The sequence below is a fragment of the Lactuca saligna genome, chromosome 9 (genome assembly GCF_052625555.1).
Source record: "Lactuca saligna cultivar CGN05327 chromosome 9, ASM5262555v1, whole genome shotgun sequence".
Lineage (NCBI taxonomy): Eukaryota > Viridiplantae > Streptophyta > Magnoliopsida > Asterales > Asteraceae > Lactuca > Lactuca saligna.
In genome coordinates, this window is record NC_136425.1 from 145,087,343 (window position 1) to 145,159,431 (window position 72,089).

At 36.3% G+C, this 72,089-nt stretch overlaps 1 protein-coding gene and 1 pseudogene across 1 annotated transcript; one reads left to right on the forward strand and one right to left on the reverse strand.

Annotated features, from left to right (window-relative positions):
* Positions 1-21,760: 21,760 nt before the first annotated feature.
* LOC145016786 (uncharacterized) lies at positions 21,761-23,411 on the reverse strand (annotated as a pseudogene).
* Positions 23,412-24,945: 1,534 nt separating this feature from the next.
* Positions 24,946-28,833, forward strand: LOC145016787 (endo-1,4-beta-xylanase 5-like). Its single transcript, XM_078974997.1, has 9 exons — positions 24,946-24,965; positions 25,686-25,775; positions 25,894-25,906; positions 26,116-26,256; positions 26,343-26,365; positions 26,432-26,582; positions 26,663-26,761; positions 27,566-28,348; positions 28,477-28,833. The coding sequence occupies exons 1-9, from the start codon at positions 24,946-24,948 to the stop codon at positions 28,831-28,833; spliced, it is 1,677 nt and encodes a 558-aa protein (XP_078831123.1).
* The last annotated feature ends 43,256 nt before the right edge of the window (positions 28,834-72,089 follow it).

Below are 72,089 nucleotides of genomic sequence, written 5' to 3' on the forward strand. Positions count from 1 at the left end.
TTTAGTCAAGGATATATATGAATTTCATGTTGGAATGGCTCAACATAAGGAAATTCTGTATATGGGTCCATTATTTGCGTTCTTAAATTCGATTATGATTACGGCATCCCTTTTCATAATCTGAATTATGAGAACTTGGCAAATTGAAATGGAAATGTTATAGCAAAAGACTTGTTTAGTCTTTATGTGAGACATCATGAATCGTGTCCCATATGCTTCGGATATAGGATCGATTACATGTTCTATATTCATCCTTTCTAAAAATTTCCAAATGCCTGGGGCATTAAGAAGGGAAAAGGTTTAGAACTGGATATGACTAAAAGGATTAAACAATTGTCGAGGACAATCTAAGGTTTACCAAAGATTGGTTGCTCAAGGACAGTTAGAAGTATAGTGATAATTCTGGAAGGACCATATTGACATAATCTGTAATGAGGCAACTCTTATTCAGAAGTGATAGTCGAAATGGAATCTGGAAATGTTTCAAAGTTAGAATTTTCAATCTGTGTAAGATTAGGAAACTTAATGCAAGAAGGATGTTTCTAAGGAGCTGATCTCCTTTGGAATACTCTGTAATGATTGTTGCCAAGTCTTTCTGACTTTGTGCATAATCATTACAAGAGGATCAATGCATATAAGTTTAGAATCTAACAGATTTCAGTAAATGACATGAATTTGGAATTCTTGCATTTACAGTAAGGATTTGGGAGTGTGAAAAGAGAATCATTGAAGTTATGTTCATTTGATCTAGTTCACAAAATAAAGATCATAGACAAACATATTATGCATACTTGGTGTATGGCATGACTATTGTTTAGAAAACATAGTGTGCATGCTTGGAGCATGGGACAACTATTGTTTTAAATTCAAGAATAATGTTGATAGCTGAAACAATATACAATGAATAATGTGTAATCATATGGTGATAAATAAAAGGAGTTTTATTTATATTCATAAGTTCTGAGACCATATTGGATTCAATTATTATTGTGTTTCACTTTGCATGTTTTGACTTCCCGAATAAACTAGGTTATTCTTCCGGAATGACTAAGTTATTCAAACCATCCACAGTCGGTCATATGTTGGAAGTAGATATGAATTAAGACTGTCATGGGTTGGCTTGTAGAGGTCTAAGATGTTGGACAAAGGGCTACAACACTCATGAGTGCTCATAAGTTCTGAGTATTGGATTCAACCCGCGCTCATTGGAACCACTTCATGGATTTTATCATGAGTGATCATGAGACGATAATATCTTATATTCTTCAAACCTAGAGATATGAGTTGTTACTATGAGTTGATAGTACATTGATTACACGAAACGCATTGGTAACTCGATGTTATAAAACGTGTCTTTGTGTATGATTCAACAAGTAGTAGAACAAGCCATATGAGTCGAAGTTTATCCATTCCTTTTACCTTCGGGATGAAAGCGATATCTGTGGGCCCCTCGATGATTTGATGATGACAAATGGAAGTGCTCGGCCGGGCCAGGACTGATTTGATTTGTTCAATTAGTCAGTCGTCATAAATCGGAAATCGGGAAACAACTAATGGACAGAGAAAATGATTATAATCCATGTCTCAGTCCATATGATATCTAGAATGGAGGAATATATGATCCCTTATCTAATGGACAAGTCGTTGACAAAGATCAGAGTTCATCTACAAGGTCAGAGTTCGACAGAAGCTTTTGAGAGCTACGATTTCCAGTTGGTTCCTGAAGTCATACGCAATAATAGTTTTAGACTTATCCAAGTGGGAGACTGTTGGATTAATGTCTAAGTCCATAACTATAATTGGTAAGACTTGACCCGACCCGGCATGGTCCATTTGGGTCGCATGGCATCATGCATTTGGATAGACTATAATGAGAGAAATAAGACACTTACGGTTATTAATATATTATAAGTTCTAGTATATTAATAATAAGAATAATGAGATTATTTAATTAGTATTGATCAAGAATTAATCTAGAATTAATTAAGTGATCAAAAGAAGACTAATTAAATATATGGGTTGATTGTGTAAATCATTCATTCTTATATATGTGGGCTTGTGATCCAAGATTCCTTATGTTGGACTAAGTCCATGGGGTGACCCATGGATACTCCATGGAGGTTAAAACCCATGGAGCATAAGGAATGGGTAAAGTCATGAGTTACATGGTGTAACCCTAATAGCCACCATATAAAAGAAATCCATGGCTCAAGAAATCGTGACTAACACTATGTGTGTGTATGAGGGCTACACGATTTCATGAAGTGTTCTAATTTCTCTCTAAGTTATTCCAAGTGCTTATGGTGTTGTGTGAACCATTTGAGGTGTCACACTTGGGGCACTAGGCACTCAAGCTTCATGAAGACAAGCTCCATCAAAGAGGTATGTATTCTATCTTGTTATATTGATTGTTGTATATGCTAGTTTAGGATAATACCTTGGATGTTCATATTTGCATGTATAATAGAGAAAACATAAATCCAAGGTATTAAGGGTTGCATGTACACTTAGGAGTGTTAGAATGCTCATAACCCAACAGATACGGTGTGGATGGTAGTATTGGGCCCGTACTACCGAAAACACCGGGGCGGTGTACTGTTCAAGTAAGAATCTTCGGGGTGCCAGGGATATTCTGTGCCCATTCCAATCAAAGTTGGCTTTGCATATGAGTTCTTAGAGTTCTCAATTGGTTGCACAACAACTTGGAAACAATGGTAGGCCCTTGAGCTGCCAGGTGGCAAGAAATTAAGATTGAGTTCAGTCCATTTAAGTTTGGATTTGTCATTATCCTTGTCTTGTGACTATGGTTTTGACAATTCACATGGATAAGAACACATACACCATTAAATCTAAGTGTCATAAGGTTTCTCTCCGATTCATGAAAATGATGGTGAGGAAACACTTTCACTAAGTAGATTTTAGTTAGATAGCAGTTGTGATATTTGCATTCTCAAAGTCGTTAGTGGAGCGTGTGTGGTTTACCGGCACACTAACCTGGACTTGTGAGAAGTGGCAAAAAGGTCTAACCATTATGATTACGACATCCCTCTTCATAATTGTTTAGACACAAGAGTGTGCTATCTAAGGGAATGTGTATGTTTTTTTATAAAGTTTTATCAAAACAATCTAGTATTAGAAATCTGAACTTTGGTAAGAAAGTCAGCTGATTTCTGAGTACATGTCAAAGCTAGTGGGAGCATAAGTGTTATGCTAATAATCATCATGTTAGTGGGAGCATGATAATTATGATAAGTATTGCAAGTTAGCAATGTTAATTATAGAAAACAAAAGGTTTCAATTGGGAAAAGTTGTTTTGCTATAGTTAAGGGAGAGGAAATTATACTTCATCTCAAATCTATAAGCTTAGATCGTGAGGTTTTAATCATCGAGGCAAGGAAATATATATGAATTTCATGTTGGAATGGCTCAACATAAGGAAATTATGTATATGGGTCCATTTTTTTCGTTCTTAAATTCGATTATGATTACGACATCCCTTTTCATAATCTAATTATGAGAACTTGGCAAATAGAAATGGAAATGTTATAGCAAAAGACTGGTTTAGTCTTTATGTGAGACATCATGAATCGTGTCCCATATGCTTCAGATATAGGTTCGATTACATGTGCTATATTCATCCTTTCTAAAAGTTTCCAAATGCCTGGGGCATTAAGAAGGGAAAAGGTTTAGAACTGGATATGACTAAAAGGATTAAACAATTGTCGAGGACAATCTAAGGTTTACCAAAGATTGGTTTCTCAAGGACAATTGGAAGTATAGTGATAATTCTGGAAGGACCAGATTGACATAATTTGTAAGGAGGCAACTCTTGTTCAGAAGTGATAGTCAAAATGAATCTGGAAATGTTTCAAAGTTAGAACTTTCAATCTGTGTAAGATTAAGGAAACTTAATGCAAGAAGGATGTTTCCAAGGAATTGATCTCCTTTGGAATACTCTGTAATGATTGTTTCCAAGTCTTTCTGACTTTGTGCATAATCATTACAAGAGGATCAATGCATATAAGTTTAGAATCTAACAGATTTCAGTAAATGACATGAATTTGGAATTCTTGCATTTACAGTAAGGATTTGGGAGTGTGAAAAGAGAATCATTGAAGTTATGTTCAATTGATCTAGTTCACAAAGTAAAGATCATAGACAAACATAGTATGCATACTTGGTGTGTGGCATGACTAGTGTTTAGAAAACATAGTGTACGTGCTTGGAGCATGAGACAACTATTGTTTTAAATTCAAGAATAAAGTTGATAGCTGAAACAGTATACAATGAATAATGTGTAATCATATGGTGATAAATAAAAGGTGTTTTATTTATGTTCATAGGTTTTGATACCATATTGGATTCAATTATTATTTTGTTTCACTTTGCATGTTTTGACTTCCCGAATAAACTAGGTTATTCTTCCGGAACGACTAAGTTATTCAAACCATCCACAGTCAGTCATATGTTGGAAGTAGATATGAATTAAGATTGTCATGGGTTGGCTTGTAGAGGTCTAAGGTGTTGGACAAAGGACTACAACACTCATGAGTGCTCATAAGTTCTGAGTATTGGATTCAACCCGCGCTCATTGGAATCACTTCATGGGTTTTATCACTAGTGATCATGAGACGATAATATCTTATATTCTTCAAACCTAGAGACATGAGTTGTTACTATGAGTTGATAGTACATTGATTACACGAAACCGCATTTGGTAACTCGGTGCTATAAAACGTGTCTTTGTGTATGATTCAACAAGTAGTAGAACAAGCCATATGAGTCGAAGTTTATCCATTCCTTTTACCTTCGGGATAAAAGCGATATCTGTGGGCCCCTCGATGATTTGATGATGACAAATAAAAGTGCTCGGCCGGGCCAGGACTGATTTGATTTGTTCAATTAGTCAGTCGTCATAAATCGGAAATCGGGAAACAACAAATGGACAGAGAGAATGATTATAATCCATGTCTCAGTCCATATGATATCTAGAATGGAGGAATATATGATCCCTTATCTAATGGACAAGTCATTGACAAAGGTCAGCGTTTATCGACAAGGTCAGAGTTCGACAGAAGCTTTTGAGAGCTACGATTGCCAGTTGGTTCCTGAAGTCATACACAATAATAGTTTTAGACTTATCCAAGTGGGAGACTGTTGGATTAATGTCTAAGTCCATAACTATAATTGGTAAGACTTGACCCGACCCGGCATGGTCCATTTGGGTTGCATGGAATCATGCACTTGGATAGACTATAATGAGAGAAATAAGACACATGGTTATTAATATATTATAAGTTCTAGTATATTAATAATAAGAATAATAAGATTGTTTAATTAGTATTGATCAAGAATTAATCTAGGATTAATTAAGTGATCAAAAGAAGACTAATTAAATATATGGGTTGATTGTGTAAATCATCCATACTTGTATAGTGGGCTAATGCTCCATGGATTATCTAGTTGGGCCAAAACCCATATGATGCTCCATCGATGCTCCATGGTGTATTTGAACCCATGGATCCAAGGAAATGGAAAGTCATGACAATTAGGGTTTGCTTTCATTGTAACACTATATAAAGATATTATTCTTGACAAAATCGGCACTAGTGAGAGTAAGAAAGGGCTAGCCGATTTTCATGAAGTGTAGAATTCTCTCAAGTTATTCCAAGTGTATTTGGTGTTGTGTGAACCATTTGAGGTGTCACACTTGGGGCACTAGGCACTCAAGCTTCATGAAGACTTTCTACATGAAAAAGGTATGTATTCTATCTTGTTATATCCATTGTTTTGTATGCTAGATTAGGATAATACCTTGGATGTTCATATTTGCATGTATAATAGAGAAAACATAGATCCAAGGTATTTAGGGTTGCATGTACACTTAGGAGTGTTAGAATGCTCATAATCCAACAGTTGTATCAAAGCCAGGTTTATTTTCTTGTTATACTTAAAATAGAAGCTGAAAAAACGAATTTGTTGCTGTCTGATCATCAGACTCGGCGAGTCCATCAGGAGACTCGGCGAGTCCATGCCTAAAAAATGATCAAAACGATCCAACTCGCCGAGTCGGTTCATGCACTTGACGAGTTGGACCTCCAGACAGCATATTCTCGAGGTTTTTGGCTAGGAATGGACTAGGAACATTACCCTAAGTTGTTTTGAACTTATAAACTTGTTTTTGATGTGGTAATGTTCATGCTAATCCAATTTCAAAGATAATTGTCAATAGATTCATGGTTTGTATTAGTTTAAAGTTTAGACTAATTACATGAAAAAGTTTGATTTGAATTATCTTGTTCTTATGAGTTGCTTAGATTAATAGAAAAGTTGAGTGAAAAAGTTGTTTTCAATCCAAATTAATCTAAGAGTTGATTCTAAAATGTGTTTTTGTAACTTGTCCTGAAGTTATATAAAAAGTCACATTTAAGTTTCATAAAACTCATAAAAGTTGGCAAAGGTTACAAAATGAAGAGTCTAGTTCTAATTAATTGGAGTTATGACTCCATAATTTGTCCTCAAGTTATGAAGGACCAAGAGTCTCTTCATTAAATAAAAAAATAATAATAAAAAAAAAATGTAACCTTAAGTAATTCCATAAGTTATAAAATAAAGAAAAGTTAATTCTTTTATTAGTTTAAAGTCTTCCATAACTTGTCCTCAAGTTATGGAACTTGAAGAGTTTTTTGGATTAAAACTACTTTAAACACATAAGTTATGGAATTAATTAATTTTGAATAGTTTCAAAACTCGCCCTCAAGTTTTGGAATTTGTAAATTTTTCTCTTATGAATACAATAATTCCAAGTTAGCCCTTAGAATTTTAAAAGTTAAAATTCAACCCTTATACTTTATAATATTATAAGTTAATAATATATATATATATATATATATATATATATATATATATATATATATATATATATATATATATATATATATATATAAGAGTAAAGTCAGTCTTACCGCTAGTACGCCTCATTCACGAAGCCGGTCTATAAGGTGGGTATAAGGTTGTTGCCTATAAAATGGCAACTTAATGGGTGTCCACTCTCACCCACTACTTGCTTGACTGGTGGAGGGTTGTTAGCCGAACGGGTTTGACAAGACTAGAATTCTCCCTTCATTAAAAGTATTAATGATAAATACTAAGTAACTAAACTCTTAATAATTCCCAATCTTAGTTACTTAGGAAAATGTGAATAAGGTGCTAATCCATGAAATTACACTTTGCACTTTTTTTAAGTCGGTTAGTGGAGCGTGTGTGGTTAATTGGCACACTAACTCGTATTTAACAAGGTAGGCAAAGGGTAACTTAATGTTTATCATAGTATCGATGGCGCGTGTGTGGTTTACCGGCACATCGATTGAGGGGTAAACACTTACGAGTACCAAGTAATTTGCATGGTTACTTCACACCTTGTTTTGTGATCCTCGGCATCCCAGTCACAAAACCTGAAGTGCACACTCGAGATTGAAACATGCCATTGAACAGTTCAATGAATCTCAAAAGATCTAGGAGTTTCAAAAACCAATTAAAACCTAATAATACATTTCATTTATCTTGGTGGAAATTGGTGAATCGTCATTCACCTACCTTCAAATTGTTTTATAGCTTGGATTACGGCATACCTCTTCTAAGTTATAAAATAGTCTGTTGGGTCCTAGCCTTAATATTTCATATTGGGTGTGATATTAAGGACTTTAAAATCAACTATCTTGAATATCTCCCAAAAGATGTCTGGTTTAGACATTTATGATCTTCCCAAATCTCTTGAAACAAGCTTTCCTAAATGAAGATGATGTCCCATGGAAATCATACTTCTTTTCACCTCCTCCAATTATTCTCCCTAACCCACAAGTTCTTAAAAAGTTTAAGGTCACTCGAACCCTATTGGCAAGTGAAGGTCTAGGTGTGGTCACATCTTGGAGATGTAGTCACATATTGACAAGCCGGGAGAGTTGGGTGTCAAAGTCTTGAGAAAGTTGGTGGTTCAATCACTTTCTAAGTCACATAGTGAGTTCTTTTGGAACACCTATGAAACAGACTATGACAAGACCCTTAATGATCTTATCTATTTGTTAAGATCAACTTCCTCAAAACTTGATGGACATTGACAATAGTGACACAGGAAATCCAGAAAAGCATTCTCTTCCCAATGGAAAGGGATCGGCCATAGTCAACTCGGTTGAACAAATGGTAAAGAGAAAAGCTAAGTCTGTGATAGTCCCGTGTACCATTATCAAAGGGTCCATATGTTTATATTGCCAAAGAAAGGGTCATTAGTTGCCAAGCTGCCAAATTTACCTAAGGAGGTTACAGTCAACAAGTTTGACTCTACTTCAGGTAAAGTCCACTATCTAACTCTGTTAAGTTTCTATTATGAGATTCCTGATACATGATGTGATTGGGTCACATGGTAATGTTTTAAGAATCAAAGAAAAGTGAAGACACTTAAAGAAAGAATACGCTGAATCTGATCGCATAGATGGATTTCTATCGCGTAGTTTGAAGATCGGATTCTTGAGCTACTTCTTAGGAGTTATGAGATATTGCTTAGGAATAGATAACAAAAAGTTTTCATATGGATTGTACGGATAAGTTTTTCCGCATAGTTTTAAAATAAAAGAAAATTTTTGATTTTATTTATTTTAAAATATCCTTACAATGGCATTTGAGGAAAAATTGTTGCTTATATGATTCCATTAATAGCAAGAGTGGAAATATGAAATTGATTCCTTCATTTGTGGTAATGTCTAAATTTACCAAATAAGGAAAGATTCTCATCACCCAAGTCTCAATTGGACCGGAACTTGGAATCATGCAAGTTGTATAGCATGATGAATGAGAACTTTCAAGTATTGGAAAATTAAGACTAATTACTTGTTCACATGGATGTGTGAGTCAAGTAATGGACTAAGGGATCTAGTACATAGTCATGTGCACTGATTAAGTCCACCACAAAAGATATAAGGCTATTCGTTATAGTTTACTAAAGCTCAGTAAATATGATTATACTTACAAGCTTAAGTGTAACTCTGAGACATTGGAAAAGGTTCCAATGCATGGCAGAGCGAATAAGAAGAATCAAATTAGGCAGAAGGATAAAAGTTTCTCAAATCTGAAAAGATGGGAGAGTACTTTAGTATCAGTTTTGTGATCATCTTAATGATTAAGAAACCATATCAAAATTAGTTCTCTAAGGAAGTCTTAGTGCATTCTTATGACTAAGAAGAAGGGATCTTGAATTGTTGAAATGGTTAAATCAAGAAGATGAGTCATACTTCGTTCCAATACAAGTCTTAGAGTCATACTCCAAGATTGTAATTTGAGTGATATGTCTTTAAGAAGGTTTAAAACACGTGTCAAATGTAAGAGTAAAAGGAGGAGGCGGAGTCTCAGGGGAGGGATCGGCGACCGGCACAGTCCCAGTCGGCAGCCAAGTGGGTCAAGCCCGCTGATTCCAGAGCAGGGAGCCAGAAGGGTCGCACTTGTGGAAAGTGTAGCAAGGGTCATGTTGGAGTTTGTAGAGTTGGATCTTGCTACAAGTGTGGCAAGGAGGGGCATATGGCCAAGGATTGCCCCAAGGGGTTTGCAGTGTGTTTTCACTGCAACCAGACCGGACACCGGAAGGCTGAGTGTCCGCTACTGCGAGGGTCAGCACAGGGAGCTTCTGAGGGGTCTGCTCCTGCTGCTGTTAGAGCTTCTGATAGTCGGCTGGTGAAGACCGAGACGCCGAAGGCTCGGGGGAGAGCCTTCCAGCTGACTGCGGAAGAGGTCCGCACAGCACCCGATGTCGTGGCTGGTATGTATTCTTTCATGTATTTATTTTAATGTTTGAGATTTTGTGCTTATATTATGATATGCGTATGTACTTTTCTTGTGAGTTCTGTACCTGCTTTGGTGTTATTTGACTCAGGTGCGAGTTGATCTTTTATATCGTTGGATTTTAGTCAGCACATCAGTATTAGTCGAGAGGCGTTGAGTCGACCTCTGAGAGTCTCCATCACCGACGAGAGAGCAGTGTATGCCACGGAGGTGATTCGAGGATATGTACTCGATATTTTCGGCGTAGAGTTTCCTATTGATTTGGTCCTGATTGCGATGGGGGACATCTGTGTCATCGTAGGCATGGATTGGTTGAGCAGATTTTGAGCAGTTATCGATTGCGAGCGGCAGCTGGTGACTATACGAGACCCAAGTGGGGGAGTTCTTACGGTGTACAGCGAGGGTACCCGTCTCGATTCAGCGTTTTGTTCGGCTGCTAGAGCGAGGCAGAGTCTACAGCGGGGATGTAGTGGTTTTGTAGTGTATGTGATGGATACGAGAGTTGGTGCAGAGAGACCGAGTACGGTTAAGGAGGTTCCGATAGTGTGTGAATTCCCGGATGTCTTTCCCGAGGAGTTACTGGGTGTGCCTCCCGAGAGGCAGGTTGAGTTTCGCATTGATTTGATTCCAGAGGCAGCACCTATTGCCAAGGCGCCGTATCGCCTTGCACCTCCAGAGATGCAGGAGTTATCCTCGCAGCTTCAGGAGCTGTTGGGGAAGGGTTTTATACGGCCGAGCAGCTCGCCGTGGGGAGCACCGATCCTTTTTGTGAAGAAAAAGGATGGTTCGCACCGAATGTGCGTAGATTATCGAGAGCTGAATAAGTTAATGGTCAAGAACCGTTATCCTTTGCCGAGGATCGATGATTTATTTGATCAACTGCAGGGAGCATCTTGGTTTTCCAAGATTGATCTGAGATCTAGATATCATCAGATGAGGGTGCGCAAGGAGGATATCCAAAAGACCGCATTCAGGACTCGTTATGGGCATTACGAGTTCATGGTGATGCCATTCGGGCTCACCAATGCGCCTGCAGCGTTCATGGATCTCATGAACACGGTATGCAAACCGATGCTGGATCGATCAGTGATTGTGTTCATTGACGACATTTTAGTATATTCGCGATCAAGGGAGCAGCATGAGGAGCATTTGCGAGAAATCCTCAATATGCTGAGATCGGAGAGGCTTTACGCCAAGTTCTCCAAGTGCGATTTTTGGTTACAAGAGGTGCAGTTCCTTGGTCACCTCGTTAACCAAAAGGGGATTTTGGTTGATCCGGCCAAGATCGAGGCGGTGATGAGTTGGGAGGTGCCGAAATCTCCTTCTGAGATCAGGAGTTTTCTAGGGTTGGCTGGTTATTATCGGAGGTTCATCAGGGATTTCTCCAAGATTGTTGTTCCTCTCACCAGGTTGACCCGGAAGGGTGTGGTGTTTAGCTGGGGCCCAGAGCAGCAGGCCTCATTTGAGACTCTTCGCCAAAGATTGTGCGAAGCCCCGGTGTTGGCTCTTCTAGAGGGGATGGAGGACTTCTAGTGTATTGTGATGCATCGATATCTGGGTTGGGCGCGGTGTTGATGTAGAGGGGGCATGTGATCGCGTACGCATCGAGGCAGCTGAAGCCCCATGAGGCAAGGTATCCCACCCATGATCTAGAGTTGGGGGCTGTGGTGTTCGCCCTCAAGATTTGGCGACATTATCTGTATGGGGTTCGGTGTACGATATACACGGACCACAAGAGTTTGAAGTATTTGATGGATCAGCCAAACCTGAACATGCGTCAGAGGAGATGGTTGGATGTAGTAAAGGATTATGATTGCGAGATTCTGTACCACCCAGGCAAGGCTAATGTGGTAGCCGACGCCTGATTCGTAGGGTAGAGAGCACCCCAATTCGGGATATTTGTATGAGATTGACGGTGATGACTCCGATGTTTGACACCATCAGAGGGGCTCATGCTGAGGCAGTGAGACCGAAGAACCGTAAGAGAGAGCGAGTTATCGGACAGGTGTCGGAGTTAGTGACCGATAGCAGAGGGCTTATGACCTTCCAGGGTCGGATTTGGGTACCGTTCGTTGGAGGAACGCGTACCATCTTGATGGAGGAGGCGCATAGAACGAGATTCTCGATCCATCCCGGGGCCACTAAGATGTTTCTGGATCTTAAAAGGGAGTATTGGTGGCCCTCTATGAAGAGAGATGTGGCGTGGTTTGTTGAGAGGTGCCTAACCCGTCGTAGGGTTAAGGCCGAACATCAGAGACCGCATGGTAAGTTGCAGCCACTGGAAGTCCAAGAGTGGAAATGGGAGCAGATATCCATGGATTTTATCACCAAATTGCCGAGAACAGGGAGGGGTGTCGATGCAATTTGGGTGATAGTAGACCGCTTGACAAAGAGCGCTCACTTTCTCGCCATTAGTGAGAGTTCTTCTGCAGAGAAGTTAGTAGAGATATATGTGAGAGAGGTGGTATCGCGGCATGGAGTGCCGATCTCGATTGTGTCAGATCGAGATGTGCGTTTCACTTCCAGATTTTGGATGAAATTCCATGAGGAGTTGGGTATAAGGCTGCATTTTAGTATCGCATATCACCCACAGACTGACGGTCAGAGCGAGCGGACAATTCAGACGCTCGAGGACATGCTCCGAGCATGTGTGTTGGATTTTGGCAGAAGTTGGGACACGTATTTTCCCTTAGCGGAGTTTTCCTACAACAACAACAACCATCATTCGAGCATTGGTATGCCGCCCTTTGAGCTGTTGTATGTGAGGAGGTGTCGCACTCCCATTTGTTGGGGGAGAGGTAGGGCAACGAGTGATGGGTAGCATGGAGATTGTGCTTCAGACGACAGAGCAGATATAGCAGGTCAGGCAGAGATTGTTGACCGCTCAGAGTCGCCAGAAGAGTTATGCGGATAGGCGACGACCCGAGCTTGAGTTCCAGGTCGGTGATTATGTTCTCCTGAAGGTATCTCCTTGGAAAGGAGTAATTCGATTCAGGAAGAGGGGTAAGCTAGGACCCTGGTATATTGGGCCGTTCAGAGTGACTGCGAGGGTGGGCAGGGTAGCGTACCGCTTGGAGCTACCTGCGGAGTTGGAGCGGATTCATAATATTTTCCACCTTTCTCAGTTGAGGAAGTGTATAGCCGACGAGTCAGCGGTATTGTCGTTAGAGGACATTCAGGTGGATGCGAGCCTGAACTACGTGGAGAGACCAGTTACGATTGTGGATCGGAAGATCAAGGTCCTGAGGAACAAGGAGGTGCCTCTGGTACAGGTTCAGTGGCAACATCGGAGAGGATCCGAGTTGACTTGGGAGCCAGAGCGGGAAATACGTGAGCAGCATCCAGAGCTATTTCAGGGATGAGACTTCGAGGGCGAAGTCTGATTCAAGTGATGGAGAATTGTAACATCCGGAATTTCAGGTATTATATTTATTCGTTGAATTTCAAGTTTTGTAGAAGAACTCGGCGAGTTGATGCGTAGAATCGCCGAGTAGTGACGCGAATCATTATCCAAGTGGATGGCTGGACTCGGAGAGTCTCCCCGAGGACTCGGCGAGTTCACGCTGTTTAATGAAACCCTAATTCCTCAGGTTTGGGGCCTATTTAAAGTGCCTTATGGACGTCATTTGCGGCTACCAGACCCCAGAGAGAAACCCTAAGTGAGCTAGAGCGTTTGTGAGAGGAAAGGAGTCCTTTCTTGATCATTTGTTAGTGTTTTTGCAAATAGTATAGGACCAAGTCAAGAGGAGGTTGAAGAGGGTGCTAATCCAGTGATTCCAGGGCTCAGAGACTTCATTTTGAGGTATTCATTCGACCCTTCTTCACTTTATGGTGTAATTCTTAGAGTTAGGGCTTTTTAGCCCCTTTAGAGGATGTTTATATGGAGTAATTGGTCCCTTCTCGTGTTGGTGTTGTAGATCTGGACCCAAAGAGGTCCAGAGACCCTTTTCCCTTGAGCTTTATGGGTGTTAATGGGAGTTATGAGCTTAGGATGTCATTTTAGAGGTCATATCTTCAAATAAGGCCTTTGAGCCTTTGCATGTGCACCAAGATGTTAGGTTTACGTGATTAAAATGCTTTGGGAAGTTGGATCTACTGTTTAAAGGAGCGGATCTGATCTCAGGAGGTCAGTTCAGCTCGAGCATGGCATGAACTCGCTGAGTCCAATAGCCGACTCGACGAGTAGGACGAGGGGTTTCCCGATAATCACACAGTTGGTGACTCACTGAGTTGGGGAAGTGACTCGGTGAGTCAGAGGGAATCTAGAGGACAGAGTGCATGATGGTACTCGACGAGTCAGGAGCTGGACTTGGCGAGTTGGGTCGGGACATTTCACAGATTGTGATCAGTGATGATTTGCAGAGTTGAAGTTGACTCAGTGAGTCGAATGAGGACGAGGAGAATGAAGAACACGTGGGGACTCGCCGAGTCACAGTAGTGCACTCGGTAAGTTTGGTCAAGGTTGACCGTTGACTTCATTGATTTATAGGGTTAGTCAATGTTTGGACCTTAGAGTCATCGGAAGGGTAGGATAGTCTTTTACCCTTCCTAGAGGATGTATATATATATATATATATATATATATATATATATATATATATATATATATATATATAGAGAGAGAGAGAGAGATTAGCCTAGCCCTGAGGGTGTATTAATTAGAGTATTTATTTCATGTGATTAGGCAGGAGCTAGACGAGAGTTTACCGAGTCAGAGATTTACTGAGATATCCGAGGTGAGTCTTCTAACTATACTTTACATTGAGTAGGTAATCAGAGTTAGAACCTGAAGGTTCACAGAGATACAACCTAAGGGTTCACAGAGTTTGGGTGTATTAATTAGAGTATTTATTTCATGTGATTAGGCAGGAGCTAGACGAGAGTTACCGAGTCAGAGATTTACTGAGATATCTGAGGTGAGTCTTCTAACTATACTTTACATTGAGTAGGTAATCAGAGTTAGAACCTGAAGGTTCATAGAGTTATAGCCTCGTGTGGCTAATATATGTTATATATGATATTTTGGGGAACTCAGTAAGCTTCGTGCTTACAATGTTTTGTGTTATGTGTTTCAGGTACGAGTAAAGATTGTAGGAAGACGTCGACTTGATCAGTACATACACGAGATTTTTTTGTTATGAGATCTTGGGATTGATATATGTTATGAATTGAGTTTTAAACAATGATGTTTTTATGAATAATGAATGAATTATGTTTTTATAAAATGCGAAGAGGGGGGGGGGGGGGGGGGTGGGGTATCTTTTATTTCAAAGATTTTTCTAAATATTGTTTTTTTTTTATTTGAATTTACTTTATAGTTATATTTATAATTTGAATAAAAAGATTAGAATATTATAAATTATTTAACTTTTATTAATTTAACATGTCTTTTTCATTTTTATTGTTTGTATGTGATGGTTACTATTTATAATTTGGTTACTTTGGTATATATTAATATTAAAATTGATGATTATAAGTTTGTGACGTTAAATTTTTTTCGTTCACGTATTAGTAACAAACAAACCTGATAATCAGAATATCTAGATACCATTATTTATTCAAACTTATTTAAATAAGATGCGTATGAGTTTCAATCTTGAATTTGCATGATCACATGATACAAACAATCTCTTTTGACATTGCAACTAATCTCTTTAGTTTTTTAGTGTAATACCAAAACATATATAACTGTTGTATTTATACTTTATAAAATAAATACCATTTAACTCATCTAGTAAGGATACACACGTCACAAACAAATACAGCAAAATTGTTTAATATTTGAAGAAATTTTATATATGTTGTATGGCAAATTATTTAATTACGAAAAAGTAAAACATATATCTATTCCATTTATATAACCGCGATTTGTTTAACAATACATGCATCACAAACAAATTTGGCAAATTTGATAAATTTGTTTAAATATGTACAATAAACTTATATAACTTCTTGTATGACAACTTACTTACCAATAAGTGAAATATAAACCGATTCCATATATATATATATATATATATATATATATATATATATATATATATATATATATATATATATATATATATATATATATATATATATATATATATATATATATAAAGGTTCAGGTTCCGTTCATTTGAGACAATTCTAATTTTGTAACACCGTGAGACCAAATCTAAAAATAATTTTAAAATGCAAAATAAATGGAAAAATCCTAAAATTCTTTTTTTAAATATTATTTTCGGAACTTGAATTAACTAAAAAAAATAAAAAAAAATTCCGTTTTTTTTTTTTAAAATACGTGAAATATTCTAAATAGAATATTACACTGACATATTCTAAAAAATAATTTTAAAATGCAAAATAAATGGAAAAATCTAAAAATTCTTTTTTTAAATATTATTTTCGGAACTTGAATTAACTAAAAAAAAAATTCTATTTTTTTTTAAAAATACGCGAAATATTCTAAATATAATATTACACTGTACATATTCTAAAAATAATTTTAAAATGCAAAATAAATGGAAAAATCAAAAAAAAAATTTCTAAATATTATTTTCGGAACATGAATTAACTAAAAAAATAAAAAAATAAAAAATAAATAAAAAAAAATGCGTCTCACGGTCTCACAAAATATAGGTGGTCTCAAATGAACCTAACCCTATATATATATATATATATATATATATATATATATATATATATATATATATATATATATATATATATATATATATATAGGTGTTCAATTGAGAAAATAAAAAAGGTTGAGAATGGGGGAATCATTCTCAGCCACTCATTTAATATAAGCATAAAAGGCACGGTGGCAAACTTGTAAATATCGTAATAACCTTCAATTACAAATACGTAACTATAGAGAATTCGATAACTGTTCGTTCATCATCAAAATTTTTCCTCCAACCTTCAATAATCATCCAGATTTCTTCAACTAAACCGGAATTTCTTCGCTGTTCATGAAATTGGAATCGGAGTTCTGCACTCGCAATCACAGTCGATATTGATGGACTTAGAAACGGTACTCATAGGTTCCCAATCGGATTTTCGAAAATCAAAATCAAATTGAGAAATCGATCAGAGATAGGATGTCGCATCTAAAGTCAAAATCGGAAGTATATGATGATTTGGAATTGATAACTTGATGTTTTTAACATTTTTAAAATAGTTAACTTGTTTGCACTCCAAGTGTTTGATGAAATGCATAAACTAAATTACCACGTTATATTCACATATGAATATGTTTTCTCACCTGAATCAGTATGTTATTCATATGTGAATAACATATAAAAATTATATATATTTGTCAAAATACATTCAATATTTATAAGTGAATATACCTTATAATATTCATATGTGAATATACTGTGTAATATTCATAAGTGAATATATCATCTAATATTCACAAGTGAATATACTCTGTGATATTCACATGTGATATACCATGTAATACTATGTAATATTCACATATGAAATATCATTTAATACTCATAAGTGAATATATTATATACTATTCACAAGTAAATATACTATCTTAATATTCACAAGTGAATTCATCGTCCAATATTAAAATATGAATATACTATGTTTATTATATGCTATATTCATATATGAATGATACTTAAATTGTAAAAAAAAAAAAAAAATCATATTTTTTTATTCATAAGTGAATAATGAATGTACTAAAATAAAACATGATGCATTGTTATTCATTTATGAATAATGATAGCTGAAAATATAAAAAATTTATTTTTTTATTTTATCTTAAAACTATATCAATATGGATGTATATTTGTAGAGAATAAAAAATCATGAATTTTGGTATATTTAAAATCATTTTTTTGATAAAAATAGCTTATAAAAATTAAAAAAAAAAAGAAAAAAACTATGTTTTTGTATATATTAAGGTAATGATTAGCATAGTTTAAAGAAATATGTTATGTTGGAAAACACATGTGCATTCGTTTCCCATTTCCGTCGGTACGTTGGAGCATTTTGCGGCAAAAATAAATGATTGGCTGAGAATGATTCCCCCATTCTCAACCTTTTTTTTCTCAATTGAATTCTCCTATATATATATATATATATATATATATATATATATATATATATATATATATATATATATATATATATATATATATATATATATATATATATATATATATATAGGTAAGTTCAATTGAGAAAAAATAAAAGGTTAAGAATGGGGGAATCATTCTCAGCCAATCATTTTATATATGTAAAACACATTTAGATTAAGTCATTAAAGAGACGTTGTTTTTCTGAATCGTTCATTCGTTCTTCATCAACATCTGTTATTCATTCATCTGGCTTGTTCCTCCGTTCTTCATCAATATCATATCTTCTCCATCAACATCATCTGTTCTTCATCAACGCCATCTATTCTTCATCAAAAAAACATCAACGTCACCTGTTCATCATCAAAAAACATCGACACTTCATAAAACATCAATTCTTCATCAAATATCTTTGTTATTTCATCAAAATGTTGTGATTCATCATCAAAAACATTTATTCGTACTATTAAGTGTAAGTCGTGATTCAATCTTGTCCAGTTTCATTGATGTCAAGCAAAATTGATAAACATAATCCATATTTATCGATGTCACATCATTTTGCGATCACCAGTCATCGAAACTTCATCAATCGAACATTCACCAATATCAAAAAACAAATAGCAATCGAAAGTGCATCAAGATAACCATATATTTGAAGATTTTTTTTGAAATCGATTTTCAGACTTGAAAAACGAAGTTTTTCATAAAAAATTTCACAATTTTTGATCTAAACCTACTGATTATTGATCAATTTTGATAGGATTTGATTTGTGTTGTAATTATTGGCTTCAATTGTTAATTTTTTTTACCATAATTATATAAGTTAATTTATTTGCACGCCAACTGTTCGATGAAATGCATAAAGTAAATATATCACGTAATATTCACAAGTAAATATGTCTTTACACGAGAATCAATGTATGTCTTTTTAAAATATAGAGTAACTATGTAATTCATATGTGAATAACATATACAAATTATTTTCACATGCAAATACATGTAATATTTTTTTTGGAAAGGGAACTTCCCTAACGAGGGTTTCCGGGCCAGCTTTCGCGCACCGACTAATCCCCCGCTGCAAACATAAAGCTTTGCCTTATGCCCTGGAGTCACTGCAGGCGAACCTCTATGGCCACAAGGGCTGAGTGGTGCCAGGATTTGAACATGGATCAATAGGTTATCCACCATATCTTCCACATGCCTTACCAAGTCACCACAACCCAAGTGGTTAAATACATGTAATATTCACAAATGAATACAGGTAATATTCATAAATGATAATGTATTTTTTCGAAAAAAAAAACCATTGTTTTGAGGTCCTAAGCAAGTTTGTAATTCATATGTGAATAACATATAAAAATTATATCTACGTGTAAACATATGTAATATTCACAAATGAATATACATGTAATAATCAAATGTGAATATATATGTACTATTCACAAATGAATAAATATGTCAATAAAATTGAGGACTAGAAAATATATAAAGTTAAAGATAAAAAAAGTATTTGATAAGAATATATATTTATTCACATACAACTAATCTTTTTAGGTTAATAAAATAATTATACAAGCATATATATTTTTATTAATGTTATATTCATTTGTGAATAAATGATAACTTTTTTTTTCGGAAAATTATAAAAATAGAAAAACGTCATTTTTAGGCCCTAAACAGTCCCGAATGGCCGAAAAACACCGTACGTCACGGCGAAGCGGTGAGTTTTGTAAATCGCACAATTTTACATCAAATATGCGAATTTCATCCAATTCCGAGAGTAAACTTCATTGCGGCAAACTGTTTTGATGATGTCACTAAATTTTCATTCCTACTAGTGATGACATCATCATGACATGTTATGTATTCATATATGAATAAAGTTTAGAAATCATTACGATATATTTACTGTTTATGTTACTAACTTCCATCCCACTACTAAAAACATCATTGTAATCTATTATTTCTATTTATGTGAATAAACTATACATGTATATTTATTTATTTTGTGAATACAACCTTTATATATAAAAATAAACAATACACTATAAGAATTGGTTTGTTATTTTTTTTTTTTTTTTTTTTTTTTTGTATATTGTAACAATATTATTTTACATGTAAAATCAACATTGTACTAAAACAACATTGTATTGGTTAATGAATATCATTTGCATTTGAATTTAACACGATCAAAATCAAGAATATATTAAATTGTATAACATTTACAGGTGAATATAAAAACATATTGTCTTCGTCAATGATATTTTCTCAATTACGTCAACCAATCGTCAACCACTAGGATATGAACAAACTAATGATTGAAATGTTATTCTTTTATTGAGTTATAACGATACCTGAAAAACATGTGAATACACATAAAAAAATGTTAAAAATATACTTTTAGTTCATAATAATAACGATTTATCACATTCTAATTATCACATGATATATTTACACATGAATGTATAATCATATGTGAATATTATATGATATATGTTGTTTATATTGTATATTTACATGTGATATTACATGGTATATTCACAAATAAATATTACATAGTATATTCACATATGAATATTATATGGTAGATTTACATGTGAATATTATATAGTATATTTACTTGTGAATATTACACATTCTAGTCACATCTAAATATTGCATGGTATATTCATTCATGAATATTATACAGTATATTCACATATGAATAATATATAGTATATACACTTGTGAATATGATACAATATATTCATATTTAAATATTAAACGATGCATTCACTTGTAAATATTACATAGTATTATCAATTGTAAGTATTAGATAATATATTCACTTATGAATATTAGATGATATATTCATATGTGAATATTACATAGTTTATTCACATATGAATATTACACAGGATATTAACATATGAATATTACAAGGTATATTCACAAATATATATAATTTTTATATGTTATTCACATATGAATAACATATAAAATTATATATTTGTTTTGTGTTTTAATAATCATATACTGATTAAGGTGCGAAAACATATTCATATGTGAATATAACGTGGTAATTTAGTTTATGCATTCCATCAAACAGTTGGAGTGCATACAAGTAAGCTTTTTCAAAAATGCTAAAAACATGATACTTTGACTATTTAAAACTTACAAAATAGTAGATTGATAGAGAATTATATGGAATTTTTCAAAAAAAAAATGATTTTATGTTTTTCTAACCTTAATTTCGAAATTTTGTTTGATGATCGATGTTGAATGAATGATATGAAGTGAAGCTGTTGTTGATTATCGATGATGTTGATCTAATGACACTGGGAGTATAATTAATCGTAGATGTTGAAGATATGCTTGTATTCAAGCAAAATTGAAGGTTGGATTGAAAGAACCAAAAACAAAAATTTTTTGTCTACTGTTGAATGACGTTGATGAACGTGTTTTTGACGAAGATGGATGATTGATTAACACTGGATGATGTTGATCGAGGATTTAATTGAAGAAATTTGGATGATCGTTGAGGTTTGGAGAAGAAATTTGGATGATGAATAATCGAGTAGTAATGAATTTGAATTGTTATCAAATTATCCACAGTTACGTATCTGTGATTGAAGGATATCATATCATATTTACAAGTTTGCCACCGTGTATTTTATGTTAAGGTGCTAATCAGGGCCGGTCCTGAGGATTCAAATGCCCAGGACGAACCGAATAAAAAAGGCCCTTAGTCCTTAACGTGTAACAAATTAAATTATATAAACTAATATTTTTTTTTTAAAATGACGATAACCTTTATAGCAATAAAAATATCAAAACCATAGTATTTAATAAATAATTGCATATCGTAGCAGTTAACCGATGATCCGTGAAGCTCTCCTAGCATTCTTGATAGCAAACTGGTTGAGCAACTCTTCGTAGTCTATACTCTCTAAGATTTCGTTCTCGATAGATATCATCGCCAAGCCGCTAAGTCTTTCTTGGGACATTGTGGAGCGTAAGTAAGATTTCAATAACTTTAATTTTGAAAAACTTCTTTCTGCAGATGCCACCGTTACTGGAATAGTCAACAATATTCTATATGCAATGCTTGCATTTGGGAAATAATCAAGTTCTTTCAAAAACCTCAAAACATCTACAGGGTTGCTAAATTCATTGGTTTCCAATGTCTCAAATAATTTCAACTCTGTATAAAGTTCCTCGGCATCAATATCCGATCTTTCTTCAAACTTGAGTGCTTTTTCAAGACGTTGACAAGACGACTTAAGATCTTTATCTTCAATTCCCCTCAACTTATGTGGAAATAAAAAACCAAATACTTTGTCATACTCTTTGAATTGTTCAAATCTTGTCTCAAGAGAAGAAATAGCTTGATCAACAATGTATAAGAAATAGTTGACTCTGAAATTCTCTTCTGGTGTAAATGAAACTTCTTCACTGCTTGAACTCTCATCAAACCTTTTTTTTCCTTTCAATCAAACGCTTTTGTGGAAATATTGGATCAATACCCATTTCAATAGCAATCTCCTTAGCTTCACCAATCGCTTTTGAAAAACCAGTTTCTCTATAATCCTTGAAGTACTCAATCAATTTGTTTATTTCTGTAATAGCATTATCAAGATGCATATCCTTTGATTGTAAGCTTTTACTCACAATATTCACATGGTTTAGTACTTGATGCCAGATAAGAGTTGATAGCAAAAATTCAAAGTCACCAAGTTCTTTTTCTGCTAATGAAGTTGCTTCACTTGCAATTGCAGCATCATTATCTTTTTCTCCAACTTGAAGTAAAGCTTCTCGTACATCAACAAGTTGCAGTTTAATAGCCTTTACACTCTCAACCCGACTTTCCCAACGAGTTTGACACAATGACTTAAGACTCCATGCTTTAACATTATCTTTCAGAATTTCCCACCTCTTGGTAGAATTTGCAAAGATAGTATAAATGCGTTGGATGAATCCAAAAAAATTCTTTCCTTTAACACACTTGTTAGCCATATCACATAATGTTAGATTAAGAGAATGACAACCACAAAGAGTGTAAAATGCTCTAGGATTTATATCTAAAAATCTCTTTTGCACTCCTTGGTGTTTTCCTTTCATGTTTGCTCCATTATCATAGCCTTGACCATGCATATCATCAATTTCAAGACCAAGAGACTTTAACTCCTCAAGTGTAATATCAAATAATCCTTTTCCGGAGGTATCATCAACATTCAAAAAACCTAAAAAGGACTCCTCGATAGTAACAAAATTATATGATAACTTTAAATACCTCACTATTATAGTCATTTGTTCTTGGTGACTTGAATCAGGAGTACAGTCAAGTATGATTGAGTAGTACTTTGCTTCCTTTATCTTCTTGATAAGTTCCTTTTTAATTTCTTGAGCTATCAAAAGTATTAGTTCGTTTTGGATTGTGTGCCCAAGATAATGCACATGAAGCTCGTCATTTGTGATGCGTCGCACATGCTCTTTGATAACCGGGTCAAACTCTTCCAACATTTCAATGACACCCAAAAAATTTCCATTACCTATTATACATTTTACATATAAGAAATGAAATCAGTCATAATAGTTAACAAAAAAGTATTTGTTGGAATTGAAAAAAATATATATATACAATCTATAATTACCTTTTTGATACAACTTTTCATTTGATCCACGGAATGCTAAATTATGTTTAGCAAGAAACTTCACTACTGCAATGATTCTCAAAAGGACTTGTTTCCAGTAGTCTCTTTCTTTCTTAAACTGCTCATATTGAACTTTATCAATTGTTTCGTTTAAGTTCAATCTTTTACGCATATCAAACCACTTATTCCTATTTGTGAGATGATCTAAGGAAATTTCATGTTCTTTAAATCTACTGGTAACATGATGCCAATCTGAATAACCTTCATCGCCCAATCTACCTTTCGAAATCCCTTTTCTAAACACTTTACAACAAAAGCAAAATACCCTGTCGAGCTCTTTTGAATATACTAGCCATTCCCTATCACACTTCTCCAAATTTGATAAAGTTCTTGTATATAAAGCTGCAGAAAATCGTTTACCAGATTTATCATAGGGACCATACATAATACTAGTATCTCTTTTAGGACCTTTTTCGACCAAAAGTTTAATCTCCTCATAATTAAGTTTATCCCACCTTCTTGGATCACATATATCAATAAGCTCTTTAATGGGCTCTTTCTCTTCTGTCTCTTCTACTTCTACTTCTACATGTTCTTGGTGTTCAATATCATCTTCAACATGCTCTTCAACAGGCTCTTTAACATGTTGTCTACGGATAAACTTATCTAGAGCACCGGCGTCAGCCTTTCTCTTTTCTTCATCTAGTTTTCTTTTTTTACGTTTTTGACTACCGGATGGTTGTTTAGACTTCATCACTACAAGTTCATTACTTTCAAGTTAGGAATTAAATATGATATTGTATAGATGTTTTATAATCTATCACTAAAGTTAATAAGGTAGTATCAATGTAATGAGGAAATGTCATCACTTAAAAGTTAAAACAACATATTTGGTGTTTTATTAATTAAAGGCCTGACTTTGATACAAACACAATTAATGATTATTAAAAGAAAAATGGATTGGTCAAAGTTGGGGTTTGATTGTCTCTAACTCTCTATGACCAAAGAGATTACTTACTTTATGTAATTTGGGGAAGGCTTATTCTAATTTGTGGTTAGATCCACTTGCGATTCTGAGGTCACAGTTATAAATTTACAATCAAAGAAAGAAGTTATTTTAATCAAATTAGGAGTTCACGATTACAATCAATTAATCAAAGCTAATAAGTGCTAAATGAAATTGCGATTTCTAGTTTAAGAGTTTTCTACCTTATGAGTTATGAATAATCGATTACCTTGAATACTTATTGATTTATGAACAATCAATGTTGTAATCAATTAATCAAATGTGATAACTGCCAAATGAAATTGCGATTTCTAGTTAAGAGTTTTCTACCTTATGAGTTATGAATAATCAATTACCTTGAATGGTTATTGATTGATGAACAATCAATGCTTTTGGAATGCCGTCTACTGCGAATTGGTAACCTCCGATGCTTTTATTGAGTAAAGACTAATGTTTTCTTTTTGTTCCCTAAATCCTCTACGTGTGAACTAAGGAAAATATTTTTAATTTGGGCTGATGCAATTGAGTATACTAAAAAAAAAACATTTTTTTTAGGCCCCTTAAAATATTTTTAATTTGGGCTGATGCAATTGAGTATACTAAAAAAAAAACATTTTTTTTAGGCCCCTTAAAAAACAAGGCCTTGTGCAATGGCCCTTCTTGCCCCCTCTTAGCATCAGCCCTGTGCTAATTAAATGATTGGTTGAGAATGATTCTTCCATTCTCAACCTTTTTTTTCTCAATTGAACCATCCTCTCTCTCTCTCTCTCTCTCTCTCTCTCTATATATATATATATATATATATATATATATATATATATATATATATATATATATATATATATATATATATATATATATATATATATATATATATAATCACGATTTTATGGGATAATTTTAAGGCTTTAAGCAATGCAATATATTTAATAAATCTTTCCCATATAAAACATGTATATCATCTTCTACATTGATCGTCTAAAGGTCTACATTATATAAAGGCATAATCATGACGCTTTTATAGTTGTAATATAGTTTCTTCCACGTTGAATTTAACTAATTAATACGTAAGCGAAACTTCTTTAACCTTTTAATGCGTTCTTTTTTGCTGCAATACATCATTGTGTGTTATTTCAGGGTTGCACAGAATTTCAAGACTTGTTACAATGAAGATGAAAACACGGTGCTATTCGATTCTAACATTGTTCTGCTATTTCTACATTTCTGGTAAGGAACTTATGTTTTCTTGCATGCATAGTTGATTAATGTAAATAATGTTATTTATTTATTTATCTCTATTAATAGTTAAATTAATTGTTAATAACATTTTATTTTATTTTTTTAGCTTTCTTAATATTGTTATATATATAGACCATAAATATTCAATTATTATATAGGTTATTATTCTCGTATATGTTCTTAATTAAATGGGTTTGCACAGGATTCGTAGCAAACGCAACACCATATGATTATAGTTTTACCAATGAGGTAAAACTTACAACGAAATCTTTACTTAAGATACTAGAAATAAAAAACAACAACAATGTTATTCTTGATCTTTTTACAGTGTTTAGAGAACCCTAAGAACCCTCAATACAATGGTGGTATAGTCGTGAATCCCAAATTTAAAGAAGGCTTAAAGGGTTGGGCTTCTTTCGGAAATGCAAAACTACAAGTACAAAGATCAGAAACCGGAAACGAATTCATCGTTGCTCATCAAAGGAATCAATCATTCGATAGTGCTTCTTAAGAATTTTTCATGGATCATGACAAACTCTACACACTTTCTGGTAGGATGTTCGATTTCTACAAGAAATGTAAATAGTTTTCATGTGTTGTTGAATTTAATCAAATTTGAAATATGCTGCATGGGTGCAAATAAGCCATAGAGATGATGCTACAGTGGTTGTAACATTTAGAACACCAACAGGATTCTACGATGCTGGTTCGACCATGGCTAAATCTGGGTGTTGGTCCATGCTTAAAGGTGGCATCACAGTCAACCAATCTGGCTCGACTCAACTGTATTTTCAGGTATGATGTGTTTGTAAATAAGTTATGTTGATTTTTATCGGTGACATTTAATTAATACTATATGTTTGTAAATTTCACAGAGCAAAAATACATCGATTGATATATGGGTTGATAGTGTTTCTTTACAACCCTTTACACAAGAAGAGTGGAAAGCTCACCAATATGAGAGTATCGAGAAGGTGAGAAACAAACGCATCATCTTTTTTAAATACATTTGATTTAATTTAGAGAAATAGACAAAAACAACTAAATGACCCATTAACCTTTTATCAACATCTAAGAAAAAGTGTTTTTGGAAAATAACCACCAAAGCTTATCGAGATTTAAGAAAATATTTAGGGTTTTTCGAAAATAATGACCAAGTTCATAGAAAGATAATTGTTGGCTTGATCTAAAAAATAGAAAAAAAAATGTTTTTTTTTGTGGTAAAAAACTTCAAAAACCGTTTTTACGGTAAAACCTACTAAAATGACAAAAAAATAAAAATATAAAATATAAAAAAATTAATTCTTAGAGATTTTTGTTGTTATATAACCTGTGAAAATATCTTTTTTGTGGTAGAAATCTAACCGTTTTCATAATAAAAGTTTTAAATGGTATAAAATTACAATTATTTTGAAGTTTTGAGAAGTTTTTCAAAAAAATGGTGTAAAAATAAAAAATAAAAAAATGTGAAAAATACAACTTATATATAAAAACACCACTCATGGTCTATTCGGTGGCCTACTTATCTAATTGTATAGCTCATTTAGCAATTTTTCAACCTATTTAGATTTTTCTTATGCATAGGTGAAATTGATGGTTAAAGTGAAAAATACTTTAATTTTGTCCTAAATATTTGGAAAAGGATTAATGGAACTAGACAATTTTGTAAATTGATTGTTAAAGTGAAAAATCCTTAAAATTTTGCCTAAATATTTGGAAAAAGATTAACTAAACTAGACAATTTTGCATTTTTTTTATTCTTATATAAATTTTGGTAGGAGAGGAAGAGCAAGGTGAAAATCCATGCAGTCGATAGCGAAGGCAAACCCTTAGTAAATCGAAAAATAGCCATTTCACAAAAGTTATCAAACTTCCCATTCGGATGTGCCATTAACACCAACATCCTAACCAACGAAGCTTATAAAAACTGGTTCACTTCAAGATTCAAATACACAACATTTGAAAACGAAATGAAATGGTACACCAACGAACGTGTCCAAAACCAAGAAGACTACTCATCATCCGATGCATTACTTGAGTTCACAAAATCAAATGGAGTTTCAGTGAGAGGCCACAACGTGTTTTGGGATGACCCAAAGTATCAACCGAGTTGGGTTCCAAATCTTGAACCACAACAACTCCTAGATGCAACCACCAAGAGGATAAACTCAATCATGGGTCAATATGCAGGTCAAGTGATTGCGTGGGATGTGATGAATGAAAACATGCATTTTGATTTTCTTGAAAGGAAGTTAGGAGGGATGGGTTCTTCTTCGAAAATTTACTCGATGGCTAATGTTCTTGATGGAAATGTTGATTTGTTCTTGAATGAATATAATACCATTGAAGAACCAGGTGACGAGTTGTCATCTCCAGATAGTTATCTCAAAAAAATTGAAGAGATTCGGAGTGGGGGTTATCATGGGCCATTATCAATCGGGTTAGAAGGTCATTTCACAGATGTGAACATACCTTACATGAGATCCGCCATTGATAAACTTGCAAGTTCAAGACTTCCCATTTGGATCACTGAACTAGATGTCCAACCTGGTCCTAATCAGGTATTATATATATATATATATATATATATATATATATATATATATATATATATATATATATATATATATATATATAGGTGTTTTGAACTTTGAAAACATAAATTTGAATACTTGTTGATAAATTTTAGGTGGAGTTATTGGAACAAGTTTTGAGAGAAGCTCATGCACATCCAGCAGTGAATGGGATAGTTTTATGGTCTGCATGGAGTCCAGAAGGATGCTACAGAATGTGTTTAACGGATAATGATTTCAGGAACTTGGCTACAGGCGATGTGGTGGAGAAGATTATTAATGAATTTTTTGGTGTAGTTATTATGGGGACGATAGATGGTGATGGTTTCTATGAGACTTCGTTGATTCATGGAGATTACGAAGTTAGTTACCAAAATGAAAAATATGTGAATTCATCTAGGATATCTCAAGAGTTTAAGGTTGAAGCATTGGGATCTTCTGAGGATTTCTTGAATGTCAAAATCTTGGGTTGATTGATATATATGGTCATCTTTGTATAGCAATTTGTGTCATAAGATTGTTACAGAAAGCCATCATCATCTACCATATATAATCACTTTTTTTTTGGTGAACAAAATTGTGTCCATTGATCAAGTAAAAGTCATTGAACATGAACATAATAATAAAATAGATGAATATCATCACTAGCATATATCCATGCATAGAAAAGAAATCTTCAGAAAAACACACACACACACAAAGTGTCAACAAACATGAGTCTGAATATATCAAGAAAACCATGAATTAATGGGCGAAAGCCAATTTATCACGATCTATGATCCAAGAAAAAACATCAGACAAATTTACCCAATAATTAATTTATACTCTCTTATCATCCATTCAATCCATCCATCACCTAGTCTCTCTCTCTCTCTCTCTCTCTCTCTCTCTCTCTCTCTCTCTCTCTCTCTCTCTCCAGTGTTTCCAAAAACATCACAGCCCACCACCTAACTTACATGTGTTTTGTTTTGCCTCCTAAGCAAAAGAATTGAGATTAGGCCTTGACACCTTTTTCCACAGATTCTTGTTTTCCGGTAATGGTTTTTTCAGGCTCCTCTTTATCCTCTTCATCTGCTTCATTAGCTAGCTTTGTCAGCTCCTCCTAAATCATAAACTTTATTGACGCATTTCTTGATGTCAAATATGTACTGAATCAGTTTGCTGATTACCCCCTAAAATAATAAAAGTTATTAGCATCCGTTTGGTATGATGCAATGTGATATGGGATATTTAGTTATAAAATTCATGTAGTATCTTAATATTTTATGTTGATTTTATCTCATTTAATGAACAAAAGGTGCTTAATTAGTTTATAATTTCATTTTTCAGCAACAATTACATGCTCGGATGGAAAAGGAAGCGGAACTAGCGATTGGAAGCTTGGATCTTGGATTTTGAAGAAAGAAGGGTGTTGCTGGACAGCTTGACCCCTCGTCAGTGTTTTGGCGATATCTCATGAACCGTAAGTCCGATTGACAAGATTCAAAATGTTCTGAAAACTAGACACAATTTCAGAAGACTTTTGTGTTTTGATAAAATTCTGATTCCAAATGGACTCGACGAGTAGACCATAAACTCGACGCGTCACTTCGAACTTTTGCGATTCTAGACGCGTTGACTTGCCATACACAGGTTTTAAGTGACAGACTCGCCGAGTAGGTCAATGGACTCACCGAGTAGCCCCTGTTTTGTGAAAATCTATATAAAGGGACTTTCAGATCGATACCCGAGGATATAGATGAACCCTTGGAGGCCAATTGTCGACTAATGGTGCTGTTGGAGCGTGGGAAGCTAAGGAATCAACCCTACATTCAATTTTAAGGAGAATCAAGTCAAAATCAAGTTTACTCTTACCTAATCTCTTGTTTGAACTATGTTTTTATCAATTTCTTTTCGTTTTTGAGCTTGTTTCTGTTGTAATCATGAGCTAAAACTCATAACTTCTGTTTAGGTTGATGACACAAAAACTTGATGTGTGTGAAACGAACTAGTTTTAATCCTACTAACTTAGACACAAAATAAACACACGAAAGACAGTGTACCTATCGATTAGTAATATAGTTCAAGCAAGTAGAGTATCGAACACAAAGAATGGTAAACAATTAAAATAAATGCTAATATTATCTAAATAAAACAAGCAATAAAAAGGGGGTTTCTCCAGTCTTGCAAAACTAGAAACTTGCCAACTAATACTTAGACTACTTAACTAAAAACTAGATAGGCAAAGATTAAACTAAATTCAATAACGAAGGGAACTTATGTTTAGTTCAACTCAATTGATCCTATGGTTGATATTATGGTAATAATGCAATGGATTAATTATTCTATTGGCTATCGATTCAAGTGATTAGATTCACGTTCGTTGCACTAATCCTTAGAGATCAAACTAATTCAAACAGTGGTCGTTTGTCTAATTTAATTCAATTAACTAGGTTATTTATTCGGGTTAATTTAGACTTGTAATGGTTAACTAATTTGGTCCTTTAGTTAACCTCTTGTTGATGGTCATCACACAAGCTCACACATGATTTTACCTATATTTCTACTAATTCTAGTTTCACAGTCATTAATCCTAGTCATAGAACAAAGTGGTCACATAAATTATATGAGGTAGCAATTAAGAGATGTTCATTCAACTTAATTAACTTCCTAATAATAGAAAAATAGTTTTCAACCATACATAAGGTTTTTTAACAAGCTAAAATCAACAAAATCACCAATATTAAATCAATCCTACCATAAAATCAAACCATAATCACAAAATCATCTATCCTAAACAGAAATTATGAGTTTTTAGCTCATATCTACAGCAAATAACAAACTAAAAACATAATATAATGATTGAAACATGGTTTATGAAAAAGATTAAGATAAAAGTAGTGTATTATTGCCTTTGATCTTCCAAGTTGATATCTAGGTTGAAATCTCGAAAACCACAACTTCTAAGAACCCTTCTGGCCTCCAAAAATCGTCCTAAACTTCCCCCATTCGTTAGGGTCCGAATGAGAAGCGTTTCTATATATATTTTATGAAAACAAGGGCTACTCGGCGAGTCCAGTGACCTACTCGGCGAGTCCATCACTTAAAATCCCGTGCACGGCAAGGCAAAGTCAAGAATCGCGAAACTTCTGACCAACTCGGCGAGTTGATGGCCTACTCGCCGAGTCCATTTGGAATTAGCATTTTCTCAAAACATGAAAGTTGTCCGAAATTGTGTCTAGTTTTTAGAACATTTTGAATCTCGTCAATCGGAGTTACGGTTCATGAGATATGGCTAAAACAATGACGAGGGTTCAAGCTGTCCAGCAACATCCTTCTTTCTTCAAAATCCAAGATCCAAGCTTCCAATCGCTAGTTCTGCTTCCTTTTCCATCCGAGCATGTCATTGTTGCTGAAAAATAAAATTATAAACTAATTAAGCACCTTTTGTTCATTAAATGAGACAAAAACAACATAAAGTATTAAAATAATGCATGAATTTTATAACTAAATATGCCCATATCAAAATGGAATCAACAACATAATGGAATGCTAACCAAGCTGCTTGAGAATATCGGTAAATGTTGCATGTAAATAAAAAGAAAAAGAAATCATTATTTATTTGAAAAAATCATGTTTTATTTCAAAATTTATAAATTATTTATTGGCAACAGATACTCATGGTAACTACTTGGGTTGTGGTGACTTGGTAAGGCATGTGGTAAAAATGGTGGATAACCTATTGACCCGTGTTCAAATATTGGAACCACTCAGCCCTTGTGGTCATGGAGGTTTGCCTGCAGTGACTCCAGAGCATGAGGCAAAGCTTCATGTTTGTAGCGGGGGATTAGTCGGTGTGTGGAAGCTGACCTAGAAACCCTCATTATGGAAGTTCCCTTTCCAAAAAAAAAGATACTCATGGTATTGAAGTCGACTTCTTTAAGGATCTTGCATATTACAGTTCTGAGTTCGTCATCAGTTATCTTATTTTCAGTTTTAGGTTTCTCCTTCTCTTTCGTAGCCTTTTTCACTTTGTTAAATAGGCAGAGAAAAACGTAAAAAAAAGCATCTGTATCTATTGTCTTAAAACTATGGTAATATTAAGACAAAAATACAAAAATGGTCCCTGTGGTTTGTCATTTTTTGTGGATATGGTCCAAACATTTTGAAAATTATATTTTTGGTCCTCATTGAGAGGTTTGTGTGTGGAATAGGTCCCTAGAGTTAACCACCATTTGTTTTTTTTGTTAAACCCCTGACGTGCATTGCACACGTGGGCATAAATGTCTTTTTACTCGAGCAACCATTTTTGCAATTCCTGAAGTAAACCCAGGACCGTATTAATGCCTTATTATACAAAAAATATTTTAGTTACCTCTTCCACTTCCATCTTCTTCGTTATTCATTTTGAACGCAAAAACCCTAATCAAGATTTGGTCCAAGGTGTTTACTTGTTATTGCGTTTCAGTTGCAAATGGTGTTCGTAATGTGGGTGATTAGGCCAAAGGCAAGATATATGACATCACAAATGAATATGGTTAGTTTCACTTATCCTCTGTTTATGAAATTTTCTTGGGTTTCCTGATGATCTGATGAACAGAGTCAAAAAAACAAAAATCTGACAATTTTTTATTTAAGTTTTTGTATCTTGTAGAGTGTGTACCAACAATGTTCACCATAAAGCTACACCATGGTGGAAATTTTACCAAGCTTCCAAACACGAAATATGTTAAAGGTAAAGTGCGATATATTGATTTAGTAGACATCGATGAGTTCTCAGTTCATGAACTAGATGCAATGATGCTAGAGCTAGGTTACTCCGTACCCCCAGTAATATATTACCATTTTAGGATTCCTCATGAACACTTGGATTTTAGTCTTAGAGCTTTAGGGAATGATAATGATGTCTTAAATTTGGATCAATATATTGGATATAAAAAGCTCATTAAAGTGTATATAGAACATGGACAAACTAATTTGTTGAACTATTTTATGTCTCCTAAAGGAAAGCAAAAAGTTATTATTTGGGAGTTATGTGATGGTGATCTTCCAAAAGAAACAAACATACCTCAAGTACCAGCAAAGGATAAAACCCCAATAATAGATGAAGCTAATGATCAAACATATTTTTAAGGGTATATGTCCTTGATACTCTTTGACAGAGTCCCTCCGCAAGTTTCACCAAAGTATAGAATAAATAGAAGGGTGAAGTCAACAATTGGTCAAAGTTCGTGTGCCAAGAAGCTTAGTTTAGTTATATTGGATGAGGTGGTAGAAGATCAAGGTGGTGATCATGATAAATTGGATGATGTAGTACAATATCAGGGTGGTGAGAATCCTAACTTAGATGATGTGGTACAAGATCAAGGTGGTGAGCATGCTAACATGGATGATGTGGTACAAGATCAAGATGGTGAACATGCTAACTTTGATTATGATGACTTTCATTATGAAAACTTTGATCATGATCACTTTGATCCTTTTTATGGAGATCATTATCAACCACCAGAAGATGATAATGTTGAAGACCACTAGTCTAAACATGAAAAGTCTACTGACAGTGATGATCTTAGGCAACAATCAAAAGAATAGTACGATGAACTTATTATTGATGGAAAAAATGTATCAGAAGTGGAGTTGGATATGACTGACTTCAACCTCAATTTTGATAGGGATAATGGTTTTGTTCAAATGGATGGGTTTCATAATGGGGTTGGGACAAATGATGAACACGAGGACATAGAAGTCATTGAAAATGATAGATGGGATTTTTTGGATGAAGGTTCAAATGATGAGAGGAAAAGAAGATGTGTTCTTAAGAATTTGGCTAAGGAGAAAATATGCAGTCCTGGCAATGTCTATAAGGTCAGTTTTTTAGGTTGGGCAAAAGTTTAAATCAAAAAAAGATTTGAAAGAAAATTTTGACATGCACGCATTAGAAACTAGGAGGAATTTGTATTATAAAAAAATGACAAACTTAGATTTCGAGCATTGTGTAAAGGAGTAGTCCCAGTCATGAATGTAAGTGGGGTGGCGGGCCTTAATATCAAAAGTAAAAGCAAGGGCAAAGAGGTAAATTTAGAAAAAAAATAAACTATAGCTGGTTCCTTCATGCTTCTAGGTTAAACACAGAATCTCACTGGTTTGTAAGGACATTAAATTACAACCATACTTGCCTTCAAAGCATGAAGACTAGAGCTTGCACTGCTACTTTTATGTCCAAGCGAATCATGGACCAAATTGACATGAATCCAGGGATTCCTCTTCGATCATTGCAGGAAGAACGTCAAAAGGACCTCAAGGATGGTGTTTCTATTGACAAAGTATTCAGGGCTAAGGCTATTGCAACTAGGATTATTTAAGGTGACTATACGAAAGAGTATGAGATCTTGAAGGACTATGTTCTTGAATTGCAAGCAACCAATGTTGACATAACTGTCAAGATTGATGTCTACAGTGAGCATAACCCATCAAACCCAACTACAAGGTTTAAAGGAATCTACATTTTCTTAGGTCCTTTGAAAAATGATTTTAAGGCTGGCCTCAAGGATCTTTTGATTTTCATTGGTGCAAACATGAAAGGATTTTTCCTGGGTAGGTTCTAACAGCAGTTGGGTTAGACTCTAACAACGGAAATTACCCCTTTGCTTATGTCATTGTTGAGATAGAGAACAAAAGTAGTTGAATATGGTTCTTGTAGTGTTTAGGAGAAGACTTGGATCTTGGTTCAAACTTAAACTTTACTTTTATAATAGATCGACAAAAGGTATCTTTTTCTAACGTTTTTTTATTTATTAATTATAATTATATAAACTAAATACTTAATTATTGTTATTGTTTTAGGGTTTAATAGTAGTAATAGCCTAACTGTTCCCATGTGTTGAGCACATGTATTGTCTCAGGCACATACATCAGAACATGAGGGTGAAATAGAAATTGAAAGAGTACAAGGATCATTTATGGAAATGTGAAACCGCAACCATTATACCTGAATTTGAACATTGCATGAGAGAATTTAGCAACTATGACAGGGAGGCATGTGAATGGATTAGAAAGATTCCTCCAAAACACTAGGCAAGAAGCCATTTCACAGGTACATAACTTACCATAAATTACTATACATTAAATGTGGACTTGTACTTAAAACATTATATTGTTCTTTATGACAGGAAGAGCAATCTCTGATATATTGTTAAATAACATTTGTGAGGTATTTAACAGCAAGGTAATAGAGGGAATGGATAATCCTATCATAGGTTGTTTAGAGTATATCATAAAATACTTGATGAAGAGAATCTATAATGTTATGAAGGTGATGGAAAAGGTAAAAGGTCCTTTAACACCCACTGCAACAACCATATTGGATGTAAACAAGTCTCATGCATCACATTACATTGCTAGGTGGAATGGGGGTGAGAAATACCAAGTGACTGAGGCATGGCAAGATCAACATGTTATAGATGTTAGGAACAACACATATACTTGTAGTAAGTTAGAGCTAATAGGCATCCCCTGTAAATATGTCATTGCAACCCTTTATGAAATGACCAAGAACTCAGAGGGTGTTGGTGACATTTATATGTGGGTCAATAAGGTATACTAGTTGGATACATGGAAGAATGCATATTCCTATAAGGTAAAGCCCATAAAAGGAAGAATAATGTGGCCTAATTTTTTTTCCAACCACACATATCCCTCCAATACATCATAAGCAACCAGGTAGGCCTACGAAGAAGATGAAGAAAATTGAGGATGAAAAATTGAATCGGAGTCAAAGGGGGAGTCAAAGTCAGAATGGTACTCATGGTGTAAGTCAGGAAGAAGGTTGTAAAGTTTTTCATGATGGAGTTCAAAATTTAACAAGGAAATATGTTAGTGTAACATGTGTAAAATGCAAAAACAAAGGTCAAAACTCAAGGACATGCAAAGGTCAATGAGGTGGATAAAGGTGGGTTACCGAACTAGGTGGAATCAGGGTTGTGTTTCTTTTGGCAGATGTTATTTTCTACTTTTGGCAATGTTTTGATGTTATAAAACTTATGACTTATGGTTATTTTGGTTTTCATTAGTATGATAAGTATTAGAACATACATAGGTTTCCATATTTTCGGATAACGTAATTGCACGATATTGTTGACACTTTGGTTGATGTGTTTGTAGTCTATTATGTAATTGCAGCCTTAGTTATTTTGGTTTTTGGTTATTGCTATCTATTATGCAATTACAGTTAATTATTCACATTAACCTTTCTTGTAAAACAACTCCATAAAATTCACATTTATATCAAGAAGCCAATTGATACATAAAAAGTTACTTTGACCATACAAATAACTACAAAGAACATAGGTCAAAGTGCCTAAAACCATTAATCCACCCAAAAACCACACTTTTATCAATCTTCAACAAAAAAACCCAGCCCATAGCCCTAATACCAAAACCTAAACAAACTATATAAACAAAATCACAAAAAACACCCAACTAGCCAACAAGAGAATCCTTAGAGTTGTGCACCAAGCTTGCATCCAATTCATATTTCTCAGTAGTCCAGGTATAATAACTTTAGACCTTTCACACATGGGCGGATCAACCCATCCGATGAAGAGAAAGCATAATCCTTCAAAAAGGGGGAAAATGTTATTAGTTAAGAAGCCATCTCAAATTAAATGGGTGTAAGTGGATTTATTTACCTTTTAAGGGCAAGCATAGAAACATCTGCCAGGGTTCTTTGGTGTCCAAGAGCATTTAACAACAACAAACTTACCTCAAAAACCGAGAACCATTGTATGATTAACTGGCAAGAGGATCGATAAGAAAGAGAGAAGAGAGAAAGAAGAACAACTTAAACATTGGGGAAGTCTCCATATATTAGTTTAGGAATTGAAAAAATGGCCCCTCAAGTAAAACGACACTTATGCCCTCGTGTGCAATGCATGTGATGGGTTTAACAACCGAAAACAAATTGTGGTTAACTACAACGACCTGTTCCACACACAAACCTCTCAATAAGGACCAAAAATCCAATTTTCAAAAGGTTTGGACCATATCTACAAAAAATGACAAACCACAGGGACAATTTTTTTTCATTTTTTTTTCTAATACTAATAAAAAATATTAAAACAAGTTTTTACCAGTTTTCTCTTTAGGGGAAAATTTCTTCGGGGAAACAGCCTTCACTTCAACTACATCTTTCTTCTTCTTCCTTGAGAAAGTCTTTGGACCTAAATTAGTTTGTTCTTTTTCCTTAGCTTTTGAACCACTTGTAGATGATTTAGTCGGAGTTTTATTTTGAGTTGGGGTAAGGGTAGTGGTGGTCTTTTTTGAAGATGATTTAGATTCCTTTTTAATAAGAAGAATATTTCTTTGAACTTCGTTTGTGTTTCTTGTTTTCCTATTCAGAATCTAGTCCAGACACGTGTTCTTCTTCACTGGTAGTATTATCTTCAGATTTCTCATCTTTAGACTTGTCTAGATTACCGTTTGTCTTTTGATGTTCTTCATTATCTTTTTCCTCTGCGTCCTATTCATATTCATCTGTGTAAGAATTCTTCTTGTCATCATCTTCAGAAGTACTTTTAGTTTTCTACTTTTGCATAAACAAAAATATATTTGAAGATTGGTAAATTAAGACTCTTTGAAGAAACCCTATAATCATGATATATACCTTAGATGAATTTTTTGAAGGTGATGCGCTTTTCTTACTGCTTGTTGGTTGCTTTTTACCCATGCTCGACTGAATAACATGAGGTAAGTTGTAACAATAAATGACTAACTCCTTGTTGAAATTCACATTTAGCCTTTCAATGCACTCCACATACCTTTGCATTCTTTGCACGTGGTTGTAAACCTACTCTCATTCCTTCAGTTTGCAAGCCATAAGAGCTTTGACAACCTCATACTTTTCTTAACAAGATCTCTTGTGAAACCTTTTCCACAAGATCCAAGTTCATCTTGTAGGGCCAGTTGTCCTCATAGAACCTTTGCAATTCTGGAACCATAGTGTCGACCATGATGCAAAGCAATGTAACACCCATAAAAATCAAGGCAATTTAAAAAAAAAATCAACCATTCGAAACCATTAAGTTATTACAAAGTGTTTTCAAAATATTTTAAACATCAGAGTATCCCAGAAATCTAGATCATAAAAACATCAGGAGGTGTACGATCACACCATTGCCTTCCCGCGATCATCTGAAGTACCTGAAACAAAATCCAAAACGGTAAATCTCAAGCTTAGTGAGTTTACCAAAATACCCATACACACAACAATATACATATAATCAAAAACAGCATATTATGGGTCCAATCAACCATCGGGTTGGAATACCCAAGGCCCTTAACCATCAGGTTGGAATGCCAACATATTATGGATCAAGTCATCCTCGGGATGGAATACCCTCTACCCACAACCATCGGGTTGGAATGTCCACATACTACAAGTCCAATCATCCTCGGGATAGAATACTCACAGCCCACAACCATCGGGTAGGAATGCCCAGGTTTGTTGGCTCTCACACAAAGCATATAAGCCTAAACCACTAGTCAAACATGTGCACATATATCTGATAATCACATAACAATCTACAGACAGACAAACCGATCTAATAGATCATAACAGCATGATAACATCCTATCTACCAGGATACCGATCTAACATATCATAATAGGATAATAACATCCTATCTACCATGATACTGATCTAACATATCATAATAGCATAATAACATCCTACCAGGATACCAATCTAAAAGATCATACAATACTCGAGCATATAATATATCATGACAACAATCCAAAAAGGGTCGGACTTGGTGCCTTAGACCCTTGAGTATAGTGAGGAAAACTTAGCTCACAAGTGTTGAACTATAGTGATAAGATCAAACTCTCAAATCACAACCACAAACTCCACCACCTATATTCACCATAGGACCACTTCCATAAATTCCCAATTTACTAAAATACCCCTTGAAGTCAAGCTAGTCAAGCCTTGGTCAAAGTCAAAGTCAAAGTCAACGGTCAAGGTCAACAGTCCATATTGACCTAACACCACGTCAGACAACCACCTCCTGGCTATGATCGGATCCTAATTCCCATCAAACGTTGAGGGCTTCGTGTTATCGAATTCCCGGTACTGAAAAGCCCGACTAGCTCCCCCTAACCGCTGTTACAGCTGTTGTGGAAGCCATCTCTGCACGAGCTGCATATCTTTCATCAAAATACTCCATCATGGTAGTCTTAATAGACCAGAACATCTCCAGAATCTAACCCCAGACAATCTTGACCACCTCCTCACTGATGATCTCCCTGACACGATCCTCTGTCAACACTGGCACACCCTGGCCAGTAGTCTCGGGCGCTTTCTGGGTATCCTGACCGCCCTGCCCTAATCCACATTTGGATCCCGTCAAAAATCGTCTCGTAACCATAATACTTAAAATACACAAGGAAGATATCAAATAACCTGCACAAATAACAGGGAACTAACTCCCAACTAAACCCTAGGGGTTGTGACCTCCTTGCTACTCGTAAGTGTAACACCCGGTTCCTAGTACATATTTAAATTTAATTAATTTCATGTTTTGCTCTGGGACTCAGTGAGTTGGAGGCCCAACTCGTCGAGTAGACTCGATTTTTGAGTGGGAAGTTTAGTGATCTACTTGACGAGTCGGGGGACCGACTCGACGAGTAGAAGCTGTCTGGATGAAACGCTAATATGTAGGGTTTGCACCATATTTAAATGACTTATTGTGCCTCAAACCAGCCCCATTGACCCTCCCGACTCATAGAAACCCTAAATCGAAACCGTAGCCTCGTTTGATTGATTCTTGAGCCATTTTTGTGCATTTTTGGTGATTGTGAAGCTTGAAAAGGAAGAAGGATCTTGGGAGTTCGAGTTGAAGCTAGTAGATCAAGAGGTTGTGTTCCATTTCCAGATTATTTGAGGTAAAAAGCTTCAACCTTGACTTTCCATTTGTTAGATCCTTTTTAAGGCTTGGATCTTGTCGTTTTTGAGACATTTCTAAGTTACCTTCGGGTTTGGGTCAGTATGTAGATAAATAACTTCATATCTAGAACCTAGGAGGATCAGGAAGGGTATTGACGTTGGGACAAGGTGAAGCACTTCAGGACCCGTCGGTTGTTATGGGTACGTTCCCACTTAACAACACTTATGCATGCATTTTATTCGATAGCGGAGCCGAGTGAAGCTTCGTTAGTAACAAATTGAAACACTTACTAAATCAACAACCCTAGAAGATCAACGAAGCCTTCATGGTAGATATGGCTAATGGGAAAACCGAATCAACCAAAGACGTTTACGTAGGGTGCACATTAACACTAAGCAACCATTCATTTCAAATAGATTATGTGTTTTAAACTCAATGAACTTAAAGAACTACTAAATGATGATGATAGTTTTAGAACATAACACTCATTTCAACTTATCTTACCAAGAAATGGTTTTAAAATACATACAAGTTACTTAAAACCAAGAAAATTACATAAGAGGGCCAAAAGTGACAAAATGATGAAAAATGGGTATATTTGTGTAATTCACGGTTAGTAGGGGTCAAAAAGGGTTATTTTTTGCTAAACATGGCTAGTTATGGCATATGAGACCCCACAAGGACTAAAAATGTAAAAATTTTCATAATTGGGCTTTTCACGGCTTTTGGGCCAAAATTGCAAATTTTTAGACTTTTGTGAGCTTAGGTGTCATTTTAAAACAAAGTTGTGCCAAAAATGTAAGTTTTCGATAAAAAGGGGTGGAAATATAAATTTGTTAGAACTTGCCCCAAAAAGATAAATTTATTTACAAATGGGCCAAGAATGCACATTTTCATAAAAATCAAGCAAAAAATGATATTTTGACAAAAAGGAGTTAAAGATGTTATTTTTACAAAAAATAGCCTTAAATACAAGTTTTGTTCATAAAAGGGGCCCAAAATGTTATTTTTATCAAAAATGTGCCTTAAATGTAAATTTTTGGCTTATTGGGCCAAGAAAGTCATTTTTACAAAAAGTGGGCCTTTTATGTCATTTTGGTTTATAATTGGGCTAAAACAAGCAATATAATAACAAACATGCTAATTACGTCATTCTCATGCTTATTAGGCCTTAGTGACCCATGTCTATGCTTTATAGGTCATGTATACTCTTTACATGTTGATTGAGCCTTGTTGACTCATTTACATGCTCGACGGACCTTGGATACTCCTTGTGTGCTTATTGGGCCTGTAAATAATATACATGTGAATTGAGCCTTGGTTGTCCTTTTACATATATATATATATATATATATATATATATATATATATATATATATATATATATATATATATATATATTAGGCCCATGATATATAATCTCATTCCTTATGAGCCTAGAAATGATTTACATGCTTAGTGGGCCTTAGTTGTTCACTTACATGTTCATTGGGCCTGGAATGTACCTTATATGTTTCTTTTCGCATAAATCCAATTAACAATCTAGTGAGACGTGTCGGTTGACACCTATTGAGTGTACGATCGTAACCTGTAGTTATAACCAGAGTCTATTGGAGGGAGAGCCGAGGTTTGTGTATAGATCTATACGGGGATGACACCCCACACCTGGGTTGTTTGCTACAGCAAGACTAAACCAGTCTAGGGTGACGGTGATGATGTTATGTTTCAATTATATACTATGTGATGATACTACAAAGATAAAGTCACATCAAGCCCCCGGACGTTTCCGCCATTTGGTTCGGGGTGTGACAGATTGGCATCAGAGCATTGTTTATAACGAACTGACATATCTTATCATACAAGATATGCAACTATAAATACAATGGGACTAAAACACTCTGAATAAAGTAATACTTAGGTGTGCATTAATACTATAACCCAAAAAGTCTCTGGAGGAAATTTAACACAGTGGTCAAACCTGGACAATGATGTAGTCGTATTGAGGGTTAAATATAGCCTGATCAACTATATTTATTCAAAAAAAGACCAACATGTATTTGGGAGTGATCATGTTGGAAAATGAATCTATAAACTTACCTCGTATCCAAAAGCTCTAATGAAATCAAACATAAACAGTTAAAATACTACAGGAGTATTTTTGAAATCCTATTTACATATACTCTCCATACACACTTCTCACCCTTCCAGTTTCTCACACAGTCTTCATGGAAGAGTTTCAACAAGGAATCCTTTACTATCAGGCCCTGGAAGCTAATGGGCTAATTGAAGGAGACCCTGCGATGGGTCAGGAGGCAAATCCCGGTGATGGGCATGAGGAATACGTGGAGACAGACTACGAGTTCGAAGAACCCGATGAGGTTATGGAGGAAGATGGGGACACTAATGAAGTTCCCAGTGAGCCTCCCACTTCAGAGGTAGTACAGGACCACTCTGCAGCACCACAAGATCCCATTTATAGGACTCGCTCCTTAGAAGAGGAGGTTACTGTTGGGTTTTGAGCATTCTAACACTTCCTAAGTGTACATGCAACCCTAATAACCTTGGATCTATGTTTGTCTAATTATCATGCAAAGTTGATTTCCAAGGCTATGATCCTATCTAGCCTACATGGGGAACAATTTTAACTTGAATAATAGATAGAACTACATACCTTGTTGTTGTAAGTGTTCCTTGAAACCTTGTGAGCCTAGCACCTCAAGTGTGATGCCTCAAATGCTTCACACAACACCAAATGCAAAGTATAAACTTGAGAGAATACTCTAACACACTCAAAATCGGCCAAGCCCTCTTGTTTCTCTAGCGTAGCCCATTTTGGGGAGAGACATGGTCCTTATATAGTGTGTTGCATTGGGTAAAACCCTAATGTAACATGACTCTTCATTTCTCAATCCATGGGTTAACTCCATGGAGCATCCTATGGGTGGAACCCAACTTGATAATCCATGGAGCCTTTTAGCCCACTATATAAGATATGGAAGATTTACATAATCTACCCATATATTTAATTAGTTATTCTTTTGATCACTTAATTAATTCTAAATTAATTCTTGACCAAAACTAATTAAATAATATTATTAATATATTAGAACTTATAATATATTAATAAACCATATGTGTTATATCTCTCATTTAGTTTATCCAATTGCATGGTGCCATGCAACCCAAATGGACCATGCCGGGTCGGATCAAGTATTTACCAGAAATAGTTATGGACTTAGACACCTTATTCAACACTCTCCCATTTGGATAAGTCTAATAACTATAACTACAATACTTCAGGAACCGATCGGCAATCGTAGCTCTTTCAAGGTCTCTCGGAATTGAGAAGATGTTGATACGCCATTTAAGATAAGTGATCATATAATCCTCTGTTCTAGATATCAGCCAGACAAATACATGGAACAATGTCTTACTTATTGTCCAGCAGTTTGTTTCCCGATTTCCGATTTGTTTGACAAAGAACTTAATTGAACACATCAACTTAGTTTTGACTAGGCCCGGTACATAGTTCAAAAAAAATCATTGAGGGGCCCAGATATCAGCTTCTAATCCACGAAGGAACAGATAAACTTCGACTCATATGTTTGTTCTACCACTCATTGAATTACACACAAAAGCACGTTTTATAACACCGAGTTACCAATGTGTTTTCGTACAATCAATTCATAACCAACTCGTAAGTAACAAATCATATCTCTAGGTTTGAAGACTTATATGATATTACCGTCTCACGATCACTCGAGATAAAATTCCATGAAGTGATTCCAATCAGCGTGGGTTGATTCCAATACTCAGAACTTATGAGCACTCATGAAGTGTTGTCTTATATCCTGACGCCTACAACTAACTTCATGACAGTCTTACTTCATATCTACTTCCAACATATGACTGATTGTGGAAAATTTGAATAATATGTGAAACCACAACATACTATTCTGGAAGTCAAAACATGCAAAAGAAATTATAGTAAACAATTGACAAAAGATATTAACACTTTACTCATAAATAAACACAACTTTTATTCATCATCATCTGTCAATTACACTTTACAAATTTCATAATTTATCTAACTACTAAAACTCATATCATCCTTCATCCCTATGCTCCGAGCATGCTGGAGATGCTTAACCCTACTCAGTCCCTTCGTGAGGGGATCTGTTGGGTTCTCATCCGATGATACCCTCTTTGCCACGAGGATTCCTTCTTCTATGCGATGTCTGATAAAATGATATTTTCTGTTGATGTGTCTGGATCTTCCGTGATCTCTTGGTTCCTTGGCTAAGGCAACAACACTTTCACTATCACAGAAAATTTCTATGGGCTCCTTTATAGCTGGTACAACTCCAAGGTCTCCAATGAAGTTCTTTAGCCATATTGCCTCTTTTACTGCCTCGCTCGCTGCTATATACTCTGATTCACAAGTGGAATCAGCCACTGTCTCCTGCTTGGAACTCTTCCAAGTGATTGCTCCTCCGTTTAAGGTAAAGACCCAGCCCGACTGAGAGCGGAAATTATCATTATCAATTGGAAACTAGCATCACTATACCCTACAACTCTCAAGTTATCACTCCCATCGAGGGTAAGGACCCAGTCCTTGGTCCTCCGTAGGTACTTGAGGATATTCTTTACCGCAGTCTAGTGTGCCTTGCCAGGATTCCCCAGATACCCGCTAACCATGCTTAAGGCAAAAGCTACATCAGGTCAAGTACACGTCATAACATACATGATCGAGCCTACTGCTAAAGCATAAGGTACTTGACTCATTTCTGCTATCTCAGTCTCGGTACTTGGGCTTTGTGTCTTACTCAATTTGGCGTTACTCTGGATGGGTAACTCTCCTTTCTTGGAGTTCTGCATGCTGAATCTCTTCAACACCTTGTCCAAGTATGTACTTTGACTAAGTCCAATTAATCTTTTTCTCTAGTTTCTCAAAATCCTTATCCCTAGAATATAGGCAACTTCTCCTAGGTCCTTCATAGAGAAACACTTCCCAAGCCAAGACTTAACTTCCTGCAGAGCTGGGATGTCATTTCCTATGAGTAGTATGTCATCAACATACAATACCAAAAAGCTAACTATACTCCCACTAGCCTTGACATAAACACAAGATTCATCTTCACTCCTAGAAAAGCCAAATTCCTTGACCTTTTCATCAAAGAAAAGATTCCATATGCGAGGTGCTTGCTTTAATCCATAAATGGATTTCTCAAGCTTACACACTCTATTAGGGTACTCGTTGCTAACAAAACCTTCTGGCTAACTCATGTAAACATCTTCAGTCAACTTTCCATTAAGGAAAGCGGTTTTGACATCCATTTGCCAAACTTCATAGTCATGAAATGCAGCTATGGCTAACATAACCCTAATAGACTTAATCTTGGCTACTGGAGAAAAAGTCTCATCATAATCCACTCTAGGAATTTGAGAGAAGCCCTTTGCAACCAGTCGAGCCTTATAAGTGTGTACATTACCATCCATGTTAGTTTTCTTCTTGAAGATCCATTTGCACCCTACAATCTTATGACCTGGTACATTCTCAACCAAGTTCCAAACTTGATTGTCATACATGAATTGTATCTCGCTATCCATAGCCTCTTTCCATTAGCAGAATCAGGGCCTGCCATGGATTCCATGTAGTTGTTAGGTTCATCCAGAACTACTAGTGTCTAATCAATAATAAGTGTCTCACCTTCCGTAGTAATATGGAAACCATAGTAATGGTCACGTGCATTCCTAACTCTCGTGGAACGTCTCAGAGGTACAGACTCGTCAATTGGCTCAACAGGAGTTTGCTCCTCAAGTTGAGGGCTAGGGTTTGAAGTTCCTTCACCGCTTGACTCTTGAAGCTCTTCAATGTCAATTTGCCTCCCACTGTCTCCTTGGCTTATAAATTCTCTCTCTCGAAAGACTCCTCTTCTTGCTACAAAGACCACATTATCACTAGGTCTGTAGAAGAGGTAACCAAAGGATCTTTGTGGGTAGCTGATGAAAATACACCTCTCGCTTCGGGGTTCTAGCTTATCATGAGACTCGCGCCTCACAAAATCCTCGCAACCCCAAATCTTGATGCGGTCTAGTTAAGGTACTTTACCAGTCCACATCTCGTGAGGAGTTTTGACAACTTTCTTTGTAGGGACTAGATTAAGAATATGGGTGACAGTCTCTAAGGCATACCCCCAGAATGAGATTGGTAGCGAAGCTCGACTCATCATGGAACGAACCATATCCAACAAGGTTTGATTACGCCTCTCAGCCACACCATTCAACTGCGGTGTCCTAGGAGGTGTCAATTGTGAGACAATCCCACATTCCTTAAGATAGTCGAGGAACTCTGAACTAAGATACTCACCACCTCAATCGGATTGAAGCATCTTAATGTTCCTGCCCAATTGATTCTCGACTTCCTGTTTAAATTCCTTAAACCTTTCGAAAGTCTCTGACTTATGCTTGATTAAGTAGACATATCCATATCTACTGTAATCATCAGTAAAAGTCAAATACTAACGATTAGCATCCCTTGTGGCATGTTTGAATGGTCCACACACATCCGTGTGCACAAGATCCAACAAACCTTCACCCCTCTCAGAAGAACCTGTGAAGGGTGACTTTGTTATTTTTCCAAGTAAGCATGATTCGCAACTATCATCAGACTTTAGGTCAAATGACTCCAAGACTCCATCCTTTTGGAGTTGGCCTATGCGTTTCTTGCTTATATGTACAAGACGACAATGCCATAGTGATGCTTTATCCAAGTTATTATTATTAATAGAATCAACACACAATACATTATTTCCTAAGTTATCAACCACAGATACAGTTTCATACACACCATCACAAGGTACTGCTTTAAAATAAAGAACATTATTAAAGAAAGCATTAATCAAACCAACTTCATTATCAAATGAAAAGGTGAAACCTTGTTTATACAATGCATGAAAGGAAATAATATTTCTTGCCATTTCTGGCAAATAAAAACATTTATTCAAATCTAAACTAAACCCACTACTTAGCGATAAAGTATAAACTCCAATCTTAGTGACAGGTGAAGCTTTCCTGTTTCCCATGATCAAGTTTATCCTTCCTTGCTCCACATTATCACTTCTTCTTAGTCCCTGCAAATCTGAACAGATATGAATACCACAACAGGTATCAAGGACCCATGAGTTAGAATGGGGGTGGGTTATTAGATAAGATTGTGTAAATACCTGTATGGTTGGGTTTAACTTTCTCATCCTTCACATCTTGCTGGTACTTTGGGCAGTTCCACTTCCAATGTGCCTTTTCATGGCAATAGAAGCATTCAGCCTCCTTTGGGTCAGAAGAAGGAGTGATGAAACCTTTCTTGGTTCCACTTGAAGAAGAGCCATCAAGGGTCCTAACCTTGGTACCCTTCGAAGAAATCTTTCTCTTCTTCCCTCGTCCTTTTCCGATTGCCAAGACAGGGGCGGAGTTGGTAGGAGTAGGAGTAGTAACAACCGCCTTACCCTTAAGACCACTTTCCGCAGTCTTTAAGAGTCCTCGAAGTTTGCTGAGAGTGACCTCTTCCTTGTTCATGTGGTATGTCATTCGGAAGTGATCATAACATGAAGGTAAGGAGTGAAAAATAATATATATTGCTAGCTCCTCGGGGAAGTTCACATTAAGCTTCAGCAAGTGGTCCACAAATCGTTGCATTTTCTGCATGTGGCCCGTGGAACCCAACTTGATAATCCATGGAGCCTTTTAGCCCACTATATAAGATACGGAAGATTTACATAATCTACCCATATATTTAATTAGTTATTCTTTTGATCACTTAATTAATTCTAAATTAATTCTTTATCAAAACTAATTAAATAATATTATTAATATATTAGAACTTATAATATATTAATAAACCATATGTGTTATTTCTCTCATTTAGTTTATCCAATTGCATGGTGCCATGCAACCCAAATGGACCATGCCGGGTTGGGTCAAGTATTTACCAGAAATATTTATTGACTTAGAAACCTTATCCATCAGTTACCACCCTTCGGCAACAACTATTAGCAGCAGAGGCTCGAGCCGTGCAGGTAGAGCACGAGAGGGACGAAGTCACTAGGGAGATGAGCGAGATGGCTAATCTCATCGCGCGACATTTTGGCATGTGATTTCACCACCAGACCCTTCTCGTCGCAACTAGTATCCGTTTATCTGCTACCTACTTGATGGGTTTTGGTCATAAGAACATCCTATGTGCTCATACAAACCCTAATGCTTGGATCTAGTTTTCTCTATTGTACATGCAAGTTATCCAAGACTATAAACCCTAGATCTAACATATGATAATCAATATAACATATAATTAGGGTTTAGATCATACCTTGATTGTTATGTAGCAATAACAATCTCAATTCCTCCTTGTATTGGCTTTAGAAAGCTTAGAGTCACAAATGTCACTCCTCTAATGGCTCACAAACACCAAGAGCAAGAGGATGAAGAAGAGAGAGGATGGAGGCTGCCCAAAACGTGTTCCAACCATAGAAGAAGTCTTCCCCACATTTTTGGGTCATAAGTGGTCTTTATATAGTGAGGCTATTAGGGTTATCTAATAACGAAACCCTAATTTGGATGCTTAATCCCTAAGCAACCCATAGACTCCTTTAATTAAGGCCTTGCACAATTTCCTTATGGGCTTCCCCATTGAATTCGTCCACTCATTAATTTAAGACAATCCATAGCCCAAATTGCAATTATCTTATAATTACAATTCCTGTCCCTTAAGTTTAATTAATCTCTTTTAGTCACAAAAACTAATTACCTATTAATTCTTGACTAATATTAATTAAACAATATGATTTCTCCTTTAATATATTATTATCATAATACATTAATAAATCTTATTTAATCCTTTCTCTCCATAATTCATCATATCAAGTTGCTTTGGTGAAGGCAACCCAAAAGGACCATGCACCATCGGGTCAAGTACATACCAAAATAGTTATGGACGTAGACACTAATCCAACAGTCTCCCACTTGGATAAGTCTAATAACTATTCTGCGTATGACTTTAGATCCTGATATGCAATCGTAGCTTTCCAAAGCCGCTGTCAACTCTGATCCTATCAGATACGCGTGTCCTTTAGATAAGGGATCATATATTCCTCCATTCTAGATATCGTAAGACATGATTTCTAATCATTCTCTTTGTACTATTTCTCGATCTTCGATTTATGACGACTGACTAATTGAACAAATCAAATTAGCCCTAGCCCGGCCGAGCATTTACGTTTGTCATCACTAAATCATCGAGGGGCCCAAAGATATCGCTTTTATACTTCTTTGGATAAAAGGAACGGATAAACTTTGATACAATGTTTGGTTGCACTCACTCACCGAATCACACACAACAATATGTTTTGTAACACCAAGTTACAAGTGCGTTTACATATTATCAATGTGCAACCGATTAGCAAGATACAACTCACACATCTCGGTTTCAAGAATATAAGATGTTATCGTCTCACCAATCACTCGTGATACAATTCATGGAGTGATCCAAGTGAGCGTGGGTTTAATCCAATGCTGAAATTCATATTCATAAGCATTCATGCATGTTGCAGCAAACATTTGCTTATGTCTAATACTCTTTTAGACAATCCACAAACCAATTCACAACAGTCTTCATTCATACCTACTTCCAACATATGAACGAATGTGGCCCGTTCGAATAATTTGACTGTTCTTAACCAATTAAATTATTCAGGAAGTCAAAACATGCAAAGTGAAACACAAGAATAATACTAATCTTATATGGCCTCAAACCTTTGAGTATAAATGAAACTCCTTTTATCTATCACCATATCGATTACTCATTATTTGTCATTTCGGGTAATCAACTTCTTACTTGAATTATTACACTTGTCCCATGCTCCTAGCATGCACACAATGTTTACCTATGGTTCTTACTTTGTGAAATAGATCAAATTGAACACATTTCCAATCATTCTCATTTCACAACTCCAAATCCTTTTTCATAAGTGAAAGAATATCAAATTTTTGCTACTTATAGAATATGCTAGATTCTAACATTCTACGCAATGATTCTTTCGTAATGTCACTGCACCAAAGTCACAAAGACTATTGCCAATGATATTACAAAATCTTCTATCGGAGATTGTTACAAGACAATTCCTTAGATATGATGTCTCTCACTCAAAGTACATTCCTTTGAACATCCTTTTGCATAAAAGTTTCTAATCTAGACATAGATTTTCAATATTCAATTCCCAATATGGACACGCTTCCATATTTTCCATATGACAACTCATTCTTAATAGAATCTTATCTATTCGTAATGATGTCGATATGGTCCATCCAATATGGAAACATTTCCATAATTTCCATATGACAACTCATTCTTAATAGAATCTTTTCTATTCATAATAATGTTGATATGGTCCATTCAATACCATGTTTTCAACTACTCATAAGCAACCAATCCTCGTCGAACTTTGGATTGTCCTTTGATAGCTGTTTAATTATTTTAGTCAAATCCGATTTTAGTCCCTTTTCCCTCTAAATGCGCTAGACATTTTGAAAATTTTAGAATGGTCAAACATTAAAGCATTTGCAATCGATCTTATACCTGAAGCGTATGGGACACGACGCATAATATTCCACACTATGTTTCTTTGACTAAGTTATTAACATTCCACAACCTAAGCCTTTAGATTTGAAATGAAACATAATATTTTCTCCCTTAATTATAGCAAAACAACTATTCCATCCTTACGACTTAGCAAAGAATGACTCTTGTTTTCTATAATTAATATTGCCAACTTTGCAATACTTGCCTTAATAATCATACAATGATAACATTTATGCTCCCACTATCATGATGATTATTATAAACATAACACTTATGCTCCCACTAGCTTTGACATGTATTCATAAACATCTTAACTTTCAGAAAAAACAATACCTATTGAATTTCTTAAGTCCATGTTTCTAATACTTAATGCTTTGATAATCATTTATCAAGGCTTCTCGAACTTATACACCTTTGCCTTAGATAGTTCAGATGTGTGTCTAAACACTTAAGACTAATTGCCAAACCTCACAATTCAAATTATGGAAAGGGATACCGTAACCACAATCGAATTCGAGAATGCAATTTTACAATCACTATCTTCTTAAAAGCTTTCTTAGTGAAAGCATTTCCTCACAATCATTTTCATGAAGGAGGAAATCTTATGTCACTTAGATTTAAACGGTGTATGTGTTCCTATCCATGTGAATTTATTAAAACCAAAGTTTACGACAAATTCAAACTCATATGGACCGAACTTTCTTAATCTTTATTTCTTGCCTTATGGTAGCATAGCTGCCCACCACGTCTTCCAAGTAGTTAAATAACTCACATTTTCCTATCAATGTACCTTTCATTGATCTAGGTGGCTTGCCTTTTATGCGTTCAAAATGAGAACTCACAGAACTCACATGCATAATTAACTCAATTGGAAACAACACAGAAACAAAATAATGTCAACATGATAGGTTGTAAACCTCAACTCGTGTGCTAGTGATGATCGATAAGGTTTATTTGATTTGTTCTTGAAACCTTTCAAGACCATTAAGACTCCCACTGACTCCTTGACATATAAGATTCTCTTGTCAATAACCATTTCTTGACAAAACAAATATTCAAGAGTTAGTGTAGCTTTTATCAAAACACTTCATAAATTGGTCCTAGTTGGCCTTTGTCTTATCCAAGACATCACAACTTTCCACATTTGATGAATGTTATAAACCTTCTTAATACTTTTCACTCATTGTCACAATCTTAACTTTAAGACTTGTTATTGGAACGAAGTATGATTGACCTTTTGATTTAACCATTTCTTCAATTCTTGATTCCTCTTCTTAAACATACAATTGTACTAAGACTCACTTATAGGATCAATTGAGATATGGTTCTTAATCATTAAGAACTATCATAAAGCATAAAAGGTACTCTCCCTTCTTCTTAGAATGGAGAAACTTTTATCTTTCTGCCTACTTGATTCTTCTTATTCGTGCTGCTATTGATTTAAACTTTTTCAATCAATTCATAATTACACTTAATCTTATAAGTATAATCATATTTACTAAACCTTTAGTAAATCATGATGATTATCTTTGTTATTCTTGTGGTGGAATTTGATCAACACACAACTTTGTGTGCTCGATCTCCTAGTCCTTTCACTTGACACTTTGTCGACGAATTAGTATAATTTTCAAATATGAAATTTCTCATTCATCATGCAACCAAGTTGCGTGATTCCAAATTTCTGTCCAGTTGAAATTTGGGCGATGAGAAACTCTCCCTATTTGGTAAGTTCTTGACATTTCCATAAATAACATAAACAAGAATCATATCCATTCGTTGTAGAAATATGAAAACATCAATTTTCATAATGATTTCATTGCAAGAAAATAAACAAATAAATAAATAAGTCAAACCAAAATTTATTTTATTTATAAAAACAGCGGAAAACATTTGTCCTTACAATGAAAAATCCATTGAAATCTATGTATTTCAAAAAGAAAATTTATAACAACTCTATCATAACTATCTAAGCTCAAAATCTAATCTTCAAGTTCATGCGATCGAGATCCATTTCTTTGTGATTAGACTCATCTTGATCTTTCATCAAGCTTCCTTTCTTTTCACTGATCCTACAAAACATTCAAATGCAATCTTTTCACATCATGTATTAAGAATCAACGAATAGGAACTTAATTTAGATAGTGGATTTTACCTGAAGCACAGTCATACTCTTTGACTCTCCCATCTTTGGAATCTCCAGGCTCTTGGGGCAGATTTCTATCCAACGCCCTTTCTTTTGGCAGCCAACGCAGGTTGGTTCTCCTAGAACGTCCTTGGAAGCATGGTCGGTTGACTTTCCCAACAAATACGCTCCATTGCTTCGCCAAATCATTTCTGATTCAGCAACTATGAGCATGTAAGTTAGGTCAATGAGGTTGTCGTCATGATCCACCGTATAATACTTTCTTTTGAACTCATTATATGATTCAGGAAGTGACTGCAAAACCCAATTTACAGCCAACTCATCCGAGAATGACACCCCAACATTATCAACCTATCAATGTGTGATTTCATTCCTAGAACGTGGGCACACACGGGTTTACCATCTTCATGTTTCATTTCCAATAGGGCTTTAGTGATATTGAACCTTTAAATTCTTCGATCTTGTGGGTTAGGGACAATAATTGGAGGAGGAGGAGGAAGTGAAGCATGATTTCTTGTTCCTTGATCGAATCATGGAATATCATCTTCATGTGGAATGCTTGTTCCACGGGATTTGGGAAGACCATAGTTGTCGAACTTTTACATCTACAAAATGGGAGAAACAAATTCAAGTTAGTTGATTGATTGAGTCCTTGGTAAATCACCCAAATGAAATTCCGAGGCTAGGACCCAACACAATACGCTAAAACCTAGAAAAGGGATGCCGTAATCTAGTTACATAATATTTGAAGGTAAGTGAATGACGATTCACTAATTTCCACCATGAAAAACAAAAAAGAAATTTAAGTTTTAAATCTATGAAAACTCCTAGATCCTTTGAGATTCATTAAACATTTCAATGGCATGTTTAAATATCGATATGCCCCTCTTGTTTGTGACTGGGATGCCGAGGATCACAAAGCGGGTGTGAATAACCATGCAAATTTACATGGTGCCCTCACATGTTACAGTCACCTATTCGATGTGCCGGTAAACCACACACGCTCCACCGAACTATGAAAAACATTGATTCAACCTTTGCTACCTTTGCTTGGAACCATTTAATGTGCCGGTAAACCACACATGCTCCACTAACGTCTTCGCAAGGGCACAAAGTGTAATTTCATGGAATTGCATCAATTCACATTGCCTAAGTAACTAAGATTCGGAATTTGTAAAAACATTTAGTTACTTTTGTATTTCATTATACTTATAATGGAAGGATTCGTCCTATCCTACCCATTCGGCTAACGACCCTCCACTAGTCAAGAGTGCGGTGGGTAAAAGTGGATACCCATTCAATCGCCATATTATAGGCAATTTCCTTAAACACCCCTTATAGACCAGCTTCGTGAATGAGGCCTACTAACGATAAGACTGACTTTTACTCATACATATATATAATTTTAGACTTTTAATGTTATATATAATATAGGGTGTATTTTACACTTTTAAAATACTAGATGGTCAAATTTAACAATTATACTTTTAATTCAATTAAATTGTAAACCTAAACTTTTATGGATTTATTAAACCTCTTTTAATTATACACCTTAATTAATTAATAAAACCACAAGGGTGTGATTTGAACTTTTCAAAACATTACTAGGGTTTTAGAATTTAACATTCCTAATTAAACTTTTAATCAACTTTTAAATTCCAAAACTTGAGGGCAAGTTTTGAAACATTTCAAAAACATTAGGGTTTAGAATTTAAATATACATCAAAATTAAACTTTTAATCAAAATTTAAATTCCAAAACTTGAGGGCAAGTTTTGAAACATTTCAAAACATTAGGACTTCAACTATTTAAATTTCAAAACAACAAAATTTTTAGGTTCAAATTTAAACTATAAAACCTAAAGGGGAAAATATGAAACTTTTCATAACAATAATGATCAAATAACAAATTATCTAAATTAACATTTAATCACATAATTATCCATATTTGATTTATTTAATGATTTCTTGCAAAACAATTTACCAATTTAATCAAAATAATTAATCAATTATCACATAAGGAAACAAATATTTTATTAATTGATAAATATCTTCAATTATATCAAGAATATAGTCAAATATATCATAAAATCGGATTTATATTGATCTAATATGATAAGGCAACTATCCTTAAGCAAAAACAGCAAGAAATCCTGAAGTTTGCTCCATCTGATGAGTTGACTCGTCGAGTCAAGTATGAACTCGTCGAGTCAGCATGGACTCGGCGAGTTCAGCTATGGACTCGGCGTGAGTCCAGCCCCCAGAAACACAAAAAACGAATTTTTCAATCATACAAAGCATCAATACAATAGAAACCAATCTAGGCTTTGATACCACTGATGGGTTTTGGTCATAAGAACATCCTATGTGCTCATACAAACCCTAATGCTTGGATCTAGGTTTCTCTATTGTACATGCAAGTTATCCAAGACTATAAACCCTAGATCTAACATATGATCATCAATATAACATATAATTAGGGTTTAGATCATACCTTGATTGTTATGTAACAATAACAATCTCAATTCCTCCTTGTATTGACTTTAGAAAGCTTAGAGTCACAAATGTCACTCCTCTAATGGCTCACAAACACCAAGAGCAAGAGGATGAAGAGAAGAGAGGATGGAGGCTGCCCAAAACGTGTTCCAACCCTAGAAGAAGTCTTCCCCACGTTTTTGGGTCATAAAGGGGTCTTTATATAGTGAGGCTATTAGGGTTATCTAACAAGGAAACCCTAATGTGGATGCTTAAGCCCTAAGCAACCCATAGACTCCTTTAATTAAGGCCTTGGACGATTTCCTTATGGGCTTCCCCATAGAATTCGTCCACTCCTTAATTTAAGACAATCCATAGCCCAAATTGCAATTATCTTATAATTACAATTTCTGTCCCTTAAGTTTAATTAATCTCTTTTAGTCACAAAAACTAATTACCAATTAATTCTTGACTAATACTAATTAAACAATATGATTTCTCCTTTAATATATTATTCTCATAATACATTAATAAATCATATTTAATCCTTTCTCTTCATAATTCATCCTATCAAGTTGCTTTGGTGAAGGCAACCCAAAAGGACCATGCACCATCGGGTCAAGTACATACCAAAATAGTTATGGACTTAGACACTAATCCAACACTACTACCGTTATGATTTCCTTTTATATACTACTCTATGTACTATCGACTACATGATTAAGTGATTACACTACTCATGGAGTCGTTACTCTTTTGGATTCTATTTCATTTCATGTATTGTATGCCTTATGTAGGCAAATATTCATGTACTCAAAAGTTTATCATTAATGAAAATGGATATATATTTTCTCATGATGTTGTTATCTGCTATGTGTTCTATTACTATTATTACATGTTGATTGTATGCACTCACTTTCTTACACATAAGCGAATCACCGATATTGTTCTATAATCAGGAAATCGTGAAACTTGAATACATTGGATACTCAACATCTTTCCGTTCCATGACAGAAGATGCCTCAGAGACCGAATCGCAGAAACAACACAACACCAAAGCTACCAGAGATAAACTCAACTGCGTTCCAAGCAGCGGTGTCAGCTATAGTCACCGTAGCACTGGAACAGATTTACAACAGAAATAACGGAGGAGGTAACGAGCAAGGAGCCGAAAGTTCAAATCAGGGGACGAACCAAGATTCCACAAGGACCTGTACCTACAAGGATTTCACAAACACCAAACCTCGAACCTTCAACGGGACAGGAGGCGTAATTACTCTAAAGAGATGGATAGAAAAAGTGGAATCAGTATTCAAGATCTGTGGATATCCCGAGGAGTGAATGGTGAAGTTTACAGCTTGCACATTCATCGATCAAGCTCTTTCTTGGTGGAATGGTCACGTAGAGGCCATGACACTCCAAGTGGCAAATGATATGCTATGGGAAGAGCTGAAGGAAATATTGATGGCCGAGTACTGCCCAAGGGGAGAAATCCAGAACATGGAGCAAGAACTGTGGAACCTCACAGTCCAAAACTCTGACATCGATGCTTACATCTCGAGGTTTAGTGAGTTATCTCTCTTGTGTCCAGGCATGATCACGTCCAAAGGAAAGAAGATTGAAAGATTCATCTGGGGATTGACCTCTCTAATTTAAAGAAATGTAATCGCAGCAAACCCTGGAACGTATGACAGTGCTAAAAGACTAGCCAAGAAGTCATACGACCATGGAAACAAGAAGGGTGCCAAAGCAGGGGAAGCTGAAGTCAAAAAGGAATGTGATAATAAGAAAGGCAAGAACAACAAGCGAAAAGGGAAACAAACCCAAGAGTCAAACAAGAAGCAACAAATAGTAGCAGTCCATGCTGCTAATGCTCAAGTTACCTCAGCACCACATGCTCCAGCCTCATCTACACCAACTACTACCAGTAAATACTCAGGGACCATACCCAAGTTTAACAAATGCAGTTTTCACCACCATGGGGATTGCAGGGGGTGAATTGAACGAGTTGTAACAGAAAGGGTCATACCGCACGATACTACAGAGCTCAGCCTCAACAGAATCAACAGCCAAACAACAACAATAATCGCAACAACAATAATGATGGGGCCAGTTACACTTGTTATGTGTGTGGAGGAACTGGTCATTTCAAACACGATTGCCCCAAAGCCAACAACCAAGGGGTAGGAGTATCGGGAAGGGTATTGATGCTGGGACAAGGTGAAGCAGTTCAGGACTCGTCGGTTGTTACGGGTACGTTCCCACTTAACAACACTTACACATGCATTTTATTCGATAGCGGAGCCGAGCGAAGCTTCGTTAGTAACAAATTCAAACACTTACTAAATCAACAACCCTAGAAGATCAACGAAGCCTTCATGGTAGATATGGCTAATGGGAAAACCGAATCAACCAAAGATGTTTACGTAGGGTGCACATTAACACTAAGAAACCATTCATTTCAAATAGATTATGTGTTTTAAACTCAATGAACTTAAAGATCTACTAAAAGATGATGATAGTTTTAGAACATAACAATCATTTCAACTTATCTTACCAAGAAATGGTGTTAAAATACATACAAGTTACTTAAAACCAAGAAAATTACATAAGAGGGCCGAAAGTGATAAAATGACCAAAAATGGTTGTATTTGTGTAACTCACGGTTAGTAGGGTTCAAAAAGGGTTATTTTTGCTAAACATGGCTAGTTACAGCATATGAGACCCCACAAGGACTAAAAATGTAAAAAAAAAATCATAATTGGGTCTTAATTGGGCTTTTCACGGCTTTTGGGCTAAATCGCAAATTTTTGGACGTTTGTTGGCTTAGGTGTCATTTTAAAACAAAGTTGTGCCAAAAATGTAAGTTTTCGATAAAAAGGGTTGGAAATGTAAAGTTGTTAGAACTTGGGCTAAAAAGATAAAATTATTTACAAGTGGGCCAAGAATGCACATTTTCATAAAAATCAAGCCAAAAATGATATTTTGACAAAAAGGAGTTAAAAATGTTATTTTTACAAAAACTAGCCTTAAATGCAAGTTTTTCTCATAAAAAGGGCCCAAAATGTTATTTTTATAAAAAAAATGTGCCTTAAATGTAAATTTTTGGCTTATTGGGCCAAGAAAGTCATTTTTACAAAAGTAGGTCTTTTATGTCATTTTGGTAAATAATTGGGATAAAACAAACAATATAATAAAAAATGTGCTAATTATGTCATTCTCATGCTTATTGGGCCTTAGTGGCCCATTTCTATGCTTATAGGTCTTGTATACTCTTTACATGTTTATTGGGCCCTGTTGATCCATTTACATGATCGATGGATCTTGGATACTCCTTGCGTGCTTATTGGGCCTGTAAATAATATACATGTGGATTGGGCCTTAGTTGTCCTTTTACATATATATTAGGCCCGGCATATATAATATCATTCCTTATGAGCCTGGAAATGATTTTCATGCTTAGTGGGCCTTAGTTGTCTACTTACATGTTCATTGGGCATGGAATGTACCTTATATGTTTCTCTTCGTGTAAATTAGATTTAGGATCTAGTGAGACGTGTCGGTTGACACATATTGAGTGTACGATCGTAGCCTGTATTTATAACGAGAGTCTCTTGGAGGGAGAGTCGGGGTTTGTGTATAGATATATACGAGGATGATACCCCACACCTGAGTCGTTCGCTACAGCTAGACTAAACTAGTCTAGGGTGACGAAAACCTTACATTATACCGTCGATGTTGATAAACGCCAAGACATGCGAAATTTCATTATCTAATATGGTTATAATGACTCACTTAGAGAAATTAACATTATAAATTTTATGGGAGACCATTCTCTTTTCTCATTGGATTACTCAGGAACATACTCGTGTTGGTACTCAACCTTGGGGGTTGATATACCAGCATTCTCTTTCACAGACAACATCGGGTTGTTTTGGGGAATTCTCTTCATTCTCTTTTTGCATTCTAGTAAAAATTAACACACATGCATTAATACAAGATCGGACACAAACATACTAAACTATTTTCAGAAAATATAGGATTTTCTTGTGGTTATAAAGTTATACATATCATTTTCTCAAACATGCTTATGAACTCACCAACATTTTTATGTTGACCTTTTTAAATTAACTTGTATTCTCAGGAAACCGTTGAGCAGGTTGGGCAAAACGAACTAATGGATATTTTGTTATATTTTGTTCCATCATACTTTAACCATTTTGGAACATAATATTCAATGCTCGATGTAAACAATGTATGTTGTAATATTACATGTGTGATGATGATGATGTTCTGTTTCAGTTATATACTATGTGATGATACTACAAAGTTGAAGTCACACCAAGCCCCCGGACGTTTCCTCCGTCTGGTTCGGGGATGTGACAACGTTGGACCGTATAGACTTTCGAATACTTGATCCTAACGTAAGCCCTTCATCTGACAAGAACAGGAAATAAGCTCAAACCAAAATTCTCAGGCTATAAGATCTTAATTATGTACAGTTGTGATGCATACACTAAGCAACTACAGTAATAATGTCAATTTCATACATGGAAAAGTCCCTAGGCTATCAGGCATCATATAATCAGACAATTCTATCATGAAATTCTTGAAGATCCCTAGCCTAGTACTAGCAGGTTGTTCTAACATATCTAAGTATCAAATAACTGCATGGTATTTTTGGATCTACTTACTGGCTCCGGCTGATCGTACACTATGCATCCTCCTTTAATTATTTTGAAAATCTTTTCCTTAGTTTGAGACTGGATTCACACGAGTGTTCCTCCATTTAACTCAAACTAAGGCTCTGATACCAACTTGTTGTAACACCCATTAAAATCAAGCCAATTTAAAACTCTTTCAACCATTCAAAACCATTAAGTTATTACAACGTGTTTTCCAAATATTTTAAACATCAGAGTATCCTAGAAATCAATATCATAAAAACATCAGGTGGTTTACGATCATGCCTTCGCCTTCCCGCAATCATCTGAAGTACCTAAAACAAAATCCAAAACTGTAAGCCCAAATGTAACCCCCGTAGATCCGGGCTAGTAAATTTAGATATAATAGGGGTCGAAGTTTTTTTAGAATAAATAATCTTAACCAAGTTGTAGAATATGGCTCAAGGATTGCATACATATAAAGAACGCCAAAATCCGAGTTATAACGAAGAAGTTATGGCTCGTCGAAGTTTTTTGGCAAAACCGGCACAGCACCGGGAGACGTAAATAGTGAATTTACGATAGAGGACTTTTTAGCCTTAGTGATTTAAAAACATTTGTATTATACATTAAACCAAGAGCGTTCATAATAAGAACGCCCAAATCTGACTTCGTATGAGGAAGTTATGAATTTTATAAGATTTGGCATAGCAGTGCACAGCCCGAAGTTTGAATATTAGATCGAACGGTTTTTAACTAACACAACCTATACGAGAATCGGATATCTCGTTAATAGTAGCGTAATAATAAAAAGACAGATGAAAACGGACGTCAGATAAAGAAGTCTGAGATTTTAACAGACCAATCCTATCCCGGCCTGTTAATAATATAACTTTTAAAATAAAGTCAAAATTAGCCGACGCAGTCTAAACGAAAGTTGTATAGTACGTTCCCGCCTATGCGTGGATATAAAGAACGTCAAAAATGGAGCTTGTACGCGAGAGTTACAAATTTTTAAAGATTGCATATTATCTGTATAATTGCTATCTATGCTAGATGAACGATTTTATATAAGTATTATATGATTTAAACTGCATATGTATTTATATCTACATAATATGTTGGGTAAAACATGGGTAGGCGAATTATGAGTTGGATGATGAGTTGAGAGGTGATATAGACCTTTAGGTAAGGGTGAGAGGTAGACGATGTGAGAAGCCTTGTTCCCAAATGTTGGCCCCATCATCTAGCAGAGTATGGATGACAACCACGGACTATTCTAGACAGTCCAGTGGAACACTAGCAGGCTTGCAACCTGTAGGTGTTGTGAACGATGTGTTCACCCGGTGTACTCTAAACCTTGGCGATCATGCAGACTTGATGCCTAAACCCTAGTGACTATGCAGACTTAGTGCCTAAACCTTGGCGATCATGCAGACTTGATGCCTAAACCCTGGTGACAATGCAGACTTGGTGCCTAAACCCTGGCGACTATGCAGACCTCGTGCCTAAACCCTTTTGTGTAAACCGTGGCACCGATGGACTTCGTGTTGATTCCTTAGGATGATCCTTAGGAATAAATGAGAGAGGAATAGCTGATTCTTAAGGTAGATCCTTAAGAGTAAAGAAGATAATAGGGGTGGGTAATTGGGTTGACTGTTTGATGATTTAACATAATAATTATATTATTGTGGGTTGAAAACCCTATGTACTCATCAGGTTTCCCAACCTGACCCACTCAGTTTATTTATATCACAGATGTTGATATGAAGTCACACTACACTGAGAGATTAAGGAGATATAAAACACTAGTGATAATGAATGTAAGTTATGTTTATCCTTATGTTTCTGTATTGACGATAACATCCCAAATGTATTAAAATGAATTAAAATATTTTTCTTCGAAAATGCCTTGATAACGTATTTATCATGTTTTACTGGGAACAAATTCCGCAACATTTTTATTAAAAGAGGTACTCTGATTTTATAAAGCATAAACAAAATCGGTCTTTTCTGGCCGTGAAAATGGGGATGTCACACCGAAGCTTAGTGAGTTCCCCTAAAATACCAATACACACAACAATATACATATAATCACAAACAACATACTATTGGTCCAATCAACCATCGGGTTGGAATACCCTAGGCCCTCAACCATTGGGTTGGAATGCCAACCTACTATGGGTCCAGTCATCCTCGGGATGGAATACCCTCGACCCACAACCATCGGGTTGGAATGCCCACATACTACGTCCAATCATCCTTGCGATGGAATACTCACGGCCCACAACCATCGGGTTGGAATGCCCAGGTCTGTTGGCTCTCGCACAAAGCATTTAAGCCTCAATAACTAGTCAAACATGTACACATATATCAAATAATCATATACCAGTCTATAGACAGACAAATGGATCTAACAGATCATAATAGCATGATAACATCCTATCTACCAGGATACCAATCTAACATATCATAATAGCATAATAACATCCTATCCTTCATGATACCGATCTAACATATCATAATAGCATAATAACATTCTATCTACCAGGATACCAATCTAATAGATCATACAATACTTGAGCATATAACATATCAGGATAACAATCCAAAACGGGCCAGCCTTGGTGCCTTAGGCTCTTGAGTATAGTGAGGAAAAATCACCTCACAACTGATGAACTGTAGTGATAGGATCAAACTCTCGAATCACAGCCACGAACTCCACCACCTATATTCACCATAGGACCACTTCCATAAATTCCCAGTTTACTAAAATACCCTAGAAGTCAAACTGGTCAACTCTTGGTCAAAGTCAAAGTCAACGCTCAAGGTCAACATGTAACATCCGGATTTCCAGGTATTATATTTTATCATTTATTTTTGGAGTTAAGAGAGGGACTCGACGAGTTGACGCCTAGACTCATCGGGTAAGATCGCGTATTGTTGACTGATAAATGAGGGGACTCAATGAGTCGGTAAGGGTGGACTCGACGAGTCGGTGCTAACGAGTGAAACCCTAAATCCCCGGGCATGTGCCCTATTTAAAGGACCTTATAGCCCTCTTGTGTGGCTACCTGTCCAGATAGAGTGCCTCTTGAGATCTTGAGCGAGTTGAGAGAGAGACAGAGAGAGAGAGAGAGAGAGAGAGAGAGAGAGAGATAAGGCTATATTGATCAATTTTGGTGTGATTTAGCAAAGGAGAAGTTGTTTCCAGCAAGACAAGGTCAAAGGAGGTGTGGATCAAGGGTTTTCAAGTTCAGATCTACACTTTTTAGGTATCAAATCAAACTTCGTTTCTGTTTTGGGTTAAGGTCCATGATCTAGGGTTTTCTATAGCTTTCTTTAGAGTTTAATAAGTGGAGTTTATGATCCTTTGCTATGTTAGACCTCAGATCTGGACCCATAAAGGTCCAGAGAGCCATCCCCATTCTGCTTTATGTTGGTTTATGGAGGAAAGGAGACTAGGTTTCCATGTTAGAAGGAATTTCACCAAAATAAGACTTGGGTGCAATGCATGTGTAGCAAGATTCGACCTTTATGTGGTTATTGGCTATGGGGAAGTCAGATAAATAGATTAGGGAAGTAGATCCAACCTCAGAAGGTCAGATGGGTGTTGTCATGGGAGCAACTAGTCGAGTTCATGAGTAGACTCGAAGAGTCAAGTCGGGGTTGCCCTGCGATTCGTTACTGGGTAACCCAGCGAGTGGAGAGGGCACTCATAATGCAAGTGAGGATTGGAAGGATTCATAGGACTAGTGTGGACTCGCCGAGTCGCCCGAGTGCACTCGACGAGTCTGGTCAAAGTTTGACCATTGACTTCATTGACTTTTAGGGCTTAGTCAATGTTTGGACTTATGAACCATTATAGGGTAGAATGGCCTTTTACCCTTCTTAGAGAACTTATAGAGAAGGGTTAGCCTAGCCTTTAGAAGTTGTATTAATTAGAGTAATTATTATGTGATTAGGCGGAGGCTAGTGTAGAATTTAAGAGTTCGAGGTTTACTGAGTTATCCGAGGTGAGTCTTCTCACTATACTTTACCTTAAGTGGTAATTAGAGTTATGTGATAGTGTATCTTGTATGCTATTTATGTGATGTGTTGCACAACATTATTTCTATGTGATATACGTTGTGTGTATATCAGAGTTTACAGAGTTAGGACCGGAAGGTCCACAGAGATAGGACCAGAGGGTCCACAGAGTTAGAGCCAGAAGGCTCACAGAGTTATAGCCTCGAGTGGCTATTATGTGTTAAATGTGGTATTTTGGGGAACTCACTAAGCATTTATGCTTACAGTGTTTTGTGTTATGTGTTTCAGGTACCAGTGAGGATCGCGGGAAGGCGCCGATATGATCAGTACACACTATTGGAATTTTTTATACATTTTGATCTTGGAATGTGTTTTTATGGATGCGATATGTGATACAATAAGACATGAGAATGTTTATGAATTAAAATTATAAATTTTTTAAAGTAAAAAATTGTTTTAAAATTTACGTTCTTACACGACAGCCCATATTGACCCAACTCGTCGAGTGCAGCTCACTGACTCGTCAGTCCTTCTAGAACTCGAGAAATCGTTAAAACCCTAGTTGACTCGCCGAGTTTCCAGACAACTCATCGATTCCATGCGGTGTCTAAATGTTGGGAAAACCCTAACTGACTCATCGAATCGTATCACTGACTCGCCGAGTCTGTGCAGAAACCATCAACGACCAATCTTCATTGGACTCGTCGAGTCCCTTCAGTCCATTTCTCATTCAGATGTTTTTAAATTACCCCAAAGCTCCAACTTGTAGATCTAGGTTCCTAAGGCACAAATTCCACGTAAAGTTGCAAACTTTACGTGCATGTAAGGTCTTAAAGGCTTAGAACACCAAAACCAAGTCTAGAATGAGTTTTAGGGCATGGTGAGATGTCAATACTGTTGGATTAATGTCTAAGTCCATAACTATAATTGGTAAAACTTGACCCGACCCGGCATGGTCCATTTGGGTTGCATGGCATCATGCACTTGGATAGACTAAAATGAGAGAAATAACACTTAAGGTTTATTAATATATTATAAGTTCTAATATATTAATAAGGTTATTTAATTAGTATTGATCAAGAATTAATTTGGAATTAATTAAGTGATCAAAAGGAGACTAATTAAATATATGGGTTGATTGTGTAAATCATTCATTCTTATATATGTGGGCTTGTGATCCAAGATTCCTTATGATGGACTAAGTCCATGGGGTGACCCATGGATGCTCCATGGAGGTTAAAATCCATGGAGCATAAGGAATGGGTAAAGTCATGAGTTACATGGTGTAACCCTAATAGCCACCGTATAAAAGAAACCCATGGCTCAAGAAATCGAGACTATGTATGTGTGTGAGGGCAAAATGATTTCATGGAGTTTTCAAGTTTCTCTCTAAGTTATTCCAAGTGTACTTGGTGTTGTGTGAACCATTTGAGGTGTCACACTTGGGGCACTAGGCACTCAAGCTTCATGAACACAAGCACCAACAAAAGGTATGTTATTCTAACTTGTGTTATTCAAAGTTTTGTATGCTAGAATAGTACAATACCTTGGAAAGTTGATATTTGCATGTATAATAGAGAAAACATAGATCCAAGGTATTTAGGGTTGCATGTACACTTACGAGTGTTAGATTTCTCAAAACCCAACAAATACAAGATAAAGTTGATAGCTTTATGAATTTGAGGCCTAGAGGATTCCATATCTGAGACCATGTCCTTGTGACAAGCTCAAACCCAATGGTGCCTCCATTAAACCTCAAAAATGACCATAAATGTCCATAGAAGAAGATCTAAGTATGAAAGGGTCAAGATATTAGCTTGTTACCTCAGGTTAGTTGCCAAAACGAAGTAGATGACAAATCCACTTCCTCCTTTTCGATCCAAGCTCCGCACTCTTCAAGTTTCCCTTCCAAAATCAACAAATAACACCTTTCAAGCTCTCAGCACACACAATGGGGGTTTATGACTCGATCTAAGGTTTCCTATGGCAGTAATCATGGTAAAGGAGGCTAGAAACAACCCATAAGTTCTTTAAATAGGAGTGCAAAGCCTAAAATTTTGGGTTTCCATGCACAGCCTCTACTCGTCGATTCGGGTTCCTATGACTCGTCGAGTAGAATTCATATAATCACGCGGGTCTGACTAGGTTCGACACGACGAGTTGGGGCCTCCAACTCGTCGAGTTCCTTCGATAAAATGAATAAAAAGCTTTTAAAATATATCTGGGAGTCAGGGTGTTACAATTATCCCCCACTTGAAGTAGACTTCGTCCTTGAAGTCTGCTGCGGTAAATAAATCGGGGTAATCCTCCCGCATATCTGCCTCCGGCTCCCTAGTCCACTCAGATCCCCTCCAGTGCTTCCAATGTACCTTTACCAAAGGTACTTCCTTGTTCCGTAAAACCTTCACCTTGCTCTCAAGAACGGGCACTAGCCTCTCCATGTAATTCAGGCGCTCGCCAACCTGTATGTCGTCTAATGATATCACTGCCTCCTCATCTGATATGCACTTTCGCAACTGTGATACATGGAAAGTGTTACGAAACCGACTAAGCTCCTCTAGGAGATCCAGTCTATGTGCCACCTTGCCAACCCTGGCAATGATCCCGAACGGCCCAATGTATCGCGGAACCAATTTCCCCCTCTTCCTGAAACAAATCACACCCTTCCAGGGTGAGTGCTTCAGTAATACCATGTCTCCCACCTGGAACTCCAACTCATATCGGCGCCTGTCAGCGTAACTCTTCTTCCAAATCTGAACAGTGCATAGCAGTTGTCTGATCTGTTGAATCCTCTCGGTAGTTTGTAGGACTACCTCTATCCATCCCATCACCTTGTGACCGATCTCACCCCAACAGACTGGGGTGCGACATCTCCATCCATACAACAGCTAATATGGTGGGGCACCAATACTAGAATGAATTTTTTTTGTATTAGGAGAGCTCTGCATGGGGTAGGTAGGAGTCCCAGCTCCCACCGAAGTCAATAATGCAGGCTCTCAGCATATCCTCGAAATTCTGTATGGTCCGCTCACTTTGGATGTCCGTCTGCGGATGATAGGTTGTACTGAAGTGTAGTCGCGTGCCTAGTTCCACGTGGAAATTCTGCCATAAATAGGAGGTGAACCGAAAATCGCGGTCTGAGACAATAGAGAATGGCACACCATGGCGAGTAACGATCTCGCGGATATACAAATCGGCCTGCTTCTTGGCCGATCAACTCTCCCGTATCGCTAAAAAGTGGGTGCTCTTGGTCAAACCCACAATGAGCCAAATAACATCGAAGCCCTTCGCCGTCCTCGGCAGCTTGGTGATAAAATCCATCGTGATCTATTCCCACTTCCACATGGGAATCTCCAGGGGCTGCAGCTATTCGTGTGCCCTCTAATGCTCGGCCTTGACCATCCGGCAGGTCAAGCACCTCTCAACATACCATGAAATCTCCCTCTTCATGCATGGGCACCAGTAACTCAATCGCAAATCCCGACACATCTTGGTGGCCCCCGGGCGAATAGAGAAGCGAGACTTATGAGTCTCCTCCATAACCATATAGTATAACGGACCCCATAGAGCTAATGTCTCCAAATCTTGAGAGCAAATACTACCACTCCCAACTCCAGATCATGAGTAAGGTATCTCGACTAGTGCGGTTTCAACTCTCGAGATGCGTAGGCTATCACCCATCCTCTCTGCATAAGGACCGCTCCCAGTCTCGTGATGGATGCATCACAGAACACTACAAAATCCTCAACTCCCACTAGGATATTAAAGACTGGAGCCACACAAAGTCGTTGTCGGAGGGTCCCAAATTCCCTCTGTTGCTCAGGGCCCCACCTAAAATCCACCCTTTTCCTCATCAGATGAGTGAGGGGTACTACAATCTTGGAGAAATCCAGTATGAATCTCCGGTAGTACCCTGCCAATCCTAAGAAGCTCCTGATATCTAAGGGAGATTTCGGAACCTCTCACTGCATAATCGCCTTGATTTTGGCCGGATCGACCAAAATCTCCTCCTATTTAACGAGATGTCCAAGGAACCGAACCTCTCGTAACCAAAACTCACACTTCGAGAACTTGGCATAAAGTCGTTCTCGTCTTAGAACTCCCAATAGCTCCCATAGATGCTCCTCATGTTGCACTCGGGTCTTGGAGTACACCAAGATATCATTTATGAACACGATGATCAAGCAATCGAGCATCGGTTTGCAGACCCGATTCATCAGGTCTATAAATATTGTCGGCGCGTTGGTGAACCCAAACGACATCACCACGAACTCATAATGTCCATAACGAGTCCGCAACGCGGTATTCTCCACGTCCTCCTCCCTAAACCTAACCTGATGGTACCCGGACCTCATGTCTATCTTGGAGAACCAAGATGCTCCTTGCAACTAATCGAAAAGATCGTCTATCCTAGGGAGTGGATAATGGTTTTTCACCATCAACTTGTTCAACTCCCGGTAGTCAATGTACATCCGGTGTGAGTCGTCCTTCTTCCTAACGAAAAAGATGGGCACTTGTGACATCCCCAATTTCACGGCCAAAAAAGACCGATTTCGTCTATGCTTGTTTCAAAATCAGAGTAATATTTTACATAAAAGTGTTGCGGAATTTATTCCCAAAATAAAAATATGATAAAGATTTATCAAAGCATTTCCGTAGAAATGTATTTCATTAAAAAGACTTGGGATGTCATATTTGATATAGATCAAAAGCATAAATAGTACATTATAAGCCTTACAACAGTTATTTACAACTACTGGCCTATAATCCAAAAATCCCTCACCATCATCCAAATTATGCTCTGGGTCCACTATCTGTAAAACAGAAAGCTGAGTGGGTCAGGCTTGGAAGCCTGGTGAGCATATAGGGTTTTCAACCCACAAATAATAATAAATTTATTAATTTCATCGATCAACAATAAATTTATTAATTTTATCAAACCAACAATAACCTTGATTACCCATTACCGTTATCCTCAGGTTACGTCCCTAAACACATATACAAGGGACCTAGTCTAAGGATTTTATCATCGGGATGGACTTTACTGCTAAGGGGATTCCTCGTCCATATATGTCCATAAGGCAACCATGAGGGGGATGGAGTACACCAGTGAACATCAAGCCCACAAACACCTACAGGTTGCGAGCCTGCTAGCGTTCCACTAGACTGTCTAGAAGATTTTGTGGTCGTCATCCATACTTCGCTAGATGAATGGAACAACAACAACATCGAGGCCTCTCATCATTTTAACACACATCAACTATTTCGTCTACCCATGTTTTACCCAACATATTTGTAGATAAAAATACATATACAGTTTATAACTTGTATAAAACATTTATTCAACACTCATCTCAAATAAACAATCAATATAATTATACATAACACGTATTTTATAGAAAATACTTCATATCTATGTGTAAGATGAAAGTAACTATACACTCACTTGATTTGATGATAATCGGGCAGCAATTCGTTCCTTAAAATGATCGTTGCTGATAAAACCGAGAGTTTTATTGAGAAACCAGGCTTTGCAAGGGTTGGAGCTTCAAAACCGATATCCTGCTCTCTCACCTTTAGTTAATGGTATCCTGACCTAAGACCGATCTTCGAGAAATAGCTCGAACCCTGTAACTGGTCGAACAGGTCATCGATCCTTGGCAACGGGTACTTGTTCTTTATCGTTACTTTGTTCAGCTCTCTGTAATCAATGCACATTCTCATGCTCCCATCTTTCTTCTTTATGAATAACACCATAGCTCCCCAGGGCGATGAACTAGGTCTAATGAAACCTTTGTCCAATAATTCCTGAACTTGTGTCATAAGCTCCTTCATCTCCGTTGGTGCTAATCGGTATGGTGCTTTTGCTATTGGTGTTGTTCCTGGTAACAAGTCTATTCTAAACTCTACTTGTTTATCAAGGGGTAATCCGGGAAGATCTTCGGGAAAGACTTCCGGAAAGTCACACACCACTGGTATCTCCTGCACCTCCTTCTTTTCCTTCTTAGCATCGATCACAAATGCTAGATATGATGTACATCCCTTGACCAAACATTCTGGCTTTCATTGTGGAGATGATTCCAGAACTCACTCGGCGGTTGTCCCCATACACCCTAAATGACTCATTTTTGGGTGGGTTCACCCTTACTATCTTCTTCTTGCAAAGAATCTCAGCATCATTGGCACTAAGCCAATCCATTCCCAAAACAATATTGAAACCGTTCAACTCTATGGGTAATAGCTCCTCATTGAATTTGTTTTCGTTTAAGTTGATGACGATGTTCCTAATACGATCACTAACAGGTACGAACTTGCCACTAGCAACCTCGACTATTAAAGCATTATCTAGTCTATCGACATGCAAAGCTAGTTTTCTACCAAATTCATGTGAAATAAAGGAGTAGTTGGCTCCAGAATCAAACAAAATTTGGGCAGGCAATTCATTTACGAGAAAAGTACCTGAAGTGACATCCACTTCCTCCTTTGCAGCTTCAAGTGTCATTTGGAAGGCTCTGGCTTTTGGCTTTGGTGGGAGATTGGGCCTTGCTTCCCCTTTCTTCTTTGGGCAGTCCCTTGAGATGTGCCCTTCCTCACCACACCCATAGCAAATTTTCTTGATGAGGGTGAATTCATTGGCGTAATGACCAGGCTTTCCACATTTAAAACATGTAACTTCTTCGCCACATTTCCCAGCATGCTTCTTCTTACACTTTCCGCACCATTTTGCTTCTCCTCCTACTCCTCTCGAACCAAACTTCGAGAGTTTACTTTTCTTGTTGGGCCTTGAAGGTCCCTCAAACTTACTCTTCTCACCAACATCTGTCCTCTCCAGACCCTTCTCCCTGATCTGGGTCTCAACATTCTTAGCAGCCCAGATGGTGGCTTTCAATGTGGTTGCTTGCTTAACCATTGGACCAAAATCCGTTGGTAAACCTTGTGCAAACTTATTGACCTTAGAGAGTTCAGTTGGAACTAAGTATGGAATAAGCTTCATCTTTTCAGTGAAACTAGCAGCGTATTCAGTAACGCTCATTTTTCCTTTCTTCAAATTCTGAAACTCATTATTGATTTCCAGAAGATCCCGCTCAGTGTAGTATTGCAATTTCAGTTGTAACACAAAATCTTCCCAAGACATCTTGCTAGCTTCTCCCTTTGGCATCGAATCAGCTAGTAACTTCCACCAGCTCAATACACCAGATTTCAACAGAGGAATTACAAGTGCGGTCATCTGTTTGTTACTGCACTCACAACTTTCAAACATTGTCTCCATTTCGGAGATCCAATTTATAACTTCCACCGGTGTTGGACTTCCGGATAGTCATGGTGGTTTGGATGCTATGAAATCTTTGTATTTGTATCCATGTCCATCACCTCCTCCATCCTGGTTATTTTGTCTAACTATCGGTGGGTTGGATTGACCAACAGTCTCACTGTAGTTCCCTCCTACCGATTGTCCTTCATTCACATCAGGCTATTCAACAGGTATCGTAGTTTCTTCCCTATTTTGTTGTAGCAACCTCCTGGTCTCCTCCATCTGATGATCCAACATTGTCTGAATCATCATTTGCGCTCCAGCCATCGTTATTGGCTCCGGTGCAGCTCCTTCAACAGGTACTTGCTCAAATACTGGTGGTTGATATCTATTTCCATTTGCATTCCCGGCTCCACTGGGGGTTCTTGTCATCTTGATCTATACACCGAATAGGGTGAATTTAGATCTCTATTCACTATATACTTTGAAACGTTTACATGCTAGTTCTAATATCGTAATCAAATGCTTAGAATCCTACACACATAAGGTTTCCGGATCCTGTCGGCAACAAACCATAGATCCGAACAAATAATATCACGTATGGAAAACACAT

Excerpts from the sequence above, each read along its gene's own strand:
- LOC145016787 (XM_078974997.1), top strand. The coding sequence starts at position 24,946 with ATGCCGTCTACTGCGAATTG. Across the intron at positions 26,366-26,431 it reads GTTCGATTTCTACAAGAAAT|CCATAGAGATGATGCTACAG; the intron begins GTAAATAGTTTT and ends GGTGCAAATAAG. Across the intron at positions 26,583-26,662 it reads CGACTCAACTGTATTTTCAG|AGCAAAAATACATCGATTGA; the intron begins GTATGATGTGTT and ends TAAATTTCACAG.